General features: G+C 39.4%; 4 protein-coding genes and 1 long non-coding RNA gene across 8 annotated transcripts; 1 reads left to right on the forward strand and 4 right to left on the reverse strand.

Annotated features, from left to right (window-relative positions):
• Positions 1–777: 777 nt before the first annotated feature.
• On the forward strand, positions 778–2767 carry LOC116735548 (uncharacterized). Its single transcript, XR_004342393.1, has 2 exons — positions 778–885; positions 2665–2767. It is a non-coding gene; the product is annotated as an uncharacterized LOC116735548 (long non-coding RNA).
• On the reverse strand, positions 815–1590 carry LOC116735542 (hemoglobin embryonic subunit alpha-like). The gene is made up of 3 exons (XM_032587497.1): positions 1406–1590; positions 1119–1326; positions 815–1018 (listed from the first exon to the last, which is right to left on the reverse strand). Exons 1-3 carry the CDS (start codon positions 1501–1503, stop codon positions 890–892), a joined length of 435 nt encoding a protein of 144 aa, XP_032443388.1. The 5' UTR covers positions 1504–1590; the 3' UTR covers positions 815–889.
• LOC116735543 (hemoglobin embryonic subunit alpha-like) lies at positions 2305–5275 on the reverse strand. Its single transcript, XM_032587499.1, is given in 5 exon segments — positions 2305–2797; positions 2904–3111; positions 3196–3244; positions 3247–3342; positions 5074–5275. Coding segments are annotated over 4 exon segments (432 nt in total). The 5' UTR covers positions 3293–3342; positions 5074–5275; the 3' UTR covers positions 2305–2668.
• A 373-nt stretch (positions 5276–5648) lies between these two features.
• Positions 5649–25323, reverse strand: kank2 (KN motif and ankyrin repeat domains 2). 2 transcript variants are annotated; one of them, XM_032587491.1, is made up of 13 exons: positions 25217–25319; positions 19821–19904; positions 16045–16123; positions 13674–15014; positions 12037–12207; positions 11837–11945; positions 11115–11666; positions 10947–11034; positions 9433–9652; positions 8455–8597; positions 8112–8312; positions 7936–8034; positions 5649–6939 (listed from the first exon to the last, which is right to left on the reverse strand). In XM_032587491.1, exons 3-13 carry the CDS (start codon positions 16079–16081, stop codon positions 6883–6885), a joined length of 3018 nt encoding a protein of 1005 aa, XP_032443382.1. In that variant the 5' UTR covers positions 16082–16123; positions 19821–19904; positions 25217–25319; the 3' UTR covers positions 5649–6882. The 2 variants fall into 2 exon arrangements, with proteins under 2 accessions (XP_032443382.1, XP_032443383.1); XM_032587492.1 differs by lacking the exon at positions 19821–19904 and having other exon boundaries at positions 25217–25323.
• Positions 25324–26680: 1357 nt separating this feature from the next.
• Positions 26681–54315, reverse strand: dock6 (dedicator of cytokinesis 6). 3 transcript variants are annotated; one of them, XM_032587489.1, is made up of 49 exons: positions 54117–54303; positions 52359–52446; positions 50764–50945; positions 50479–50547; positions 50279–50405; positions 49702–49914; positions 49283–49368; positions 49093–49159; positions 48689–48838; positions 48331–48411; positions 47969–48125; positions 47727–47857; positions 45452–45545; positions 45170–45332; positions 42443–42560; positions 42054–42124; positions 41847–41985; positions 41633–41734; positions 41438–41524; positions 40627–40858; positions 39169–39333; positions 38893–39062; positions 38373–38474; positions 37576–37671; positions 37304–37444; positions 36241–36354; positions 35969–36139; positions 35692–35831; positions 35338–35507; positions 35092–35243; positions 34730–34912; positions 33969–34095; positions 33797–33881; positions 33608–33704; positions 33388–33522; positions 33053–33205; positions 32658–32816; positions 32461–32561; positions 32188–32380; positions 31271–31414; positions 30998–31129; positions 30878–30892; positions 30417–30542; positions 30245–30334; positions 29924–30160; positions 29697–29840; positions 29434–29540; positions 29164–29337; positions 26681–27976 (listed from the first exon to the last, which is right to left on the reverse strand). In XM_032587489.1, the coding sequence occupies exons 1-49, from the start codon at positions 54164–54166 to the stop codon at positions 27934–27936; spliced, it is 6273 nt and encodes a 2090-aa protein (XP_032443380.1). In that variant the 5' UTR covers positions 54167–54303; the 3' UTR covers positions 26681–27933. The 3 variants fall into 3 exon arrangements, with proteins under 3 accessions (XP_032443380.1, XP_032443379.1, XP_032443381.1); XM_032587488.1 differs by lacking the exon at positions 38373–38474 and adding an exon at positions 37908–37994 and having other exon boundaries at positions 33797–34095; positions 54117–54304; XM_032587490.1 differs by lacking the exons at positions 26681–27976; positions 29164–29337; positions 29434–29540; ... (21 more) ...; positions 37304–37444; positions 37576–37671 and having other exon boundaries at positions 38321–38655; positions 54117–54315.
• Between the last annotated feature and the right edge of the window lie 1204 nt (positions 54316–55519).

Genomic DNA, 55519 nt, shown 5'->3' on the forward strand with positions numbered 1-55519 from the left:
GCTACTGTTTGTCTTTTTCAATATATAAACAAAGTATGAAATTCTTTGAATGTGCATCTCAAATAACTGAAAAATCATGTGAAAAACTACTATAGAGTTAACGCACCAAAAGCCATAAAAGACGAGTCCAGGGCGGCAGTTGTTAAAATCTTCGTGTTAAACCCGGCGGCTCAGTTACATTTACTTTAATAATTTTGTGAAAAAAGTAGGTTACTTTTAGGAGCAGTTTTGGAGCACTGTTTACTTTACTTTTTCTTGAGTAATATAATTATGAAGCAACGTTATTCTTACTTGAGTAAAATTCCTGGCTGCTCTATCTACCGAGAGGAACTTCAATGAATGAAGAACAAGCTTGTTTTAACCCAGAACTCACCAGAGAATTGTTTAGATGGAAATATATTTCTGATTTCATTTTAAACGCTGGTTGTCTCAGTGTAATGAGACAAGCACAGTACAGAAAGTTCATATTTAAGAAATATTTTCCCAAAAATATTGAAGATCACCAATACGTTTTTGTTTCTTGGAAATCATCCCCTCTTCTCCTTTGTTTCTGTTTATTAATAAGGCCTCCCCAAACTGATAGATGTTGGAGGTTGTATTTGATATTTTATTTGATCTTAATTTTTGAAATCTTTTAGCCTACTTGTTAAGAAACACAAAAACATAATTAATCAGAGTTAATTTATGATTTAAGATCAAGAGTAATTTCCTTTTCACACAAGACCAAGATATTGCAACCTTTCTTTCTTTTTTCTACATGTACTTTTCTGTGAAAACAGAACAGAAATCTCCAGTAAAGAACCAGAAGTCAACATTTTGCGTTTTTTCAGCCATGCATTTATTGATCACACAAGGTGAATTCATATGTCTGGATCTCCTCTCCAGGTGTTCATCTATACTTCTCGGACAGAGCCAGAGCCACGGCAGACAGGAACTTATCCATGGCCACATGGACCTCAGGGGTGAAGTCGTTGGGGAAGCTGATGGCTAAAACCAGAAGGAGGTTGTGGGCAAGAATCTGTGAAAGACAAGTGATGAGACGACACTTAGACTTCATACAAGCAGAAAAAAAGGACCAATGCACAGCTTAAAGCACACTCTTAGCTCTGAATCCTCACCTTAAAGTTGGCGGGGTCCACTCTCAGCTTGAAGGCATGCAGCTCGCTCAGGGTGAGCAGACCTGCAGTCAGGTCGTCGATTTTAGCCACAGCGTCAGCAACTCCAGCCATCACCGTAGCTCCATGCTTCTTCACTGGACCAGAGCCGGGACTCATGTCCTTCCAGTGGGAGAAGTAGGTCTTGGTCTGTGGGTAAACCACCAGCATCCTGAGTGGAAGAGTAGAATGGGTGGGTAAAATTTTAAGCAAAAAGTTGTTGAAATTCAAAGGTTTCAGGTCTCATTTACCTGCCAAGAGCATCTGCTCCAATGGCTCCTGCCTTGGGAGAAATCTTTCCCCAGAAGGCCTTGACGGTGTTCTTGTCCTTGGCAGTAAGACTAGTCATTTTGGCTGTTTCAATAACCGACTAACTAACAAACTAAGTGCGAGGGCTATTTGTCTGAGAGGCAGCAGAGGAAACACCCAGCAGCACCTCCCCTGAAACGGCCCACGGGAGGCGGTCTGAGTAATCCTGATCAACGGTTTCTGTGAGATAAAATCTTTCAGTGTCTCTGAAATTTCTTTGAATTACAAAATATTATTCAAACTTACTCAGCTCTATATGATAAAATATTCAAAAATAACACAAAAAAAAATAAAGGTGTGGATGGTCAGGATAGTTAGAAAATGGGAAATTTACTGTTAGAATTAAAGGTTTTCATTTTTTAATTTTCTCTCATTTGCATCTTGTTTAAAGAAATATGTAATGATTTTACACTTGCAGCTTGGAAAACTGGCTTCAGTGCATTACAGAAAGAATCATTCACATTTGCAGTTTAATCTTAGTATGAGGTCAATAGCATAAAATTCCATTCAAATACACCGCAGCTTTGGTTATTACATCAAATCTGGGAAAGCTTTTAAACCATGTGAATACTTTTGCAAGACATTGTTCAACATGTTTGTAATGAATTCATTTAATATGAAGCTTTTCTTTTTTGTGTGATTGAAATACTAGAATTAAATCCATTTTCAATTACATTTTATGCTGATTGAGATTTACCGGTTCTGTTTGTGTAAATGGCCTCAATTACAAACAAAGTATTTTTAAAAGTTGCGGCTCTGATTATGATTAACTATTGTTGTTATCAAGATTTCACTGAGGAGGATAATTTATTGAACCAATTGACTAATCAAAACATACTGGGAAATTTTGTAATGTTTTCATTTATTATTTGAGTCCAGTGCTATACTACACAGACAAACACCTTCAGTGTACCATTAATGCAAACAGTTCATAGGCATAATTGTAAAAATAAGATGCAAAACATTTTAAATGCAAATCTACAGTCTTTATCCCAATTTCCAGATCTGAAGGCTGACTAAACCAAGTATTAACAATTCATTTGATCTGATATGACTATGAATGTGTGAATTTTCAAACCGACATGAAGGATTTTGCACACAGAGCAAAAAGAACCAGATAACCATTTTTTGAGGGTTTTTATTTTCATGCATTTATTTATCACATCAAGAATGAACTGATGTAGCTTCACTTCCTCTCCAGGTGTTCATCTGTACTTCTCGGACAGAGCCAGAGCCACGGCAGACAGGAACTTATCCATGGCCACATGGACCTCAGGGGTGAAGTCGTTGGGGAAGCTGATGGCCAAAACCAGAAGGATGTTGTGGGCGAGAACCTGCAAGGTAAACATAACAAGTTATAATTTATCTAAGTAAACTTAACCCCTGTCAGATGTGATAGGAGGAGACAATAAGGATGTATTCCAAGCTCTGAGTCTTGACCTTGAAGTTGGCAGGATCCACTCTCAGAGTGAAGGCATGCAGCTCGCTCAGGTTGAGCAGACCTGTAGTCAGACTGTCGATTTTGGCCACAGCTTCAGCAACTTCACCCATCACTGTAGCTCCATGCTTTGCCACAGGCGCAGATCCGGGGTTCAGGTCCTTCCAGTGGGCAAAGTAGGTCTTGGTTTGTGGTTACACCACTAGCATCCTAAAAGGTCAGAAAACAAAAAAAGTGGGTGGGCAAATTTAAAACAGTGAGAGGCTGGAATTTGAAGATTTTTGTCACATTTACCTGTGAAGAGCATCTGCTCCAATGGCTGCTGCCTTGGGAGAAATCTTTCCCAGAAGGCTTCGACAGTGTCCTTGTCCTTGGCAGTAAGGCTAGTCATTTTGGGAGTTTTGAGTACCGTGCTGAATCGAGATCCCAGGGCTTTTAAGCCTGTGAAAGAGGGTGGACACCTCTTTATTACAATAAAAAAAACTAATGGCAAGCTATACCATTTAAAATGATCTTCCCTTGGATAAAATAACATTTATTTGACATTAAATAACCTTTTATTGAAATTGTTTATAAAATGATTCGAATAAAATTGATTTAGGTTTTATCAAAAAATCAAATAACGACCCTAGATCAGATTTTAGGACTAAAAAATTCTAAAACTTTTTTTACGTTTTCAGTTTTTACAATAAAAATAGCATACAGTTCTTGTCATAATGCATATAGTCCAGTTAGTCACTTATTATTTTAGAGTTATAGACAGAGATCCCCCTCTTAAAGAACAATGCAAAAACACAGACAGAGAAGATTCAGGCAGATTTTGAAATCCAGGCTCTGCAGTCGGGGAAATATTATTAGATTTGTCTGGAAACATTCCAAGATGCTGAGTTTAGTTACTTTCTGGGCCCTGCAGCCAAAATATATGTTAGAGCCTAATCTAATCAACTACACTGCACATGCAGGGCTGGATCCACACTTATTGAAGAGATAAGATTCATTTCTAGTTAAGCTGATAGGGTTGTGTTTTAACCTCCCTGTTATACTTCTGGTCTGTCTGAGAAACACTGTGGAAACGATGTGTACCTCATTTATGAAAACGTTAAAGAGAACATAAAGCATCAAGCTGCTTGGAGATGGCCTGATAGCCTTTACGTTTAACGTGATCGTCTATAATTTTCTTTCTAATCTCCTGGTACAGCTCTCCTCTTTGCTTTCTGTGGTTCATTCAGTGTGACACACCATGTCGCCAAACAGCACGATGATTACTCGTCACTCAGAGAATAGGCTTTAAAATATTGTTAGTTTATAAATCACTGAACAGCTTAGCACCACAACACATTAATGATCTGATGTTGTATCGACCTTCCAGATTTCTCAGGTTTTCTGGTTCCGGTCTGCTCTGCAGCCACAGAACCAGACATGGAGAAGCAGCATTCATCTTCTATGCACCACAAATCTGGAACAAACTTTCAGAAAACTGCAAAACAGGTGAAACACTGAGTTTCTTTAAAAATCTAGACTAAAAACCCACTGTTTAGAGTTGCTTTTGAGCTATAATAAATGAAACATTAACATATTTCATGTGCATTGATGATTGTGCATGACAGCACTCATCAAAAGGCAATGTTTGTCACTGATTTTCTCAGCTGTTGACTGTATATCTATTATGACTTTGTATTTGTGTGTTTTTATGCTGCAAAGCACTTTGAACTGCCTTGTTGCTGAAATGTGCTATACAAATAAACTTGAAAGATTGATTTTAAATAGGCAGAATGATGCTAGTTAGAGGACACACCATAGTTTGGATGATACAGTTAGGAAAGATGATTCTCCCTCATAAAATTACATTCATTAGATGTTTTATTCTTTAATCTGGTAATGTACTTTTTTAAAATTAATCGTCATTTTCAAATTAAACGTTTCAATCACCACTATCTTTCATTTTGGATTAATGATGCACTGACTCAGGGTAAGAACAATAACAAACACATTTGATAGAATAATAGACTTTTTAAAGAAGACTGACCATTTTAAACACAGAGCAAAGGCATAGGTCGACTCATTTTACACAAGTAAAGTAGATGTTACACCAAAACAAGACAAATGGATACGTGACTCCATTTGCCTTTAATTAGGCAAAATAACTATTTAAAAAAAAATTATATACTTTACCTGGGTTCTTGTAGAAGAGTAAAGCTCTGAAGAAGCAAAAAACAAAAACAAAAATGAAATAAAAATAAGGATGGGCAGTAACTGTGCTTTTAACAAGACAGGATGAATACAAATATTCGCTCACTCATTTTGTTGATTTTTAGTCTTTTTGTTTCAAACTTCAACTGTAAAGATGTAAACTCACTTGCTATGGATCCAGTAGTGTGTTATCTTATCAGCTCCTCCCATTGACAAGCAGCTGTCTAGAGCCAACAGCTGCTGCTGCCACAGAGTTTTTCTCAAAGATTACAACTCGTGTAAATTTATCAAAGATGACTTCATTGTTGTTTGAGAAAAGGGGTCAAATGGACACAGTCATCTAACCCCTAAAGTATACGTTATTTTGGTGGGGACCTGTCTAAAATCCGGATACAGATTAAAATATTTTAAATCAGACTATGTTCTTTTGTGTTGAAATGTCAGGCTTCCAGGTAATTAGTTTTTCAATGAATTTCAAACATTTTAAGGCCTCAATTTCAGATGTACAAATTGAAGGATGCACACACACCCTGAATCTTGAATGAACAGAAGACAAGCACGTGTTCCACATTTATTAAGTAGTTTTTCAAAACGCACATATTACAGAGGACAGAGTCTATAATTTACAGAAACCAGCAGAGAAAAAACAGAATTGTGCTATTACATACAATTGGAGTGAGGTTAAAAACTCGATATGTATAAAAAAGATAGATACTTAAATTAAAAACTCCAAAGTTTATCAAAAATTCTCCACTAAAAAGAGGATATGAAAAAAGTGGAAAAAACTTTTAAAAAGTAAAAGACATTTTGACATCAACAGCCTATGCACTTTTGTTGAGTTAGACTTTAGGCATTACCATTCTGAGTTTGCGTTGACATATATTATTTCAGTATTTATATCTTACACAAGACACACTTAAAACTCAGCACTCACTTGCCGTTTCCCTGACGAGACCTACAAGCTTCTCTAGCGCCTTCAGTCACTGTTCAACCCAGTTAATCTTACAAAAACACGTTGCATAAACAGATACAATCTAATCTCTTCTTACCACTGCTGAAGATACCTTCCTGACTATAAATTAAAAAAAGACTGTGTATTACACACAGTCTTAAAGTTGAGGGAAGAGACAAATCTTTTGGTATAATTTGCCAATGCATAAAATTTTTATTCATCGTCTAGTTAGACATTTTCCACTGCGTGGGAAACAAGATTAGAATCAGAGGTCCTGAAAAAGAATAATAAAAAAAAAGATAGAAAAATACTCTGTAAATAAATCCTGTGTATAAATATTGACAGAATGTGGAGGTGGTGTCTTTTGTTTTATTATTTAGCAGCACCAATGAGCTAGTTGATGCAAGGACACTTATGAGAGGGCTGGCTTTTGTTATTCCAAATGGCAGTAATGATCACACATAATGGTGATACTGCAGAACAGATTTTTCCCCTAATAGAATCTCAAATGAGACAGATTATGAATAAAATGAGAAATGACTCAACATAATCAGGATAATGAAATTTGTTAACAGTTTTGACTTTTAAGTGCCACCAAAAAAAAAACAGTGTAAAGAACTGAAACGTTACAATGTCAGACTGATGAGACTAAATGACAAAGACAGAACAAAACTAACATATGACAATGTTTTAAGCTGTCATGTTATTATTATATGCACAATGCGATGTACCTAAAACTTTCAGAGTGAAACAAACGCATGAACAGACACACTGTTTTTTCTAAATTACGTGGATGGAGAAACATGAGTGGAAGCTGCTGCGAGCTGCAGGAGACGAGTTTATTTTGGTTCACCAGATGGAGGAGAGGAACCCAAGAGAGGAGACTTAGGAGACACCTAGAAAGAGCAAATAATAAACTAAAAATCAGTCAATACATAAACAGAAGTAGAGAACTTTTATATTTTCTGTGCACATGCAAGAAGCTAGGTGTCCTTAAAACATACATTTAGATGTGCAACATCTGAAGTAATAAATTGTATGCCGCTTCTAACATAAATAAATGTGAATATCCAGATTTAAGCTTTTCTTAATATACAAAGAGGAATAATGAAAGACCTGGACAGAACTAGTCCAATGGGGTTCATCTTTCTTATTTTATTGCATCTCTAGCTCAAGACCCAGGCATCCAGCAGTCAATGAGTTGACAGTGACCTTGAAGCACGTTGGTCCTGTGGCCAACAAATCATCATTCCTCTTCCACCCTGTCTGACAGTCTGTATTTGATGTCTCTGCTCTGATTTATTTATTTTATTTTTTTTTACACAGATGGGACTTTGTATTTTTTTCCTGATGTTTCCATTTCCCCTGAGACATTTTGATTTATTTAGATGTATCATTGGAAATTTAAAGTGTTGCAAACAAGCTTTTGCTTCTGTATAGATTTCTTCTGTTTTTAAATTTTTTGTTACTCTTGGATGCGAAAAAACCCCCAACTTCTTTTAATAGATTATTTCATTTTTAAGGAAAAAAATGTATTCCAACCAACCTGAACCTTAATTAAAAAAAACAACAACTAAGCAAAAACAGAAGTAAGGAATACCTTTTCAAAGCAATTTAAGTTGCGGTGCCATATTCTAAGTGAAACACATTTTTCCTACAAGCTATTCTTGTTCAGTCCTCCTTTGTCTTTACCTTCCTGAAAATGAACATTTAACATGCTAACATACCAGGCTGAAGAGTACAGCACAGATATTTGGGGGTTTTCTAATTTACCTGAGCGTGGCACATTCCTACCCACAAGAGAATTTCCAAGGCCAACAATTTAAAACTTTTTGTTGGGAAACATTTCATAGCTTGATAATAGTATTTTACCAGCTTAATTCAGTACTCACAGGTGAAGGAGGCTTGGCAAAGTTAAGGTGGGCATACAGAAGTACAGCAATGTCGTTTTGGCTGGCCTCCAGTGCGATGGACAGAGCAGTGCTGCCGTCCTGCATGACACAATGAGATGAAAACTAGATGATAGCAAACACTGGGGAACAGTGAGAGGTGGACCAGGTTTGCTTACGTTATCGGTGAGTGTCGCATCACAGCCTGGGACAGAGAGTAGCTGACGAACAATGTCCACATGACCATGCTCACAGGCACACATGAGGGCAGTGGAGCCATCATCATCACGGATGTTGACCTGAGCTCCGCAGGACAACAGCGCTCGGACCATATCCCCTCGCCCGTGACTCACGGCGAGCATCAGCGCTGTCTGACCAGCCTGCAAACACACATGTAGATCCGAACACTAAGACTGTGACAGTCAAACTATTGAACGTTATTCATAAAGAATATTTGACCCGGATTGGAGTTTTTGCAGGCATCAAGGTGCAGTAGAACGTAAGCAGCAGCAGAGGGCGCACCTGGCTGGCTCTAGCATTGACGTCCCCGGTGCGCAGCAGCTGCAGGACAGTTTGGAGGTCGCTGTCAGAGTGAAAGGCAGCCAGAGCCGTCAACATGATGGCTGTGTAGCCGGCCTTGTTCTGCTTGTCAGCATTGCACAGGCCTGTCAAGTAGAGAGGGCAATCAGCGTGGCAGAAGGCAGAGCAGCAGCAGAAAAAACCCCATCATACAACATGCTAAAGACAGGCTAATCATTGAGATGCAAGACACATCATCTCTCTTAGTCATCATTACAGCAGATTAATACCGTAATATGAATTTTCTACTCTTATTGTGCTGTTATTTGGGTTTAAACACATTTTTGCTTACATATTCAGTATTTGTCCAGTCCCATACTCTTTAGCTCATTTAATCAATTTAACATATAGCTGGGCAAATATTTTTGCGAGGGCACAAGGTGGGAAGGAAGAAAGGGTAAAATACAAGATAGAAAGTGAGGAAGGAATAACATAAGGCAAGGAGGAAGGAAAAATAAAAACAGTGAAGGAAGAACACAAGAAAGACGGAAAGAGTATGAAGAGATGAAACAAAGATGGACAGAATGAAAGAATGAAGAATACTAGGTACCATGAAAGGAAACAAAGTAAAGTCATAGAAGAATGGAATAAGGAAGGAAACAAGGAAGTAAAGGAGACGATAAAGCCTGGAAATGTGGATATTTGCCCATAATCTTTTTTTATACTTTTCCAGACCTGAAAAATACTTAAAGAAAAAAATTCCAAACTGTTCAAAACTTCCCAGCTAGCTCTTATGCTACAGAGCCGTCACGCCAATATGAAACAACGTCACAGTAATATCTGAAACACTTTCGCGCACACAAAGTCACATTACCCCATTTCAAACACTGATATATATATATAGATATATGTATATATATATATATATATAAATAAATAAAAGAGTCAGGGTCTGTGGTCGCATTATATCTCAACTCTCACCAGTGTCCAGCAGAAGTTTGACCACAGGGAAGTTGGAGTGTGAGACAGTGTAGTGCAGCGCCGTGTTCCCATTGCCATCTGCCATGTTGATCACAAATTCCAGCAGCTGAGGGGAGATGGAGGCAAAGGTGTCCATGTAGGCCTTGACGTCCGCTGTGTTGGCTGCCTTGTGACAGGACACACGCAGCCACTCCTGCAGGACGATGGTGTAGGCCGTCCTCTGTGAGCAGACACAATGAGGACACTTAAGGCAGAAAATCATTTAACAGACTGCTAAGTACAAAGACATGACTAGGTAATGAACTCAACAGTGAAAGCAAAAGGCTTTCTTTGAGATTTTAGTTGCAGAAAACAATAAATATAATATAGATGCTTAGCTGTTTAGCTAAATACAGAGCACTTTGCAAAATGATTCATTCTTGAGCTTTTTTATATTTTGTCACATTACAGTCACAAATTCTGATATGTTTTAAATCGACAAAATCCAATAATATCCATTTGTTGTAGAACCCCTTTTCACCGATACCCCTAAATGCAATGAAGTGTAACCATTTGCCATTAGAAGTAAAGTTGACCAACAGCTTAAAACAGGGTTCAATAAAAAATAAAAATAAGTAAAATAACTCCCAGAGCTTTGTTCAATCCATATTAACATCCAAGAGGTCCAGATTAACTTTGGAGAAGCTGCAGAGATCCACCGCTCAGGTGGGACAAGACGTTGAAGACAACTAATAATCATGAATCACACCAATCCAATTTGGCTCTTTTAGATGAGTAGAAAAAGGAAAACCTTTTATGGAAATGTTTATAAGTTCAATTTTCAGCAAGCATGTAGAAAAGCTGCTTTGGTCAGATTAAATCAAATCTGAACATGTTGGCCTAAATGTAAAGATTGATCTGGCAGAAATCTGTCACTGATTAAGGGATGCTAGTCTGAGTTGATGGGATGATGTGTCAAGATAAGTACAAGGCAATCCTGCAAAAACCTCTTAAAGGCTGCAGGAGAACACTCCTTGAAAAATCAAACAAAGCTCTCTCCCTCTTAAAGCCAAATGCAATGATTAAGGTCTAAACATTTTCATGTATACGAACTGGTAGACCTAAATCCAATTGAGAATCTTTGAGAAGACTTAAAAAAAAATCATATGACATATCAGTCCAGTATGACTGAGAATTGTCTGTTCTACAAATACAGATTCCCTGGGGATGAATACCACTAGAAACCAGTGGTAATTTTTTATTTTTTTTAATAGTGAAAGAAGCATAATTTTCCTTTTACTCTACAGTTCTACTTTGTGTTTCATCACATTAGACTCCTAAAATACATTAAAATGTGTGGTTGTAATGTAAGATGTTAAGAAAAAAAAAACTCAAGTGGCATGAATGCTTTTGTGAAACACTGCAGATCAAATCTCACAAAGCATGTGATCCTATCGTTTCAAGAAAGAGAAGCTATCATTAGTTTCTTGGATTTCTAAGACATAGTTAATGAGTGAATTAGTGTGGAGACATACTGCTGCTTGTTGGCTGAAAGCATTGGGGTCCCCCAGGGCTTTCTGCAGAGTATAGAGAGCTGACATCAGGCTTTCACTCAGCTCCAGCCTGCACAGACAACAGACAAAACAGACAAATCAGAGAGAATTCTCGCTGACAGATTCTCCTTGAAGTGTGTGTACATTTACCTGACTGGTTTAGAGGACTCCTGTTTAACGCTCTCAGGTGCTGCTTTGGACTCTGGCTGACAGGAGGTGGTAGACATTTGTGACAGAGCGTTTACCTCTGCAGATCTAGTGATGCATATTGAAGAACACTTAATGGTGATTGGTGCAGATTCAGAGTTGGGTGATGTGGAAGTGATCTCCTGGGTAACAGTGTGCTTATCTGCTATTTGGTCCACAGAGGAGGCAGAATCCTTGGCTTGAGGTGTTGAGGTGGAGTTTGTCGTCGATGTGTGGGAGGCACATTTTCGCTCAACAGAGTCAGTTGCTGGTGAATGATGAGCATTTTCCGGCAGTTTTGTGTCCTCTAAATGGGTTATAGCTGGCATTTTTATGGCAGTTTGTTGAGGTACACTGGTGCTTTCTTCTTGGGGTTGGGAAGTTTTATTAACAGTTATACGCTGGAGCTGATTGGTGGAGTCTGGAAGTTTTTCTCTTGCTTCATGATATTCACTGGAGTCGCTCCCATCGTCTGAACTCTCACTGCTGCTGTCATCTGAAGAGGTGGACTCGTACCTGGGAGACAATGCATCTTTTAGTCCTCTGAAATATTATTACGAAGTTCATGAAAAGTAATAAAGTTATGTCTGCTTTATTTCCATTTACAGCATCGCTTTGGCTCTAATGATAGCAGTGCTAAGTGGATAAAAATGGCTCAGTGCTGCTTTTATGTAATAGCCACTTACCCTCCATTGACTCCAATGAACTGCAGGTTTTTCTTTGTAGAGGGGGAGCCTGGTTCACCTTCTGCTTTCCGCTTCATAATTGATCTCAGCGAGGACTGGGGAGATGAGGCTAAAATAAGAAACCATCAATCAAAGTTAAAGTGAAAACATGATGCTTGGAGAACAAAGCAAGCACACTTTACTTAACTCAATCGACAGACCTGATTTAGAAAAGACCTCGGAAGACTCTTCTTTGGTTTGCACCAAGCCAATCTGATCACCAGATGCTACAGCGATGGCAGGATTACTGACAGGTACAGATGTGGATAGCCCACTTTTCAGGACGTCACGGACCTGCTTGGAGCTGACTGCAATTGGCAACTCAACGGGAACTTTTGAGACATGGGAGAAACTTCAGTAAGTTAAGGATTACAAGAAAAAAAACAGTACTGAACATCCATCCTAATAAGATTTGATTCTGCCCAATCTGTTTTAGTTTTACAATCCAGCTTTTTGTGTGGAAAATGCTTACAATTTTCAGAAAATTTTTCTATAAATAAATGCTAGCATCTGGTCGGGCTCCACCCACAATCACTGTGTCCTCGATTTCACAGCCTGAATCCTGCTTAGAGACTTCAGTTGGAGACAATGACTCTGTTGTCTTGTTGGTGCTTTTAGCTCCAGTCCCTACCTCCTCCTCAGGAATGTCGATGTACAGCTCCCCACGGTTTCGACCTCGGTTAAAACCCAGAGTGTGTCCAAGAAACTTTTGGCTTTTTAAAGATTAGAAACTGGGAACTTAAGCCCTAATTGGACCAAAGTAGTTTTCACGTTTCTTCAAGAGAAAGTCGTTAAATGGTTCTAAACAAACAGCTAAAAATTGGCTTCATTTTTTGAAGAATCATGTCATTTTGTCACTTTGCACGTCACCTCTCTTGTTTCCTCCTCCCAGTGATGTTTTCAATCAATCTTCGTAGTGCTGCAGTGAATCAGCTATACATATGACAAGGTTTGTCTTTTTATTCCTGCAAGAAGGTGGATCAATTATGACTAAGACAAACACTCTGTTTGCTGAAATTATTCACAATGCAAACCAGCATATCCAACTTCTTAGCATTACTCATGAAAGTTCAGTTTAAAGGAATCCTTACAATTCATAGTTGAGCAGATTGATAAATGCCAGATGGCAATAATAAAAGACTCAATATTTATAAACAAAGTTGTAAATTGTGTTTATACGTTCAGTTGAAATATGATGACCGTATGCAGAATTGTGCGGCAGCGGTAGAATTTACATGAAACTGCAGGAAAATGAAAAACAGCAAGGTCATGTTTTCATGAATTAGGCAACTTTAACTTTGAATGGTTTTAACATGGAGGTCTCTATATTAGGTCTGTTTGGTCATAATTAAATTTACCACAAGCCCTCATTGTAAGGGCACACTTACACATATAGTCAGGTAGACCAGCTTTTGGAGTTGTCTCCAGTCTGCTTGCCTTTCATATATGCTATCAAACCACACCAGAATTCACTTCAACCGAACCGAAACCTTTAGGTGAACCAGCGTTTGGTCCACATTAGTGTTTGGTTGCACATTCACATCTCTCTAAATGAGCAAGAATTTCTAGGCAAACCAACTATAGTTCAATTAAAGCGAACTAAACTGGGCCAGTGTGAATTTGTTCTAAAAGAACTCAAACCTACAATAGCAAAGGAAAAATGTTAAGTTAGCACCAGGGCTGGAGCTGATAGTTTTAAGTTTATTAATGTTATTAACAGAGCACTGTCTCTGAAGTGGAACTACTTTGGTGGAAAGCCCCTCACTTTTTCTCCCTATGTTATCAGTTTAACACAAACCTTCAGTTTGTCCTTTGTGGTGACCTTCTGTAACTCCACCAGCTGGCTGAAGTGAGGGAGAGCTGCAGGTTTCTGCTCGGAGCAGCGTGCCTACCTCCACTACTGTAGGTTTCTCCAGTGTGTACACCTGGATCCCCACAGTTCTCTGCTCCCTCTGCTGTGGCTGCTGTGTGAAGCTGACCAGAGTGTGCAGACTGCTGCCTTGTGGTTCCTGCCACCCAATGCTGGTTTCCATTACCGGATGCTCTGCCTGTGGAGCCTTTTGCAGCTGTGCAGCCTGCAGTTCTTGCAGAGTCCTCGTTAGCTTCCCCTCAAGCTGACCAACTTGATCTTTGAGCACCTCAGCCTCTGGGAGAAGACCCAGATCCTTCTCTCGAACCCAGACCCCCACATCACGACTGCCCCTAGACCCCTCTGGTCCAACTCCAATGGTGCGAACTTCTCTCTTAGCATCTGGTCGGGCTCCACCCACAATCACTGTGTCCTCAATTTCACAGCCTGAATCTTGCTTAGAGACTTCAGTTGGAGACAATGGCTCTGTTGTCTTGTTGGTGCTTTTAGCTCCCGTGCCTACCTCCTCCTCAGGAATGTCGATGTACAGCTCCCCACGGTTTCGACCTCGGCTAAAACCCAGAGTGTGTCCAAGAAACTTTTGGCTTTTGAGCTGAACGCTGAGCTGCCTTTTCTCCTCCTGCAACACAGAGATTTTAACTTGCAGCACAGGGATGGTCTTCACCTGCTCCTCCAGCTCCTTTATCTTCCTCAGGGCTGCGGCCATCTGCTCTCTGACATGTTGCAAATGCGCAGGGGTCGGAGTCACTGGTGTGGACAGGCCTGAGCTCATAGGAGTGAAAGTCCCACCTCCACCGTGTGCCCGGTTGAAGCTGTGCGCACTGCTAAGAGAGGTGTTAGACCCTGCCATACTGTTGTTCATGCTGCCGAGGTTTGAGAATCTCCTCCCTTCTTTCTCCTCCTCCAGCTTCCTGCGAGCATCTAAAAGGGTCTTCTCCACCCGAGCTGTGCTAAAGCTGGGTCTCTGTAATGTGTGATAGCCTGGGGCACAGTAGGAATAAGAGGAATGCCTGCTCTCCACGCTCGCGTTGGAGCACAGAGACTCTGTGGAGGTCCACCAGGAGCCGGTGTAGCCGTACCCCCGAGGCAGGGAGCCATAGCGCGGCCGGCGCTGTATAGGCACCTTTTTAATAGTGTTGCCCTTTTCTATGTCGTTAACATATTTGAGGAAGTCCAGGTCCAGACGGTAGCCATAGGGGGTCTCCACTGAGTAGGGCGCCTCCTGTTCTTTGGTGTGCAGCGTCGGAGGAGCAGGCGAGTTGAGTTTCCCTGCAGGGGAAGGAAATCAACGTCAAACAAACGGAAATCTTTGTCTAATCTTGGGCTCAGACTTTAAAAACTGGAATAATCTCTGGAGTCCTGTGTAATAAAGCATGCACTCTGTAAAATTCCACTAATTAGACACCAAAGGGATTGTTGTTAAATCTAATCTCACTTTAAGACGAAGTGCACATATGGTCCAAAATATCTGACAAAATAAAAAAAATAAAAGATGATTAAATGAGTCAATGTAGTAATTATTCAACCAGCAAATACAACGAGTTTTAGACAATTTAACTCAAACAATAAATTTAACATTATTAAATAATTTTAGGAAAACACAAAATAGTAAATAACACAGAAAATATTCGGTTAGCAAGTATGTATCTGTAAAAAAAGAAGTGCCTAAATAAATAAATTTTAAAAAAAGATTAAAAATAAAATGGTAAATTAAACAAACAGGCATGATGACACAAATAAACTACGACATTTTTAAAACTTTTTTTCAGAGCATTTGTTGGGATGATTATTAGTTTATGATCCTCCAAAAACCTAAAGCTCTGAAATGCTAAGATTAATACATATAAAATGAACTATATGGTAACGCAATAAATTCTCAAAGTAAATACAAATACTGTATGTAAGTTAAAAAAAATAAAAAATAAATCTAACCATATTTTTTAAAGTCTTATATTCAGATAGTTAGGTGTAGTTCTTTAACTAAATCAGACAAGTCAGTAAGGGGTTAAATTAGCTCTGGTGTCTGCCAAAACCCATTTATAGCATTGTTGTTGGTCTAATTCAGACAAAACGAAACTCTTATCAGCTACTATTACTCAGTGATCTATGTGGCACCAGGAAAGATGAAATGATAAAACTATCGTTTTGAAGAATTCTTTTAAAAATATGATTATTTTTTAAACAGAGATATAAACTCTTACATGGGTGTAGTTTTTCTGGATTTTTTTAAATAAAGATTTAATGTAGTAGCATTCATTCAGTCATTATTGTTACTATTATCAGTAAATATAAAACCAACCTGGAAAGCCGGGGTCCATGTGCAGCACCTGAGCCATGACGAACCAGCAGCTGCTTTTCAGTCACACACAAACTCTCACCTGTGAGAAGACACACAGCTTTCAATTAATAATGAGCAGACTGGATGTCTCCTGCACTAACAATAATACAGTTGAAGTAATTATTTAAATTATCTGTTTACAACGAATGAGCTGCACAACACACACAGTGTAGTTTTTTTTTCTTTCTTACATTGCACGGTTTTCTCAGCCTCTAATTTTACTCGTTTATTCTCTGAAATACAGCTGATTGTGTATTTGCTTCTGTTCTTAGCAGCCTGAGAAGAGCTACAGGGCGAAAGTTTCCTGGCAGCTGAATCCAGCACGGAGATTTGCCAGTTACAGCCTTATTAGGAATCATCTGCGCACACCAACTTTGTCTCTCAAATTAAGGTTTGCCTCCCAGTCTCTGCTCCTTCTCACTCTTACTTTTTTTTCCCTTTAATCTTCCACATCAGTTCTTTTCTGTCTCGCTTGCTTGGTGTCAGCTGATGATCAGGGGTTTTTGGGATTGCTCACTTTCTTGCTTTTCTCCACTATTCCTCAAATCTACTTGAATGTTTCTGTTATTTCAGAGGTGATGTATTTGATTTCTGAAAAAACAAAAGATTTCCTTTTTGCCTTTATCGTGCTGGCAGAGGCAGCACTGAGTCCCCCTCATGCCAGTCATTTAGAGTTTGTATCTTCTTGGAAAAGATTAACTTTCTAGGTCATCACTTTGTGGGAACGGGTACTCCTAAGTCAGCCACAGAAAAGTTCAACTTAATTTTATTACTGCAGCTCTAAGAAGCTAAGATCAAACATTTTAGCGAAAACAAAACAAACTCTGCTTTATTTCTTAAGGCATAGTCAATTTGATTCAGCACTGGGTTGTTTCTCTTCCCTCCCTTTGTCTGTCTTGTGACCATAACTGGTGCTTGCTCGTTTGTGAAAAGTAGGACACTTGGAAACACTGACTGAGCAGACTTGGTATTTTTGAAGTGCTGTGTTCACTTAAATTTCCTCTGTGTTATTCTCCTCATCTGTGCTCCTTCATCATATACATTCTGAAATGGCCACATACCATGGATTTGTGACAGTATGGTATGCATTCATGCACACAGCAGCAATGTGATATTTGAAAGCCCTCCTTATCAGACTGCTGTAAGAATCAGTAAACTGGAAGGTGCATCAAGAACCAACATTTAGTATCTAAAAAGTTAAATTATTAAATGCCCCAGATGGACATGGGCTGGTTATCAAGGTTTTTGAAGCTATGGTTTGAAAACTGCTCAAATTTAAAATACTGGCCCTACAATTCAAAGTGTTTTTTGATAAGTTGCTAGAAGAAGAGCTAGACATGAGTTTTCTCCGCCTGCATAGAGTGGTGATGCTTCATCACTAGCACTTTCCCCCCCCATACTTAAAGGAAAAACAACCAGGTTATTTGGAAATATAATTGGTCAAAATATGCATGACTTCAAAATAAAAGTGTCGCAAAAGTATCTCATCAGCAAATCGCTTGTTAAATTAAAATGAGCTTGATAATTTCCAGTTTGATGATAAATACTTTCAAAGGGTAATTTTGTTTAAAGAGACATCATAATACATTTTATTTATGGTTTTGGTTGCAAGTGGTTTTTATTTCTGTTTTAGTTCTTATTTTTGGTTGCTGTGTTTTATTTTGGATATTTAAAATATCTTCCAGTTCCACAGTGGAATGTTCTTTACAAAATTTAAGCTTATTGGTGTTGGAGGGGGTGAAAATGGCATTGTAATACCGTTACCAATTTATTACTAGAAAATGGTCTCAGATCAACAATATTATCATTTATCTCAATAATTGCTGGGGCAATTTATAATCCAGCATAATTTGCTATGTTTAGAGGCTTAATTGGAAACCAAAGGAGAACCAGTCAACACTCTCATTAGGATACTGCTGTTTTAAAACCACTGTTGTCCAGGAGCAACTCACATGTCTGATAAGCAGCCCACTGTAAACTGAATTTGAGCAGGTAGTCAAGCTCGTTAACCAACGAATATCAAATTGTTAGATCTGTCTTACTTTGTAAAGAGAAGAACAGAAAAACAGGAGTTGACAGTTTTGATGAAGTCAGAAACGTAAAAATAAATACATAAATCTTATTTCTGGTCAGTGAATGCACTATACATTATCTCAAACAGGTCAACAATGCACTATGTAAGTTCTGTCCATTTGCAATTTTACTGTTGTGGACATTTTCATAGAGGAAAGAAGAGGGAAAGTTGGGTATTTCAGTATTAGTGAGGTTTTAAAACATGCCAGAGAATGCTCAAAAGCTGTTAGTAGCTCTTAGAAACTGTTTTCTGTGTCAGCTGTTTATTCATGGCTCTACCTTTAAACAGGGAGTTGAAGTTCACCAGATAAGGAGAATACATTACAGCAGCATTGCCCTGCTTTTCTGTTTTTCAAAAACATTTAAACCCTTAAAAATCTCTTAGCAGCCGATTCTTAATCCTTGATAAAAATTGTTACTTAGCCTTACATGAACATTCCTCATACTGTGGGAGTCTATGGAGAAAAAAAGATGGATTGGTAATCTTAAATTATATAAAGATAGAAAAAGAAGAAAAATTTGACCTGCCTCCTTGAGAATTTATTTTAGGTCTGTTTATCTCCAGCGTAAGTGTGAAACTGATTATCTGCTGCACTTGTAGTGTGGTGTCAGTACGGCCAAATGTGTGAGAAAGCGACACAGTGACTGTGACAGAGTGTGAGAGTTTGTGGGCAGGAGGGCGGAGGACAGAAAGGGGAAAGTTGATGAGATATAATTAGAGCCGGCAGTTTAGCCACCAAACATCCCATCCAGACACAAAGGCTGACGTCCGCTAAATTTGTCCCGATTCCAAAACCCTTTTTCTCCCCCTCTATCCTTCAAGCTACTCTCTGCTTCAAAGTCTCCCTTCACTCCTTCTCTGGAAGCTCTTCCTCCCACATCATCCTCCCCGAATGCCCACACCACTAGGCCTCCACATCTGTTTTTACATCAGTGGTGAATGGGGGCGATTCAGCTGCGTCTCCATGTGTGTATACGTATTCCCATAAGCGTCGTAGCACTACTGACCTTCTTACCATTTTCAGCTCTCAAGCTGCTACCATTCTTCAGATGCCTCTCCCTGACCATCCTGACTCTTCCCCCCATTAAATCCATACCAAAGGAAGCTCTCACTGCCCGGTCTACTCCCTCCATTCTCTGCCATTAAGATTAAGCTTGGCCTCAGGGGGTAAGATGCAGGTCATCCAGCACAAATTACATGTCTGTGGCATGTCCTGTAAGATGTCACGAGACCAACCGCTGCGACTTCATCACCCTCCTGTGCAAACCGTTTTGTGCTTCAGATTTATTTTTTAAAACTAAACTCTTGCATCCCATCTGGGAATTTGAAGACTGGCTTTGATTTACAGCATGCATAAACATTCTTGTCTCTTTGGTGTGTCAGAGGACTGAGACCACCCTCAGGAGTCATTTAACATACCAGGCAACATTTTGAAGTCAGCTCTACTAAGTTTAACAGACTAATCAAGTCATTTTATTAATATTATTGCTATTGCAAAAGATTAAAAAGTGGCACTGTTGCCAAGGAATTACCTCTGGACTAAAGATTATGGATTTTTCCATTGCATTACGACTCTTGGGTTTTATTATGATGTCTATTTTGCTGAAGGTTTGGAAATGGGTTTTGACTTAGGAAAAAAAAAGGTTTTTCTTGTGCTCCATACCAGCTGCTTGCACTGTGAGGATGGGATGTCTCCTCCCTAAGATCCTCGCTCTTCCTCCCTTCTCTTTCCCTCAACAGTCAACACCTGTGGGAAATATGAGCAAAGGAAACCTGAACTTTATCTGTGTACGCTCTACTGTAGCAGTCTGAAGACTGGAAAACCAAAAATAAGGGCAATATCTTGACTAAGTCATCAGGAAACATAAGCTTTTGTCTGCACACCATTAAATGGTGTACAGACACACCGCACCGCAACACTTAAAACAGGTTGGGAAAAATAAAAGCATCCATAAACATTCCAGTGGTTTGACTGACAACTCAGATGCAAAGAATACACCCCTATAGGATGAGCTGCTCAGACCTTGTGGTCCGTGTTTAAGCGCTCCTCTTTCCCCACCCTGTTCCACACTTCTGCTCTGGGTACACTAATCAATTCAAGGCTACATGCGGGAGTTGCCTTCCCATGTGATTAGGCAATGTGTGCTGTTTTCTTGTGACTAACACTCCTAAATCCCATGGCACGGACACACACCCTCCAAGTTTGGTGGGAACAGCCATCACCTATGCAACCCAAACTGATTTCATGAGGGTTTTACTGCATTCCTCATTATGTAGACTTAACCACTGCATGAGCGTTCAGTGGATAAGCTACATGATAGTGCCTGCAGATTCTCAGCTACGATTCAGGCCGGACATTTTGTCTGCAGGGCCTCAGAATTACCAAAGGGTGACCTTTGCATAATATCATAACAGAGGCCCTGGTTGTTCAGTCCATTGTTTAATAGTGTTGTCATGCCAGTACCAGTGAGAGGTGCAGGAAAGGGGTGGGTGGGAAGGTAGTGGGAGAAACAGATCGTTTCAGACCCGGAACGACGGCCAAATCACAAAGAGCCATTCATTCGGCTGCTAGTTCCACAGCTGGTTCTAATAGAAAGCAAGGAGGGGCATCTCAGAGACAGAGAGGCTGAGAGAAACTGTATGTGCATGAGCATGCGGCAAGGAAATTTGCCTCAAAACAAACAAACAGTTGACGAACTGCTGCTACAAAAGCCACACGCTGAAAGTAAGTGGAAATAAAAGAAACAAACAACCGGCACCGAGGGGACAGACGTCCGGAACTGATTTGGTCATGTCCAAAAAGCATTTTAAAATTTTTCCCACTACGAAATCAACAACAGACTACTGTGTGCAGATGATTTTGTTAGAAAGCCAGCATTGGAACAATAACAAATGCAAACTGTTACAGAAGAGACTGACAAACCTCCCACGCCTCCCATGAAAACACACAGATCCGCCAACACGTCAGCGCTGTCTGAGGCCCGAAACTCCCACATATCGCCCAACAGCTGTAGCTATTAAGTTGATTTATTCAGGTAAGGAGCATTAATTATATAAAAAACAAATGATTTAGCTGTTTTTAATTCACTGAGAAAACATCAGCAACAGGCTGCTGAGAAAAGGGCACATTTTTAATTCATTAGGTCAGCCAAGTAAAAAAAAAAAAAGCCTCTTATCAGTTTATGTCCTGGTGTCATCATTGCAAATTGCTAATTTATGTTGCAAAATAGAGATAATGGGTTGAAATCTGATGAAGAAACGGGTTACAGGAAGGGGATTTTCATCTTTGTATTCCCCAAGGACACAAAAACAACCCAGTCACTTCCTCCCAGCCCAGGAGAAAGAGTAACAAGAAGGAGAGCAAAAAGGAAAAAAAACACACAAAGCAAGAGAGGGAGAAATGTGCTTAGAGCAGAGCAGAATGTGAGGGGAGAGAAAAGTGGGAATGTTAAGGAAGTAAGTAAAGGAAGAAAGCTTCTTAAGTCAGAGGAAAATGAGAGTTCTCATCCAGAATGAATCCCAGCTGAACTTCTGCTGCATTTAATTTAGAAAAAAAAACACATCAGAAAGATCACAAAAGGACTAAAATGGCTCCTCACAAAGCATAAACAAACTTTTCTCATTGTCTTTAAAGGTTACGCCTAGAAGAATACCATCATTTACATGTTCTACCCACCCAAAATAGACTGACGACAGGGCAACCCAACATGCAACAATGCAACAAAAAACAAACAACAAAAAAAAAAACCTGCATTTCCGCAGACTTAAAAAAACCCCCCAGAAAGACACCCATCTCAGATATTCACAAAAAGTTACACAAAAGCCAATAAAAATGGCTCTGCTCCAGAGATAAAACTAAAAGCTGAAGAGATTTGTCTCGAGGCTAAAAAATAAAAATAAAAAAAAAACTGAAACAAATTGCAACAAATCTGTCACTGCATAAAAACGTGGCTAAAATGAGTACGTCACTGCCTGACACAAAGCGCCTTTGCCAAACTGCGCTGAAGCCAGATGAGCTCATATTATGGTGGTAATACAGTGTGTTCCACTCCTTTTGGAGGGACATGCTCTCTACTGCAGCCTTGAAATTTGGGACAGTGAAATCCTAACCTAAAGGGATGTCCATTTAGAAAAAAAAAAAAAAAACCAAAAAACTTAAAGGCCTGTTTTTCACATTAAACAGTGATGTGGAGGAGCAGACAGTAACTGGGGCTGAAGTCGTCTAGTGGCGGCTATAGAGCAAAGCCAAAAGGAGGGGCTATCCAGCTCACATTACTCCTGGAACAGGAGCAGAATAAATACCCGCCGGTCTAGCTTATTGGTCATTGTGCTGACCTCCAACAGGAAACTGTGCAAGGGTGGGGCCGAGAGGCAAGGAGAAGCACCGGAAAAAAGATACACACTAAAAGAAAAAAAAAAAAATTTTTTTGGAGAAGATTCCTGAGCAAGTTGCAGAGGTGGGGAGGGAGCCAGTGAAGAAGATTGCGGAGGTCTTTTGGAGGTGGAGAACGACAAACTCCAGACGGAAATGAGACGAGGTGGAGAGAGGGTCAGAGCAAAGTTAGGGTTAAAAGATCATGTCGGTGTGTGTTGTAGCAAAATAAGATGTAATGCTACTGCGGTTTGGTTAAGTCGTTTCCTCTCATGAATCTCATCAATTACTTCCTGGTTTCAGAAGAAATGCTGATGAAAATGCTCTGCAAGAAGGACAGCAAAACACCCTCTATGCCAATTATACCAACATCTTTAAGCCATTTACTGGACAGAGGAGTCCAGCTGGCTTTTCTGAGTCATCAAGGTATTAGGTGAGATCAGTCAGATTATTTGGGAAGATAATAAATTACTTTTTCCAGGACCCAATACCAAGATTTAGACCATATGTTCACAATGAGCATCTCTCCACCGGAATCGTTAATCATCTATGTTGTGCTGGCGCATTATCTTTGCTGTCATTTCTGCAGCAGGCTTTACAGAGTTGCATGAGTTTCCCTTAGTTTATAAACAATCCAGTCCTTATCCATCAGTCTTAAAACTTAGGAAGAAAAGCTCCTGTTGGAAAACAGCACACTAGATGAATACAACATATAAATGTGCAATTTTGTATTTTGATCTTGGAGTAAGAAAGAAAGTCGTTAGAGTGGCTCAAATCAACATCGTCAACTGAGCTTCTACTTAATTTAGAGAAAAGCTTGAAGTTTTCCAGAAAAGTTGGCCTTTGTAGGTTAATTTAACACAGACAAAACTACAGACTGAAACAAAACATTAAAAAGCAGGGCATTCCATAAAACCTAGAGAAGTTAATCTGTAATAAAGCCAGAAGACAGTGACAAACCCGCCCAGGAGTTGTAATTTCATTAGTCTCAGCAAAGCATTTAAATGCCCGGCGTGTGGCCTGGTGTGCAAATGGGGTTTACAGCTCTGCATTCCACCGCAGCACCCCTGGGCCCGAACGCTGTAATGAGACAGCCACATTCCAAAACCTGGTGAGGGAAACTCCGGACCTGACCAAAACAGTCTCAGATTAACAAGTCAGGGATAGAAAACTTTTCTCCGGCTTTCAAGATCAGCAGAATTTCCTGCCTTCACTGCGAAGCAAAATGAAATCGGCTTAATGGGGTTCACTAGTAAGACCTACACAACTTCTCTTTCCATGTGACAAGCCAAAAGTGAAGTCAGAGCCCAAGTCTAAATGCCATGCAGCTGCCACAAGCTATTCCCTGTTATATGATTACATACAGTCAGTAAGTCATTATACAACAGTGGAACAGTGGAGTACTGTGATGAAGTGTAACAGGCCAATGAGTACTCCTCCACATCCTGCCAAGACCTTCATGTCCTCCACAACAACATCTGACGTGTTTTCTGACTAATCTGAACAAAATGCCACACAGCTTCTACTCTGAAGTGTCATGTCATGTAAGGGCCAGGAAGTAAACAGCTTTGGAAATAATACAATCATTTACTATTTGAGGATTTCCCTAGGAAATTGTTAATTATATCTGTCAAGCTGATAGTAGTCATTTGATTAAGTCGAGTCACCAGAGTGCTTCATGAGACAAATCTGAACTATATTCATATAAATGCAGTCAAGTTGGGGTGTTTTACGCTCCACCTGTCCTGCTTCATCCATAAAACCTCATCCCAGTGGCAGAGTCTACCGACCAGCAAATCTGAGAGCAAAAAGTAAGGAGAGGGGAAAAAAACACACACACACATCTGGAAGTAATGAGAAGTCGAGGGATGCCTGGACCCACCCTCTCCCCAGAGTACTCCAGACAATTGACTGGTTTTAATCTCCTAATGAATTTAAAATTTTGAAATCCTTCACTGGCTTTTGGCAAGAGAAAAGTTTTGCAATCCTGATGGTTTCTATCTTTTCTCTACTGTGAAACAAAAAACTGGCTGGACATGTAAAATATTGTCAAATATACAGGCGTCAAGTTTCTTTATTATTTCGTTTTCACAACGTTTGAAACAGCTTTAGTCAATTAAGCGGAGGTTAGGGCTGTGAGAAAAAGTCCTTGCTAAATGAGCCTTCATCCAAAATATCTAAACAGACCATGAATTTGGGCTGCTGTAGAAAAACGCAATAGAAAATTTAACCAAATTAAAATACATAATTATCTCTACAAAATGACAGACGCACTCCTAAGTGTATTTCATTTTTCGGTGAAATAGGGATAATTAAACATATTTTTGGCTAAATTTTGCGGCGCGTCAGATAATGCTCCAAACAAACAAAAAAACGGGGCAAACGACTCCGAGGCTCCGTCTCAAATTCCTCTAAATGCAAGACAGAAACGAAGATGCGAAATGATAAAAACCCACCTTGTCTCAATTCTGCAAATTAATACAAACGTAGCATTGCGTTTACGGGCGTTTTAGTACATTTATAGCCCGTTACTTCATAGAAAAGACCCCGGCGGAATGGGCAGAGCCGACGATTCACAAAGAAAGTCTCCAAAAGGCGCGTTGTCTGAAGTGCCTCAAAACGTTTCGGAAAAGAGACGCGAAGAAATGATTCCAACAGAGGAAATGAAACTTATTCACAGCGCTTACCTGGCCCCTCTCTGGAAATCCTTTCAATCTTCTCGGCCCAGGAGCGCTCACTGAGAGACAAAAACACTGCAGCCAAGATGCTCCGACCCTCCTCCCTCCCTGCTGCTCCTCTTAAAGGGCCAGCAGCCCCCAGGACAGGCGCCGGCTTTGGTCATTTACAGTAGGACGATCTGACAGGTTTGAAATATGAAATAAAACAATACAAACACATTCAACAGCTTCAAATGATGTAAAATCGACTATTTTGAGCTTTAAATTATGCTATAATGTTATCGCCTAATCAAAAACATACCTGCAATGTTGGTTCTTTCTTGCTAGTTTGAGAATTTAATTGGTGGCAGCCATGCAGCTGTTGTAAAACGCCTTGGGGGACCAAGCGCCACCTTTGAGGCTCCTCAGAGCAGCAGCTTCCAACATTCCCTCGCAGGGCAGCCCTTCCCCAAGACTCCCCCTCTCAGCTCCTTCAGACTAGCCAGCAACAATTAGCAAACACCAGATGGAACTGGCATAGCTGAGCTCATTAGACCGGCTATTTCTCAGTGCAATGCTGGAAAAAAACATTGTAAAATGGTTAATAGAAGACCGATGTCATGACTTCCTGAAGGTAGCGTTTCAAAAAGGTTTTAAAGAGACAGAGGTCTAATTTCAAGGACTTACATCAAATTTCCTTCAAGTCATGTTTGAGATATATGGCTTTTTTCATAAAGACTGAAGGTAACAGTTACTCCAATCCATATGCCTGGAAAATACATAATACTGCTCCTTTTAAATTGATTTAAAACAAAAATAAACATTGAGGGTAGAAATAACAGTTTACAGAATTACACGTCACACAACTATTAAAACTATTGCATGGCAACAATAAATAATAAATGAATGAATAAAATAAAAAGAAGAAGCTGGAAAACCATTTTGACTCTCATAGGTGCCATGTATGGCTAACCCAGAGACCATAGGGGAAACTTTTCAGAACAAGTCCAAAAAAGTGGAAACAATCAAAATGCAAAGCGGCTCTCTTCATACCACATTATATATATTTTTTAAAATTACACTTAGTACAATTACATTATTAAGGCTGTTTTAAAATGGCAGAAGTCTCCTTTACTGTCTTTTTGGCTTCTTATTTTTGTTACTGTTGGTGTAATGTCCAGTGTTTATCCCACTATTTTTTTCCTTTCTCTCTTCATATCCTTTGCCATAGCCTGTTCAGTTTGCCACCAGAACCTGATAATTAAACAACATGGGAAAAAATAAAAAATAAATAAAAAAAATACTTTCTCCCCTTTTGAAGTCTCTCTCTGACACTGTATAGGAACCTGACCCACCACACTGTTTCTGAGCTGCTAGGACAGGACACATTATAAAAAGTTGTATTCACTGGTAAATATTTAATTGATCAAAAATATTTATGAGCCCCAAATTGTTCAACCCACCTCCCCAACCCCAAAAGGAAATGCTAAACGGTTTGAAGAAAGAAATATTTAATAGAATACAGACTAAATAAATACAAAACTACCCGGTTAAAAAAAAAAGCAGTTGTAAATAAAAGCACAGCTTGTTTGGTTATAACAGTTTATGTGCCACAGGTTGTTTACAATAGTGCAATTTTAAAGATACAGTAGTTAATAAATGTCTACAAAATAATAATAATAAAAAAACATATTTAACAAGTAATGATGAATGCATAAGAGCACAGAGTGCTTTCTAACAGCAGATCCCAAAGTCTAAAGGGGGCTTGCCCACACAGGTAAAGCTTATTCAGTTATCACACTGCAGTTTGACAGTAGATGCAACAGTCTGAACATATTTGTGTAGATAAAGGAGATGATTTCGCTAGAGGCAGAGCTTCTGTGATAAAACATCGCATACGACTGCAGTACAGAGGAATTCACAGTTAAAAGAAAAAAAAAAATCACGTTTGGACTTTTTTTTTTTTTTTTACAAGTGAGACGTGAGCTTGCATGGAACGTGCCCAGCAAGTCTCTATATTAAATTCTTAGAAAGAGATGAGCTGATATAAGTGACAACTTGAGGACTAAGGAATGTAGATCATTTGGTCCACATACAACAAAAGAAAACTCACAGTGAGGTGACTTTTTTTTTTTTTGTTTAAAACTTTGGCAGTGACTACTAACAGAGCTGGTTTAGAATAACCCAACAAATTAAAAAAATGCCTGACAAAAAACAGACCACCGACAGTCTCTCTAAAGCAAAACCGGTAAACCTTAAGCAACTCAGAAACATAACGTTTGGTAAAACCACTAGAGCCAGATCAGCTCAGACAGATTACTTTGGGTTTGGGAGATTACTTTAGACAGCTTTCTTTAAACGTAGACCTCTCAAAGAACCTCACACCAAATGACAATGTTTACTAAGCAGATAAGCTTCAAGTATAAACAGATGAGATTTTTTCCTACAGTGGTGTGAGCCTGTAGTGATGGTGGAGGGGGAGTATGGTTCAGAAGGAAAAAAAGAGGTAACATCTATCAGTGTGTGGATGGTAGCAGTAGTGGTTATGCTGGGAGAAGAGGGTTAAGGAATGAGCATACGGATGGGGATAAAATAACGACCAAGATGAGGAATGATTGTGTGTGTGAGAGAGAGTGTGATGGTGACAGTTGGTGCGCAATAGGGTGGGGGGGGAAAGGACAGATGGGAGGGGATGGTGCTAGTTTCTACAGCTTGTTGCTTTGAGTTGCTGTCCAGTTTTCTGCGCCTCAACAGTCAATTTTGCGAAAACTCGATCTGCCATAGGAATTCCTGAAACACAGACAACGAAGAGAGTGACACTGAAATTAGGCTAAAAGGAGGCAAACGTTTATTTAACAGTCTTCAAGTAATTTTGGTCTCATTTAAACAATTTAAACAAAGATAATGGTGTATAAATGTTTTCAGCTGCCTACTTTTATCTTTATTTCACATCCAATGAAATTGACTCAGTTTGGGCTTCAATTTATCCTTTTCTCTTTTTAAAAAAAAAAATCTTTGTGCCACCTTCATAAAAATCTATGAATTCTTGAAACAATATTTACACCTTTTGAATGCGTCATGTTACAACCACCAGTTTCAATTTTGTTTAACTTGTATGAAAATACTCTTTGCAAAGATAGAACAGCATTTTTTCATCATTAACAGAAGAGAATAAATAAAACTAATTAAATTGATTCTTTTATCAATTAAATCATTGGCATATTCCCAAATGTAATTACTTCTTCCTCTATAAGTGAGGTAGCATTGGAGATAAATGTAGAGCTTGATTTACATTTGGAGTGTTTTGATTTAGTTGAGCTTTTTGAGTTAGAAAGTATTAGATTCTTCTAATCTTTTAACTTGAATGTTGGATACAATCCCAACCAAAGTATTAAAAAAATCTTATCCTTAGTAAACAGATGCATACCACAGGCCTTTAAAATTGCTGTAATGAAACTTTATTTAAAAAAACAACCTTCTCTCAGTCAGGATGATTTAAATTACAGATCTGTATCTAATCTTTCATATCTAAAATTCTTGAGAAAACTCTGCTAATCAAGTGCATAAAAATCTGTTTAGGGAGTTTCAGTCTGATTTCAGAGTTCATCGGGGGACTGAAATAGCCCCAGAGAAAGTTACAAATTATATTCTCTTGACCTCAGATAATGGACTGGTATCTATTCTGATTTTGTTAGATCTCAGTGCTGCTTTTGACACAGTTGACCACAACATTATCTCAGAAATATATATATTTCTTTACTTCACAACATTGCTTCCATTGCTTTGCATTTGTCTAACACATAAAATCCTAATAATATACAGGAACGTTTGTGAATGTAGCACAAAATAATGTGAAAAAGGCAAAGCCATTGTAATTGTGATGAAATGTGGTTTCATGTTGCTCCATTGCTACAGTTTAAGAAGCAGAATGAGCTCATTCTGTGAACCCCCGCGCATCTGTTAACATCTCAAATTACCGTTGTGTTTGCACAGTCTGCACGGGCAGGGGTCTGTACAGCTGGGGGATTTTGCGGGTGATGAGAGGACCCAGAGCTTCTTTTAGTTTGTGGTAGTTCCTCTCCAGCTCTCGGTGGTACTCTCTCTGGTCTGGCCCAATCAGGCTCTTATTCTTCTTCAGGGCGTCCTCACACCTGCATCACAAATAGCAGAGGAGAGGCCGACGGCCAGGATTTATTTTTCTTGGTTACACAGCGGTCTGGAGTCTGAGGTGTGGAGCGTGTCGTCACCTCTTGGTGAAGTCTTTAAAGCAAAGCCGCAGTTTGTTGTGATGGCGAAACAGCTTTGGGTCCTCTGGAATGTCGGAGAGAAAGACCTGCGCCACCTCAAGGGGACCCTGTGAGGGGGAGAAACCGTTACATATCGGCAGAGGAATGTCTAAAAACTGAACCTAGGCCTAGGCCAGATTTAAAGCGACTTAATACTTCAGAGGAGGTTGGCTTTGTGACATTTTACATAATACAGTTAAAAATCTTTTTTTAAAGTCAGGCACCTGGTTGACAGTGGTTCCCACACACCCCTGCAGCACCATTTGAAGCATCTTAGGGTCCGCCGGGTCTTGATTTGTGGCAAAAGCGAGCTCCTGCGTCTTCTTCTGCATGTCTTCAATCGCCACCTCCATTGGAACAAGGATAATCTGGAGAAATAACAACAAAAAACCTTAATTGAAGCAGTTGTTGCAAAATGCGGCATCTGCTCCGTTATCCTGCAGATATCTACCTCCTCCTTGTGGATGACGTTGACGCGTGTCTTTATGTAAGGGAAGGCATGAGACGTTGTCAGGATCGTTTTGCGTTTGTACTGCTCATGCAGGTCGCCGTGTGCCCGGCCGTCCAGAGTGAAGGGAGTGCAGTACATGAAGGTTCGCAGGTTGTAGTTCTTGTCAAAATAGGTGATTCTTTCTTTCAACTCGTATGTGTCAAAGTAAGGCTCGACGTAGGTGATCTGGAGGTAGGCCTGGAAAACCAAAACTATGAATTAGTTAATTTTTTTCAAAAACATCTACTTTTTTATTCATAACAAACGTGCATATTAGGTTACCTTGTTGGGATCCAGTTTACTTTTGTCGACTGGACTAGAGTCCTTGATAATTTCAACCACGTCATCCTCAAACCTTTCTGAGTAGAACTCCTACACAACAAAGAGTTTCATCTTGAAGTTTCTCATAAATCTCTAGTGACACTTTTATTAGGATAGTGATAAATCAACTTGCCTCAAGCCTGTGGGAGATTTCAGCTAATTTGGTGATTGAAGGTTCCTTGTAGACAAACTCCTGCTCATCCAAATCTCCAAAGTGGCAGCCATAGAAACCAACTCGGAAATAGGTCCCAAACATTCTCTATAGACTGCAGACAGGATACAAAAAAACATTAAGATAATTCAATTAATTTAGAAACAGAGAAGCAAAATAACAAAATAAAACTCAAGAGGCAGTGACGTGACATTTGAGATAGGGCCATGAAGCACAAAGGAATGCAATCTGAAAGCTGATAAAGGCGGAGTTCAACTAAGTTAAATAATGAAAGTTTTCTCACACTCACCAGTAATGTGGCGTCCACACAGGGGCACAAAAACAAATTATAAGAAAGAGAAAAAGATTGTTAGTGTAAAAACTTAAAATTACGTGTTTAATATTTAAATTACTGTATTCAATTACTAAAATTAATTTGTTACCTCCCATCCTGAACTCTAAAAACATTGAAAAGTGAAAAAGAAAACAACATAAGATACAGGGATCAGGTGCATTTTTATCGGCTAGAGGATTTATTTTTTTTTATCTGAAAGTCAACTAACTTGGTTGTAGACTTTGTTGAAGGCCTCCTGCAGCTTCCCGTGGACAGTCGCCAGCTTTTTGAAGTCTCTGTTGGCTTCGTGGATGGGCAACAGAATCTTGTACACTTCGTTTATAGCTTCATACATGGCAGCCTGTGGTTTGAAGATAATGCATCACAGCATCTATTAATACGTTTTAATCAACTATGTTTATTTCAATATACAGTGCTGTAACCTTGAGCTGTCTGACCCCATGCAGTCTGTCGTCATGGAGCCAGAGAATGTGAGTCGTACCATGTTAAAAGAGGCAGCTGCTTGCTCCAGGAGGCCCACCAGGCCGACCTCACTGAAATACTTCCCAGCACAAATGCCTTCCTCCTCAGGGGACAGAACGTCATCTGAAACTGCCGACTCCTCTAACACGTTGGATGAGATATTCTGTGAGAAAATATAGAAGAGTCACATCAGAAATCCAGCTGCCTTTGGAAGTCACTAGTAAATAGAGTTTGTGTTTGATTAAATCTTAGGATAAATGATGACTATTACTGTAAATTATCCTTTACAAATCATCCCTACAGAAACAAATGGGACGCTTTTCTTTTACAGTCTGTCAGAGATGACAGAGGATGAAAGGAACTGGAACTAAATACATGGCAGTCCTGGAAGAAAACCTGTTAGAAGGTGCTAAAGACTTGAGACACCTTCCAGCAGGAGAGAGAAACTTAAACATACAGTAAGAGATAGAAGGATAACCTTAGATATAAGCCTATAAATGTGTTAGAATGGCTCAATCAAAATCTAGACCAAAGTCCAGGTTAGAATCTGATACGATGCTTGAAAATATGTTTACAGATGCTCTCCAACCAACATGAGTTTGAGCTCTTCTGCAAACAAAAACAGACAAATCTAAAGGTATACAAATCTGGTAAGGAAACACACCAAAACACTTCAAAGAGCAAATATAGCAGAAATTGGTTCAACCAAGTATAAACTAGTCCAAACAGGCACCACATTTCAGATTTTTATCTGTAGGAAATTTTGAAATCCATGATCATTTGCCTTTAACTTTATAATTATATGTGTTTTGTGCTGGTCTAACAAATTAAATCCCAATAAGATACATTAGATTTTGCGGTTGTAATACAACAAACACCCAGAGATATAAAAACTTGAATCAGGGTCTGTACATTATAAAGAGCATAACTGATCACCTGAAATGTTACACAACCGATAGGCAGGTAGCGGCAGTCCTCCAGCATGTTGAGGTACTCTGCCACCAGCGCTGCGCTGTGAACGAGGCAGTGGGCCGCCTCAGCGTGGTTCCCTCTCTCAGAGTGTTTTCCTGCCATGTTCTGCAGCCATGTGAGGCGGAGGTCAGGCGAGTTCTGGTAGCCTTTGGCAATTCTAAAACAGAAAACAAAGAAAGGATTTTTCTTCTTCTGTTTTTCTTCACCATTTTAACTCATTCTTGGTTTTCCCAATACCTATACATCAGGTCAATGAGCATTTCAGGATCCTCCTGATGCTCTTTCATTTTCACAGTGTCGGTAAGAATCATGTGCAGGTTGAACACCAGATCCTGAACCTGTAGTTTTGAAAAAAGAAAAACACCCACCAACATTCATCATCACGCCCTTTCAATTTGAAGACTGCTTTAAAAAGAGGGTTACATGTAAACTACCTGCTCTGGGAAAGGCGTTTCACGCAGCTCTAGGTCCTCCTCAGCATATGTCAAAATCGTCTTTAGTGACCGACGAAGATGCTCTTCGTTGAAGTTCTGTGATGTTCCCACCAAAGAGGACAGAGACATGGTGACCTGCATCTTTACTCGCGCAAAGTTCTGATGCAAGACCAGAGAGAAAGAGGCAAGTTGTAAATAACATTATATTCAACATGCAATCAAATCAGATCAAATTTTATTTGTATAGCACATTTAAGCAGCAAGGCATTTCAAAGTGCTTTACATCATATCAAACACAGAAACGCAATGCATATGTATTTCTGTTTAACTGAGATGTTGGTACAGGAACAATGAAAGGCATTTGAGGGAATAAATTAAAACGGTGCTAAACTTACATTTCCGATCTCAAAGTTCTGCCTCATGAGGAGATAAAGAGAGGCGGAGGCCTGGCTCCTGACGGAGCCGACGCTGCTGCTGCAGTGACGGAGGAGACGCAAACAAAGGTCTGCGCAAAGCTCAGTGTCCTCTTCAAACAGCATCTCTGGAAACTGCTCAAAAATACGAATACAGTTAACTCAATTTACTATTTACACTGAGGTGTCAGCTGAAGCATTGAAAATGATCTAATGCGCTTAAAATAAATGATTAAATTTTTTAAAAAAAAGCAAGAATGCGTTTGTGTTCTGCTGAAGTAGTTTAATTCCTAAAAAGGACGGCACTGGTTTCTCACCTTGAAAACCAGTGCTCTCTGTGTAGTAAAGCAATGCTGCAGAAAGAGGGCGCTCTGGTTGCCTGCCATGCTGTGAAGAATCACTCTCAGGACTCCACCGAGAACACTCTCCTTCAGTTCAGAGGCAACCACAGTCTGAAGGAGGAAAAAGACACGACATGCTGAAACTTAAAAAAAATAAAAAGGCAGCTAAATATGAAAAGAAAACGTTTAGTGTTACCTTTACTATAATTTCCAGTGTGTCAAGTACTATGAGGGACACCTCAGTAGCTAAGTTTCCATCCACCACAGATTCCTGCTCCATCTCAGCCTTACTCCTGTAAGTTTATTCAGTGTTCATCAGAGTATCACATAGGAAAGCATCAGAGGAGCTTACTCATTACCAATTTCAACACTGTAATTAACATACTTGTCGACTCTGTCTGCATTTTGTCTCCAGTGGGTGACATTCTTTTTCCACCTGACATTTTCCTGGCTACCATAAGGACTCCTTTCTGTTACGGTAACAAAAAAAAGGTGAATATGTGAGATTTTAACAGCTGTAGACAAATCATGAACCATCATGTTCTCACGCTCCTCACCTCTGCAGCGGCGGACCATCTCTTGACGAGCCCCTATAGTTCCCAGAATGGCTTCCTCCAGTCGGGCTTTCATGTCCTGAGACTTTTTAAATGTCAGGCTGTTTATTCTTTCAAGCGTTTTCCTCCCCTGCAAGAAAAGTTTTGTCAGAAAATGTCAGCAGCACACTAAAAGGACATAAAACAAAATATATTTAGAGTACATAAAACTGGCAAAAATAACAATCCAAGAAAGATTTGAAAAAAAAAGTAAGATAAGCCTAATAAAAATGACATTTACAATTTGTTTTTTTGGATAAATTAGCATCACGATTATGTTAATGCACAATCAAAAACACACTACTTTATAGTCTTACACACCAATCTGAATGTGTCAACAAGAAAACAGAGTTTCTGAATTTTGATTCCAAACTTTCTGGCTACCATAAGGAAGTTGAAGTTGCCCATGTTGTTCCTCTAAGCTCTGCTTTAATATTGTTTTTCAAGCTGTGAGAGCAAATGTTTAGCTGGAAATCTTACCATGTACAGTTTTATAAATAAGAAAGAAGCTATATGTCATGTTTTTAATTCTGCATTAAATAAGACAGTCCAATGCATAAACACTACCATCTTATCCAAAAGTATTTAAATTGGATGTAGGCATTTATGACAGCGAGGGTTCAGATAACAGGTGCAGAAATATATTAGATTTCCATTTCTGTGTTAAATGAATAGTAAAGAAATGCTTATACACAGCAGTAGGTTATCTATCCTCGTTACTTTACCTTGTATTCAAAACAGGACACACACAGATGAAGTAGATCCAACAAGCGGTTGATCTGCAAGACAGATAAGTCCGACACCCAGCGCTCCAGGAGAGATGCGTCTGCGTTCTTCAGCACCCACAGGAAGCACACCAGCAGAGTCCGGCTGCACTCGGCAGACAGAGAGCTGCTCTGGCGCCCGGCCTGGTGGAGAACGGACAAAAACAGAAACTCAAGAGCAAAGCTTGGGATCCGCTTCAGAAAAGAAGAAAAAGGACAAAAATAGAGCGTGAAGGAGCTGACTTTCTACGCAGCAGCCGACCTGCGACCCGTCAGTCTGTACGGCCCAGGAGAGCAGGCTGACCCTTGCCATTATCACTTACCACAGAGGGGAGAGCAAATGGGTTGGCTTTGGCATGCGGTAAAGGGGAGCCAGCGATCGCCATGGCAACAGACTGGCTGATAATGTTGCCACTGTCTGGGTCAGTGTCTTCAAAGTAGGCAGAGGAAAGGCGAGCGCGAGAAAGCGAGGAATCTAAAAGACAAAAAGGACTCTTAGGTATGTCGTTTTTCAGAAATAAAAGATTTTATTTTATTTTTTTAAATGCCGCACAAAACATTCCACTGACCACAGAAATCGTGGAGCTGATGCAGCGACTCCATGACAATGGGCAGCAGGGGCAGGTAGAGCTGAGCAACATGCGCCCTAACCTGAGGGTCCTGGTAACGAGGGTCCGCATCATGGCTGCACAGCAGCGAGTGAACGGCACTGATGGCCTTTTTATGAAGGAAGAAAACCCTGCAGGCGACAAGAGTTCATGAACCACCTCTGTTTCAGTCCTCACTGAAAGTGGCGCCACTGGGACTGAATAAAAATACAAATCTCAACAAAAGTACAAGGTTGCAATGTGACAAATGTGAACATGTTCATGAGGATTAATACTTTTGAAAGGCACTGTATATAGAAAATATTAAGAACCTACCCTTCACCATCAGGATCAAGAATGAGAGCGAGTTCAGTGAGCAGCAGGCCAGACAGGAAGTGCTGCTGGCGGAAAGGGACCGACAGCTCAAACATGGTGGCCACACCCTGGTCTTGAACCATGCTTGAAAATGCTGAGCTCTGCCAAACAAAACAGATATTAATAAGATAATATAAACTCTGTCAATACAATTTTGTAAATAGAAAAGCCTTGAAAACTGAGATTCATAAATGTAAAAGTACAAAAAAGATCTTCACTTTGGAGCCTACTTGAGTACCTGTGAAGTGGTGGATGAGGTAGAAGGGGAGGGGGACGCTGGAGGGCTCAGAGTTGAGCAGGGCAAGTTGAGGATGACATAATGCTCATGGCTGCAGACAATACGCATAAAGTCCATCCTTAAGGCATTCAGAGAGCTGGGATTCTGCGTCGTGTGAAGCTTGTTAGCGATCTGTTAAACACACAGAATCATTGAGCGCAAGAAGTTGAAAAGCGAGAGCAGAACTGGGTCGTCTGAAGCTACGGGGAAATGATGAGGAGATCAATAGAAACCTGTTTGTAATAGGAGCGAATGAGGTTGAAGACAAAACCCCGGTCCACCAGAGACAGCAGATCATTAAGGAAGAAGGCCAGACTGTTGTTCAGCCTCTCCACAACCTCCACATCCTGAGAGGGTGGGAGGGATTTCACAGGGAGAGGGAGGATCAATAACAAGAAGAGAGTTTTCAGGTGCATTTCAATAAATGTGAGCTTCAACAAATTTCAGCTTAATTTATTTCAGTAATTCAATTGAAAAGCTGGAAGTAATCCTTTAGATTAAAAATGGAGTGAGACATTTGATGCTTACTTTGGATGAATGTGGCTTATAGCAACAAAAAATCCAAAAATCCCTTTCTCAGAAAATGTAAATATGTTTTATAGGACCGATAAAAAGGATTTTATTATAGAATTTTAAGCCTCCTGTACAGTTTATACACTGTGTGGTTGGGCCTGAAATACTGCAACAGTAAGGTGTGGCGACAGGTGTTGAACGTTTGGCGTGATCTTATTTTTGACTGTGCTGAGGAAGATGATGGAGCATGAAATGATGTAAAATGTTCTGTCAGAAAAATGTGGTGCCCATAGACTTTATATAAAACAAAACCCAAATCTCGCAAAACCATTCCGAACTGTGGTGACTTCTCATTGGACCTCAAGCAACTAGAATTATGTGCCTTTCCACTCTTCCTTCAGACTCAGGAACCTTCATTTCTGAATTAAATGATATATGTACTTTGATTTGAAAAGAGGAGTTCTACATATCAGTAGAGTCGCCTTGGTGTTATCTCTGGTTCGGAAGTGGCTTACCATAAGTCAAGTTGCAGTTTTAGCCCCAGTTCTGGATATGCCTGTGTGTGTTGGCTCATCCCTCTCTGATCTCCCTCCTTTAAAATTATTTGCTTCACAATCTTTTTAAACTTGCAGCAATTCCTCTTGCTTTTGCATATTCTTTTTCCTTACATCAATATTCCAGAATTCAGCTCTTCCCCCACCTAGAATTCACCCCACGCACTTTAACTTAGTGTTATTAAAAACCCAGACAGCAGATTGTTATATCTTTGTTGCACACATTTACCTTGTGATGTCTGCTTGCAATGTCTGCACTGATGGCACACACGAGTGCTGCAATGTCGTCAACGAAGCGGTCTGGGTAGCGCTGTCGCCTGGGAGAATCCAGTTTAGAAGTCAGGAATAAGTGATGAGCCATGCTCTTGGTCTGAAGAAAGGAAAGGAAATAAACTCTTAAACAAAAGCAGCTTTTTCCTGATTTAAAAGTTGTGATTTGACTGCGTTTGCTTTGGATGCACGAGAATTATATGGCCCAATAAAATTCACAGAAAGACTGACCATCAATTGGAAGAAGAACCAAGCCTGCTGCAGCGTTGCTTCCCTCACTGCGCTGGTGCTGACCACCCACTGCAGCGCCAGCTCCTCGTGGAGCAACTAGACGTGAACCAACACAGCAGGTTTTAGGTCACAGGAGGAAACAATGAGATGTCGCTTTCACTTTTTTGTCAGATATGAATATTTTGTAAATGCAACTACATCTAAAACACAAATAAGAAGAAAAAACAATGTGTGCTCTAAAAAGCTTACATTTTAAAATTACAAAAAATGTGGGTATGCATTAGGGAAGAATGTGAATGTTTTGTTTACATTAGATGCCACTTTTGTTTTACCTTCTTCGTAATCGGTCTGGTGGGAACAGTTAACAAGGCCACACTGTCCAGAAAGGCAGACATGCGATTGCAGCTGTGGTCGCTTGCCTGACATGAGGTGGTGGTGAGGTGAACACAGACATGAGGACAGCGACGTGAAAATGGGTGAATGAGAACGGGCTGGTGGAGGGAGTTCTTTTTAAGAACTCTGATGAGGCTGAAAGGAAATCTAACGAGCTCCAGGATGAGCTTCTGTCAATTAGGTGCTTGTTAGGACAGAGGGGAGAAAATGTTTTGGAAATGATCGAGGAAATGTAGTTTAAAAAGAAAAAAAAAAAGAGGTAGGATGAGATTTGCAGAGAATGATTCCATGCAGAGACAAAAGCAACCTCTGAGAAACTGGATAAGAAAAAAAAAACGAGGAGCTGATCGGGGGCTGTGAGCGATGAAGGTGTAGAAGAGGAGGAGGAAGGAAGGATTTGGCACCTGCTTGAGCTCGCAGCTGGAGTTGGGGTTCCGGCGTAGCACAGATCTGGAGCCCCCAGGGGCATAAGCAGAGTTTACCCAGGAGTGGGAGCGGTCAATGCCCTGCCATAAGCACCCGAAGAAACACACACACAAACACACACAGAGTGGCAAGAGGCAAGGACACAGTGAGCAAAGGGAGGCTAATTATCACACAGGATTTTATTTCAGGTTGAAAATCAGGAAGAAACAAAAATTAAGCTCAAAGGGGCAATAAAGGGGAAAAGCAGGGAGGGAAGAAAAACTGAAGGAGCCAACAGAAACAAAAGAGAAAAGTAAGAAGCACAATTGTAAAAATTAAGCAGTGATTAATTACTGGAACAGTTCTTAGTCGACTTGAGTTTAATGAATCTGCTGTGAAGAGTTAAGACACTATAATTAAATCAACATAAAATTATGAAAAATGTGAAGAACAGCACAGTGGTTCTAATAAAAACATAAAATAAAGACTCTCAGCACAATATGGAGAATATTAACTCACCTTGCTTCCTATGATCCTTTGGACTTCCTCATCCGGGGAAATCGGCGTGGTGGCCAGGTCGGGGTTGGAGTTGCTGATGCTCTTTGAACGGGACAGATGCAGGCTGCTCGGGCGGCCTGTCGCCCTGGATAAGGTAGCATACTGCACCGGCATCTCATAGGGATGGGCGCCTGCGTTTTAGGAGGAAAATTAAACGCACAAAGAAGTGAAACATACTAATGGCTGAAAGGGCTTTTGCAAAGTCGCATAAACAGTCAGTTCTGATTGGTCGCTCACCTGCTGGAGGCATGACGGGTTCAGCGGTGGGCAGGCGGAAAACGTAATGGACATAAGATGCCAGCAGGTTGTTGCGACCGTGCTGGTCTTGGTTTCCCTCCAGGTTTTTGTGGATCTGGTTAACCAACAGCGCCATAGCTTCAAAAGCAGCCCGGCCGAGGTTCACTACAGGTCAAAAAAAAAAAGACAAATTAAAACACAGGTATAAATGACAAGAATCAAGACTTTTCTATTGAAATGATTTTTATTCTTTTTAAAGAAAGATATGTTCTTTTTTGTGTTTTGCGCCACATAACTCTGAAACACAAATCATACAGCCATAAAATGTTCTTAAACTCAATAGAACCAGTTTGTTTGTTAAAACATAATATACAAGTCAGTAAGTAATAATAATATATTCATTTTAAACCAAAAATGTTACTGTCTCTCCCCTAAATTTCCTGAGAAAATTTAATCTATAATAAAAGCTGGGAAATGTTAAACTCTATTTTTAATTTTAAAAAAAGGCTGATTTTATAAAAGAGCTTTTAAATCATCAACACCTCAAATGACCTTATCACCTAGAAGAGCTGCTTTTTTCCAGGTCTCTTTAAAATATCCAAGCTGGTCCTTTTAGGTCTCGCCAAAATAATCCCATATGCAAGAGAGGTCAAAATAAAGATGTTTTATCTGAATCCTTGTCAAAATATGTCAAAGTCCTTTGTAGAAATAATCTTGATGATAATTTAGAAAATCAGAAAGATTTTAAATAATCTCTAACTTTAAATTTGGATTAATGTGCTAAACTCTAAAACTGTACAGATTTCTTTTTTGTTTTATAACTGAATAATTACATGTTTGAAATTTTGAAAGTGAAAACAGCCTGTGGACATGTTTGGGTCTCTCTACAATGTAAAGAAAGTGTTAAAATATGCAACTGATAATATAACAGTGAACTATGACTGAGAGAATTGTTTCTGTCCGTATGCATATGTTAGGTCGGCCAAAACTGGACTTGGGGAGCCAGGCTTTTTGTAGATCAGTGATCAGTCAGAAAACTACATTTGATAGGTTGTAAGAGTCACTGCTTTATTAAACTTTATTCAGGTTTGCTTCATAATAATGCTTCATAAATGAGAATCTGGTAAACAGAGGAATGATTTGGTGTTTATTTGTTACCTGACAGACAAATTATGCTGTCTTTAACTGTGAGTTTGTCTTGCTGTCATGGTGAGTATAGTGACTCGACAGGTAAAAAAGTGAAAAACTGTTTAAAGTTTAAAGAGTCTTTGGTCAATCTTTTAAAATCTTCAAACAAAAAAAACCCCTCAATGCTACTGACTAACACCAATTTAAAACACTACAGAGCACAAAACAATGGATCTAGGAGGCAAGCAGATTTAAATGACACATGGGAATTTATTAAAAAATAATCCACAAGTTTTCTCCTGGATTAGAACTAATTAAAAAAACACTCACCAATTTGGCCTGCAATGACTGGCGGGTACACGATTAGCTGAATGAGTTTGTTGAAAAGCTGATGCAAAAATCTGACACAAGTATCCAGCTGAGACCCTCTCAGCGCTGAGATGCTGGCCTTCAGCTCGCCTTCCATGTTTGCTTCGGTAATAATCACATCCTTCAGTCGGAACGGGAAGGAGTACTCCTCGAGAACATACACCAGAGTGAAGAACTTATCCAGGTGTGCGTCCTGAAAGGCAGAGCCAATAAAACACAGATTTATGTTTGTTAGAACAAACACAAAAATCCAGCAGACATGTAAGGCAATATTTTGTCTTTTTAAATCCATATAAGAATTAAATTACAGGCGTTCGCAGCCCTAAACACAAATGTAAAAGTTCCTGAGGAATTTTTAAATTTTTTGGATTACCCAATTAATAATTGGATAGCAAAAGATGCTTAGAGGAGGTTTATTTTTCTTTTTTTTATCAAATTTGAACCAGGGAACGCTAAAATTAGGTTACTAGCAGGTCTGGGTAGAACATATTTACAGAAAAAGTTTATTATTTCTTTATCTTAAGTGGAAAATGTACTTATTTTTTCTAGCTTTGGCCTAATTACTGCTCAGAGTGTGTTGTTCTTTCACCAAATGGCATTTTTTTGAGTCTGTATACTCTAGTTACGATCAATCGATTACTAAGTTGACAATTATTTCAATATTCGATTCATGGTGATTAATTGTTTCAGCCCTACATTAAAGATTTTATGAGTCTGAGAGAAAAGCAAACTGGTAAGCTTAACCCTCAGTTAAATAAGCATTTTTATGTACCTGAGTGTGAACAGAGGAGGTTGCTGTCACCTCGACATTGAAAACTCCTTTGTGATTATCCACCCACTTCATGCCTGGAAGCTGAACCTGCCACGCATTGAAATTCGACTCATTAAACAGCGCACCATGACGTCACAAAGGAATTGCTGTTGGCAGACGAACTGATATCCACACAGTCTCGTGTACATCACTCACATCGGGGGTGAGCACCGAGTAGCTGGGTGGAGGCTTTTCCACAGACACAGGAAGACTGAAGGAGCCGGTGCGCAGTCGGCCGTGCTGCATCAAAGGTATCCACTGCGGGCGGAAAGACATGTGATCTCTCCCAAATGGCGAGAGTACAAAAAGAGCTGCCAAACAAGTTAACATGTGGGTGAAAGTGTTAAACCTGAGCCAAGAGCACACTCACAGTGTAGCCCACGGGGGTCTCCAGAGGAGTGTTCTGCTTGGGTTGGCAGCTGATGTGGTAGAAGGTGAACAGCAGATGATGGTTGTCTGTCAGATTGGCAGGAATCTTCATCTTCGTCTCCTCATAGAACTCAGGGGATCTTATGAGCAAGAGTTAATGTTCAAGAGAGCTAAACAGCGAGAGGGTAAAAGAGCGAAAGAGCCTTACTTGTTATGATAGATGATGGGAGTGTACGCCTCTTTCATGAACTCGGCACAACTTGACTTTCCGAAGATGACCTGGTCAAAAAGGCCCCGTGTGAAGGTCATTTTCAACCACTAAGATGGAGCACTCGTTCTAAATAACCAGCTCTATTGTTGCATGCAGGTTTATAGAAGAAGCTATTTAATCTGCTGCACTCACGTCAAAGATCCACTTAAGAGAACAAGCAAGCAAACCTAGAATAAACTCTATTATAATTCAATGTTCTTGTTGCCAATAAATTAGACATCCAACTAAAAACTAGTTTTAAGTGGATATCTCTGCCTTGAGCAATTTTTTTCTAATACATTTTTTTTAGGATACAACAATTATGTTCGTCTTTGAACGGGACTCACCGGTAAAGCTTGGCTGGGATCTTCTCCTGCCATAAACTGAACTTTCACAGCAATGTTCCTGACTGAGCCCTGGCGGCTGCTGAAGTTCAGACTTTGCGGGTACACATAGAGCAGGTTCCTGAGAAGTGAGGAACAAGCAGAGGGAGACGACACTAGAACAATTTAATGCAGAAAAAAATCTGTGAAGGTAAAAGTGAAATAAAGTTCCTCGCTTTTGTTATATTGTCATTAGGAAAAGCATATAGATTGTCTTCTAAAGGTATTCATACATAATGAACTTTTTTTTTTTTTTTACATTTTGTCATGTTACAATCATAAACTTTGGGTTGTCATATTGGGATTTTGTGACAAACCAACACAAAGCAGTGAGCCACTGTGAAGTGAAAGTAAAAGATTGACAATATTTCTATATGTCTTAGAACTTAAAAGAGTGGTATACATTTTGTTTGTATTTATGCCACTGGGAGAATGAACCTTTTGCTACAATTCCATCTTTAAGTCTTGGGATAAGTCCAGATCAGCTCAGTCCCTTTGGTTGGGAACATCTGTGAATATAACGTTCTCAGGCCCATTCAGTCTAGCTCTAAAATTCAGATAAAATACATTAAAGATTGTGATTTCAATGCGACATCAAACATGAATATATCTACAAGGCATTTTACAACCTACAAATTCTTTACAAGATTCAGAAAGTATGATCCTCTTAGAGAATGAGAGTCCTGTGCGTACGTGAGAGACGATTGACCCATCACCGTATTCTCACTCATGTCACCAACTTCTTTCCAAGTTAAACACACACAGGTTACTACTGTTCATATTTTGAAATATCTGATGTAAATTGCGTTAGGAGAAAGATTAAAACAGTATAAAAGTAATACTGCTGCACTTATTTTAATGCTGCAAATGTTTGCATTTATAGCTTCAAGTACATCTCTTCCATACATCATATGCATGGTGCAATAGTGCATGACCTAAATGACAAAATTAGACTCTCCATGGTTAAGCTTTAAGAGAAGGTCACCGAGACCAAGGTCGTGAAACTAAACTTAGGATCGAACCACAAACGAGCTAATGTTTCACCACAGTGCTGCGTGTCCAGTCCCTATAAAAGGTGCAGCAGCAGGCCTGAAGATTCAGCTGTAGATGATGAAATTCTGGATGAAAGGGAGATACATATCCTCCTCCTACAGTTTTCGTCTTTTAACTTGAATGTAAATATTTTGGAGGAAGTGGGTTTAAGAAAAACGAAAGTCCCTATGAAAATGATCTGGAGCCTGTGTCTCGTGTGTTTAGTTGGGGGTTTCGGAGCGGTTCTTGCCGGCCCCATCAGGAAGACGGGCAGCATGGAGGGCAAAGCTGCGCCTCAGGAGGAAGTCAACGTGCTCACGTTTGGAGTCATACAGCTGAGCGAGTCGCTCAACTACGTCTTTGAAACCACTGAGGCAAAGATGGAGAGAATCAGCAAGACTCTGAAGAGTCGTGAAGAGACCCTCCAACAGCTGGGGCAGCAGACTGAACAGGCTGCAGAAGTGGAGCAACAGATAAAAGTAGTCGTCCAGCTGCTGCAGGTAGGAGCAGGGATAAACGTAAACACTGGATTCCATTTGTGAAGCTGAATAGTCGCATGATTACAGTTCGGATTATGTAAATATAACATACAGAAGCTAGGGAAGACTAAAAGAGTTACAGTTAAAGCAAGGTAAAACACCTATTTTATTCAGTGACTTATAGAAAAATTTAATTTAGACTCTTAGTAAGGTGGATCTAGTTTATACAGAAACTGCTGTTAAAGAGAATAATAAGGCTAAATCCTTATTTTCACAGGAACAAATGGCAAAACAACAGGCTCAGACCCATATCACAAAAAACTGGCTGAACAGCATAGAGAAGGATGAGGAGGAACTAAAGGCAAAAGTTCAACAGCTGGAGATGTACATCAACAACACTGCACCAAACAGCCTCAAGGAGCTGCAGGTAAATCTGAAAACTTAACTCATTCACTGTCAAACTGTAAATTAAATTTTATTTCCTTATTTTCATCACATTTAAACATCTATATTGCTTTTTTTTCTTAAGAATAAAGCGGAGGCACATCTCCAAATCTTGAAATGTTTACAGACCTGGAACAAAATCCAGAAAAAGGATATTGAGACTCAGGATGAGCAGCTTTCCAAACTGCAAAAGATGGTAACTTGCTAGTTCAACACATTTCATATGCAGAACTTACTCTATTTGTTTATTTCAATTAAAAATGTTGTTTGTTTCTGTGTTTCTTTCAGAGTGAAGCTATGCCATAGCTCATTCAAGACTCATCAGTTCATTGAATAAGAAAAAAATCCATCAACTCCTCATCGTTACTGCACTCCATCATTCCTATATGTGAATATTAGTTCATGTTAACAACTTTTTTTAATAGAAATTAAGTTAAAAATGAAGTTAAATTATACACATTTCTTTGTTATTTGTAAATAAATACTAAAACCCTAAAAAATCCTGGTTCTTTTTTTGTGAATTTTTCTAAGTTTTGAACATATAGGGTGAAACTTTTTTAATCTTTTTGCTTAAAACAAAAAAAGAAAAGAAAAACATCCAAAGAAGAAAAAAGTCAAATCAATCAATAATCACTCAGGAAGAAGCATGCATGCAATGAGTGGCTGAACTTGTGCTTGTTCAATACAAGAGGTCAAGCCACCGCTTGCAGGCATGTCTTTAATAGTAAACGCCCACCTGTACGTGGTGTGCGGCGTGTACACATTACGAGCAGGGAACTCCAGCACCTCTTTGGTGGGCCGGACGCGCAGGTCCGGATAAGGTATCACGTGAAGGAGTTCTGGTGAGAGGCAGTAATGTGGTGAGTCCGGTGCTGGAGAGATGTCAATTTTCAACTGAGCTGAGGGACACACGAAGCACAACAAGACATCAAATGAATAATAAGAAGAAGAATAAAAAAAAAAAAACTCTCTTAAATCTTTTCATGCAAACTGGCACATTAGAGTACATCAGAGTTACCAGTGACAGGTCTCAGCCTTCGCAGAACAGAGGACGGCCGGCGCATGTCTGCCAAAAACTTGTAGAGGTCCTCATCACTCAGTCTATCCCCCTCCTTGGTAAGAACACACAGAGAAAAATAGGATAAAAAAGGGATACAATCAGGTTTTAAATTCAGAATATAAAATTATTTCCTCAAAAGTCCAAAAAAGTATTTAAAGCTGCCTCTTTATTTTATAGAAGCAACATTTGTTTTTTTACTGCCGCAACATGTTATCTGGCCCTCAGTATTGCTAGTGCAGCACACTGACACAGGAGGGAAGAAAGAGGGGGATGACAACAAGTTAATAAATATGAGTAGTGAATTCTAGCTCTGTTGTGTCAGAAAACCAAGACTGATAGATGAGACTGGAGATGGAAGAGCTTCTTCATTTCACTCTAGCAGCAGAATGATGCTGTACCTTTAACAAAAAAAAATGATAGTAAAAAGAAAAGGTTTCTTCATCCAGTTTTTTCATAAATACAATTTCAATTTGAATATGGAGAACTTAATGTTACAGCAGATTTTTTTTTAACACAAATAATACTTTTAACAAAAAAAGTTCAAAGCCAAGTATTAATCCATGATGCATTATAGTTCAAGATGAACTATGATAAATAGTTCAGTTTCTGTTTGTTGTGCAAACAAAAACTGAACTATTTATCATAGTTCATCTGGTGACCCATCACAGCACAGATTAACCCCAATATGTTGTGGGTCAAATTGACCCATTTTAAAGTTTAACATTTTTTAAAACATACTTGGAAGTATTTTTTTTTTGCATGAAACTTTTTCTATTTATCTTAATAGGTGCACTCTACATATAAATTGAAAACTTAATCATTTTGCACATTTGCAACCCCCCGTGCGTCTACTTTTAACGTAGATACTGTTTGGGTCAATTTGACCCGGCAGTCAAATTAAAGGGTAAAAAAGATTTTTAAAATGTCCAATTCTATATGTTTCCTTGCAGCTATGAACCATATTTCACCACACACACACTCCACACATGCCCACTTTCTCACTATTCTCTTTATTTCACTAGGAAACTGCGAGAAAGCAGGTGTTCATACAACTTTTGACGGGAATCTTTTCTGTTCCCGTGGGCAAACTCCACCCACACTGAGTGGACACTCAGCAGAAGTGGAGGGAAACATGAATATTCTCTGCATGAGTCAGTGTCTTGATTTTAATCAGCGGGTCAATTTGACCCTGAACAGTATACGTGTCTCAAGTTCAATTATAAAGATCACCCATACAAAAAAAAATCAAAATGTAATATAAATTTTTTTTACACAAGATCAATTTCAAGGAAATTATTGTTTTTTTTTGTTTGTAGGTTTTTTCAGTGTACATAAAAAATGTAAATTCCATTTTTATATTTTTGGAATTCCATTCCAAATGAGTAAGTTGTCGTCATTGATCCTTTATTTGTGAGAAATAAAAAAATATCATTGAACAAATATTGATTGAAATGGTTAGTATTGGAGTTAATAATCAGATACAAACACTCCCTGGGTCAAACTGACCCATGAACATTATTGTTGTACCTCAAAAACGAACATAACAGGAAGGTTAAACAAATGTTAATCCAATATTTTATAAAATCAATGAACTCATAATATTGGCAAGTTATGGTTATGGTTTTAGGATCTTTCAAAATAATCTAGAGAATCTTTGTTGTTTTATGATTCCATGCTTTTAATGAGCCAAACTAGACAAAAAGGGAGAAATAAAGAGATAGACCAGAAGAATAGAGAAAACAAGATTTTTGTAAAATTATTAAGACTGAAGTTCAAGCTAATCTTTCATTTCTACCAACGTGTTCCTTCTTACAAAAAAATTGGAATAACAATGCTTTGGTCTGGCCCTGTTAGAGTCCTGACTTGATTCTGATAGTAAATCTGTGGAGCAAGATAAAGATTAGGGTTATGGCAAGGAGGCCTTCCCTTCTTAAAAACTTGGACCTCGTCTCCAAAGATAAATTGCCTAAAGTAGCGGGAATGCTAAAAAAAGTGAGTTAGCAGTTATAAGAAGTGTTCAATAGCTGTAATGATCATTTTTTCAATTAAAATGAAACTTTCTTTTACTTTGCTTTCCGATGTTTTGAGAAATTTCCACCTGGGCTGAATGGGAATAATTATTAATTTAAATCTGCCAGGGGTGTGAATACTTTTGGGCTCATCTGTAGTGTATTTAAATGTCAGCCTGTAGGTTTTTACCAGCCTCAGATAATACTGTTGCATTGAGTCTGACCTGTTTAAAGAAGTTGGTGACGGTGAGCGTTGCTGGGCGGAAAGTGGCGAAGTTACACATCTCCTCCCCAACACTCATTCTCTCAAACCCCTTCTTCTTTCTCTCATTCCAGGTCCCGTGGCTCTTTCGTTCTGCCAAAAGTGATTTACAAAACACGTAAATATCTAAAAATATTTGTAGAATGCTAAAGGTGCACATGCAGGAATTAGAGGTGGAACTGGGGATGGAGGGGCACTCAGTACCAGAGTCAGAGTCTGGGTCAGACCGATCAAGACCACCAACGCTGCTGACGATGTTGAGGAGGTGAATGGCTGTCCAGGCAAAAGGCATGCGGAAACGTCCAAGACGAGAGCACGCCTGCTCTGCCTGGAGGCGGAGCTTCTCCAGCTTCTCCTTGTGCTGCGGTGGAGCAACAAGAGATCAAATTGAGCTCAAAGGACACTGAACTGTCAAGACCTTTCTGCAACAGCCAAAGATTTAGCAAACTAAATATGACAGTGGAAACTGCAAAATCAACCAGACGGAATTGAGTAATATTTGTGGCTCAACTTTCATAACGTCCAATGCAGAACATTGCAACAGCGACACACTTTGACTCCGTTACCTTAGAGGAGTCCGATTCTTTCATGACCATGTAGGGTTCACAGCATTCACCAATGTCTCCCTGCTGAAGAACTTTTTCAAGCTGAAACAAATTTTATATGCAGGGTTGTTAACAAAAGAACTATTATTTTTCCACATTTCACAAAAATTAGGGCACCTCACAAAGATAGCTAAAATGGGAATAAATAAATGTCAATTCACCAGAAATTGTTGTTCAAGATGACATTTTACATAAACATTAACAGGCTAAATGACTGGAAGTATTTTTGGATTGTCAAAAATGATTATTAAATGTGCAAAAAATACATGGGGTGCTCTAATTAAGACATTTTAATTTGATTGAAATGAATTTTCTGTACCTTAATGACCAAGAAGATATCTGGAGAAGGATATGTGATGGAGAAAATGGCGGAACGAGCCAGCGTGGATATAACTATGTGAGGTGTGTGAGGTTTCAGCAGTCCTTTCATCTGATCCGAGTTAAGGTCGAAGTAAAAATTCTCTGAGATCTGTCAGGGGAAAAGAAATGGGGAACAGGGAAGGAAGGGGCATGGAGAAATGATAATGGAAATCTACGTCAGAGGAATTTAATTGAGTTTTGCCCAAGTGATCTTAACAAAATAAAACACACTTAAACCTTTTAGACGGAAGGGAAACTCAATTAGTCAAACATGAGCTCAGAATTACTAAGTGGCCTTACTCAGCTTTATTGACTGTGGAAACACTCACAAAAAACAAAAAAAACAAAGGAAAAAACATTTACCTTTTTCTTTTCCTTAACGTCATAAAGAGCAAGTGATCCAAATATTGGCTCAATTTCAATCTCAAATCTGAAAAAAAAAATTATAATATGCACTTACTGTCACATAAAAATCACACTAAGGAAGTTTTGATCCAATTTGGCCACTAATAGAAAGAATGAGGTCGTAAACATGAGGCGTTATGTTTCCTACTTTAGTGACAAACACTTGACCATAATCCTCTGGCCGCAGTGCTCTTTGGGCACCTCAGGTAGAGGACACCTCTCCACTGCTTCATCCTGCCACACAAAGAACAAAAAAAATCCACAGACCAAGATAACATTTAAACAGACGTTGTGGTAATGTCATGGCAGACAAACAGCGATCTGTACGCAGACATAAAGAGACACAGATCGAGAGAGAAAAAGGACAAAAAAGCAATCAAATATTGAGGAAAGAAAAGGCCAACTAGCTTATATTTATCATCTCCAATTGATAAAAGCATCAATTTTGTTTGAGTTGAGCGCATCCCAAAAAGATAAACCTTGTACTTGATAAAAAGCTATACATTATGTGTAGGTGATTAATACATGGGTTTTCAGTTAAATGTTAGCAGCTATTTTCACACAAACCTCATCAGGGGGAGGATAGAGGCCCAGCAGGTCACTGTGGCGCTCCTGAGAGCGTGCCTCCGTGTTGTTCCGGTCCATATCCTCTGCAGCTGTCCGCTCCAGCACGGACGGGAGCAACGCATCCGGGGAGGAGTTCTTCAGGTCAAAGATGCTGGAGGCCCAGCTGCCTCGGGGGGTCTCATCGAGGCTAACCGACCTCCGCTTCGAGTCATCCTGAGGAACACACAGGCAGGAGGGGACATTAGTTCCCCCTTCCCTCATCAGAACAGCTGTGCAGTAACGCTAAAGACTCCACTTGCTAGGTCACCCAAATATTTGAATTTCTAAGAAGCATGAGTAATTGATAAGGAAACAGCTAGAGCCACTTATCCATTATGGATGCTGAGTTGTAAACAGCTTACATTGCCCTTAGCCATTTATAATGGCAGACTATCATGTTAATCTCCTCGTCCGGGGATGAGTTGATGGAAGTTTAAGAGGAAGTAAAGCAACCCTTAACCTCACTTATGACCCTAAAACTGACTGAAATTGCATCTGAGTGTTTAAAACAGTAAATGCTTTCAACACAACCAACTACCTGGTCGTCCTGGCGATCGTGCACAGCAGCCTCGTCCAGTTCAAAGGTCTGTTTGACCAGCCCTCGCTGCCTCTCTCTCTGTCGCTCAGAGTTTTGAGGGGTGTAAGTGGTGCTGTAGTGTTGAAATCTGGAGGAGAAAATCAAAACGTTGAAATGGTGATAGCGCGCCCGTGACGGCAGTCGATGAAACTGACACTTACTTTCTATGTATGACAAGCCAGTCATCTGTGTAGACAGCCAGGGCATCTCTCACTCTGGGATCTAGTGAGCTGCATAGAAAAACACTTGAATAATTGAGCAACGCATGCCTTTATTATTTATGTTCACATAGTGTTAAAGAGAAAGGCTTTGTTCTTCTTTCTAGTAATGCCTGTCTCCCATTACAGTGAACCCAATGCTGCTGCTTGTGCAGTAATGTATAGTTCAGAAGAGGATTTGTAGATAATATAATGAGCTGTGAAGTCGAAGCAGCCCCTCTGACTTACTCCTCCTCCTCCTCAGGCAGAGGCGGCTCCAGTGTAGTGCACTCTTTGTCCAGCGGGAGGAGCTCCAGGTCATCCTGGGGAAACTCCATCAGCTGTCTGAGGGGGCCGGCCTCAACCCCCGGAGCGTGACTGCTCACATATTCTTCAAAGTCCACTGGTTCAACCACCTCCGTCAGGGGCAACTGTCAGAGAACATCAGGCCATGGTTACTTAACCATCGCTAAGACATCACCATCAAGACAAAACAGTAATCTTCATTTGGATGTCTTATCTTGTTAGGGGGGAGGTTTAGAACATTTCTGACTAAACTTAAAATGTACATAAGTTAGTAATACACTAATATTGTTCCCCAATTAAATGTAAAAAAACCCAAGGAAAATCATTCCTATATATTTTAGAGCCATCACAAGAAATCTCAATTGGTTAATTATTATAATCCATTCTTGAATAATCTTTATGAATGCATGTTTAACAGTTATTTTTTTCTGCTGATGTTCTATGTGTGAGGAGGAGCCTCTGGCTGTGTTTTGCAGGCACTGTGTGTGTAGAGCCTACGTCAGCAGAGATTGACTCCAGCCATTGGCCGACTTCGTTTAAGCCAGAGTTTTGAAAAAACAAATACGTCGCAATGAAAAAAGGATTTCCCCCTTATAGCATTCTTCCTTTTATACTTTTTTTTGTCAAAAATCTCTCAGATCAAGCAAATTTTAAAATAAGACAATCTCAGTAAAAACAATAATGTCCTTTTCAAATGTTGATTTTAATAATTAGGAGTAAAAAAATATATCTAATCAAGATTGTTTTTTCCTTTAACAAATAAAATATTCATTGTGGAGTTACTTTGAATATCTTTACACAACATTAGAATGTCTTTGATGATCTAAAAGACTTAAGAGTGACTTCAAATCAAAGCAGATCAAATCTTTAAAGGGATAAATACTTTGTAACAAATGTTTTTAATAATCTAAGGAGTATGGGAGTACTTCAGTGACCAAAAATGATTAAAAAAAGGAAAGTTTGGACTCTTTACAAGGACTATTTGAATGCAGTAGCAGCACAAGATCGATGTTTGAGCATATGAATGAGCAGACAAAGAAACAAAACAAAGTCATCAAAAGTTTTCTTCAGCCCCTGGGTGCAATATAAGTTGGACACATTGTTTGTCTGATAAATTTTCCCCTGAATAAATGTTCGGGGATACCTTTAGACCAGAAATTGAAAACATTTTAATTGATCAACGCCTTGTTTTTGTGTGGAAATGTGTAGGTTCTGTCTGTGTTAACAGAATTTAATTGTCTGGGCAATTACATAATTTAAATGAATCTTATTTGCTTTCTAACCAATGCTATAATAGGGCAATTATCTTTGAGCAGCTCTCATAAAGATTTCAAAAATTAAAGAAGCAATGCTTTCCTTGTGCATACGCAGAAATCTAAAGAAGCATCCTTGAGATTCAAAACAAACTTCCCACAGACCCAATCTTTACTTTATTTACATGTAAAAAGTAATTCAAAAACAAAAATATCTAACAGTTTTACAGGTTGTTTAAAAATGCCAGCTTGTTAAACTGGCATGTTAATTACAGGCTTACTTACAGGTTGATGAGCTCCTCCTCTTTTCTTAGACAGCTGAGGTGAGCCATAGTCTCTGGTCACTTGTTTTCTGACCTCCGCTGCAATCGTCCTGCAAGGGGTCAGTTAATGTTAGGGAGGTACGAGATTTTAAAAAGTTAGGGTTTCAAAACTGGCAAGTTCAAATATCAGCTGATTGTTCTCTTTACAGAGCAGAAAAGAAAAAATGAAGAACATTCTGCACATTAAGCACTTCGAATATTCCACATTGTTACTCTATACTTCTGCTAAAGTCAATGTTTCAAAGTCAAATTATCTACTGCATTTATCTATTATGATACTATAAAAATCACATACTGTTGTCTCCTGGCCCTGTCTTAAAAGAGGCAAAATAATTTAACTTTTATTAGCGAACGTGTGCAAGGAATAAATGTTTTGTATTTGTCCTGAATTACAATGTCAACATATGCATGCTTGACAGGACATTTTACATCACTTGCCTTATTTAAGCTCTTTTTAGAGAAGTAACACCTTCATCTGTTCCTCTATAGTTAAGCATAAAGGTTTCAGAGACATCATCTATAAACTATTTGCAATTGAAGGACAGCAGCTGTTGCACCTAATGACTCAAACCTCACAGAGCAGCAACGGGTTGGATCCCGGGAACGGGCGCAGGGCCAGATCTCTGTTTCTGGCTGCTAAGAACTTACAGCAAATGGCCAGCTTAAAGACAGAGCAGGAGAAAACCCCAATCCTCTCAGAGACAACAAACAGCTGCTGCTTTTGGTGTGCAAACTGTCTGCTTCTCACATACAAAAGCTAAAAAAAAAGCAAAAAACCTTCCCTTAATACCAGGATCTCAACTTTTCCTTTTTTTTTTTTTTTTTTTTAAGTGTAAGACTTTTTATTTCACACTTATTTAGCAGCTCTGTGTCATTTTTAAGACATGGACAATTGACAAATCAATTTAAAAACAGGAAAAAGGAAAGCTAAAGGCTGCAGAGGCAGAGCCAGAACGGGCTTCCCACCCTTTCCTGCATCCGGGACAAAACAATAGTGTTAGACCTACTACAGGAGACACAATCCGAAAAATGCAATGGTACACTTTTATAATTCACGGTCTGATCCAGCTTAAAGTAACTACTTTACACTTGCCGTTACTGAACTTAATTATAAGAATCCATGTTCTTGTTTGTTTTCTGATATGTGGAGGAACTATCTGGTTTATGTACTAAGACAATGCAAATACTTGTGAATCCAGGTCAAATACAAGCATAAGGTTAAAGCACATAATCAGACTCTAATATAAGTTATTTGCACACAAAAATGAGTTGTCATTTACATGGCTGTGAAGCTTTATTTCCTCCGGGAATCCTGATCAGTTAATAAGTGTAGTGAGAAACGGTAGATTTGTACTTATCACGGCACTTCTCTCTGTTTTACAACATTATAATACTCCCAGTTTGACACACAGCAGCAGCAGAGAAGCTCTTTCAGCCCAGTAACTCTGCTTCACCGAAGTGGCTCTTGACAACGCTGCTACCGTGCTACGATAACGCCTGTCAAACAGGTTGTTAAAGCCTGTAAAGTATTTGGGAGCGCCAACCACTCCAGTTAATTGTTTTTTTTTTAAAATTGAATTAGGGAAGTTACATATTTAAGCTAAGCTGATAATATTATGTGATACATTGCGAGTCCTAGCATAGTTGCTATGTGTGCGCTCGGTCCAGCAGGTCACACTATTCACTGTCGCTGTTAAAAAATAACTTGTTTCAGCCTCACCGGTTGATTTTATGAGCAAACGCCCTCCTTTCGCACGCTGACGATGTCATTTCTTGCCCTCCATGTAAAGAAAGTCTTCGAAAGTAAAAGTGTTCTCCTCCCGTGGCGGCTTGGGTTTGCCCCGTCCTGTGTTGGGATGCGGACCTCTTCCTTCTCCACACCAGGACCAGACAAGGAGCCCTCCTTGTTCCTCCTAGTGGCCGGGAGCCGAGGCGGCCGTCAGCACCAAGCTGACGTACAACACCAATACCACATCCGGTTACCCTTCAAAATAAAATACCACTCTTGTTTATGAACGCTGACATCTTGAATTGACACCGGAGCACTGCAGTATAAACGTTATCTGAGATATTATCTTATGACTTAAGTTATTTAAATCATGTAATTCAAAAAGTACACCTCATGTATAAATCAGATGCAAATGGACTGTTATTTTTCCAACATTTATTTCTGATCATTTTGGTGATGAAATTGGAACCCAAAACTCGGCATATAAGAAAAGTGAAAATATTACATAAGTCAAATAATAAAAAAAAACATGTTAATACAAAAAATATGGCCTGGACAATCAGCTAGCTTAGACTTGTTGGTGACTGCTGTGCAGAATCATATTAATAGAAAGTTTAGTAGAAGGAAAAAGGGTTTGGTTTGCACAAGAAACAGGAATGACGGCATATTTGGAAGGATTTTGAGGCAAAATTGGAGTCAGCACTTCAAGAAACACCAGAAAGAAACATACGCCTGTCTCATTCCTTGTGCTGAGTCACTCCTGAACCTGACAATGCCGATGTCTCTGGTTAACAAGGCTGATTAACGGCCGTGTTAACACTACCCATAATTATTATTATGGGTATAATAATTACCCATAATTATTATGATTCCCTCATAAACTATGAAGAAAAAAATGACTGGAGTGTTACTCGGATTAAAGTTCTCTTTGCAGAGAAAAATTCTTTTTGTGTCTCTTTTGGAAATCAATATCCGGGTGGACAATTTCATATATCATAAAAATTAATAAATATTTTCTCGTATAACACAAATGTTCTATTCCAGAAATAAGCAAACTTTTCAATGGTATTATAATTTATTAAACTGCATTTGTAGGCACTGTGCAAGGTTTTATTTACTTTTATTTTAATATTTCATGACGTCGTCATGACGAGCTTACTTTCTTCTCCTCACATCCGGTTTTCTTTTTTTTCTTTTTTTTTTGTTCTTTTTACGGAAACTTGACTATCAAGCGGCTTCTGTAGTAGGCTACCTTACCCATCCCACCGGCCCAAATCTCACCCGACCGGTTTAAATGTCGACCTGACAATGGCGCTTACGCCTCGCAGTTTTAGATTTCTTTGGTTTCAGTTCTGTTTAAAATATAGGAAGTAAACTAAATAAAGTTTCCAAGC

This window comes from Xiphophorus hellerii, chromosome 16 (genome assembly GCF_003331165.1).
Source record: "Xiphophorus hellerii strain 12219 chromosome 16, Xiphophorus_hellerii-4.1, whole genome shotgun sequence".
Classification (NCBI taxonomy): domain Eukaryota; kingdom Metazoa; phylum Chordata; class Actinopteri; order Cyprinodontiformes; family Poeciliidae; genus Xiphophorus; species Xiphophorus hellerii.

Bases quoted from the DNA above. Each gene is read 5' to 3' on its own strand.
- kank2 (XM_032587492.1), bottom strand. From the start codon at position 16,081: ATGGCTCAGGTGCTGCACATGGACCCCGGCTTTCCAG. The intron at 11,946-12,036 runs GTCTGTCGATTG...TTCTTATTTTAG, and splicing joins CGAGGTCTTTTCTAAATCAG to CCTCATCTCCCCAGTCCTCG. The intron at 8,313-8,454 runs GTGCGCCCTCTG...GTGTGTTTGCAG, and splicing joins TCAATGCTAGAGCCAGCCAG to GCTGGTCAGACAGCGCTGAT.
- dock6 (XM_032587488.1), bottom strand. From the start codon at position 54,166: ATGACATCGTCAGCGTGCGAAAGGAGGGCGTTTGCTCATAAAATCAAC. The intron at 35,244-35,337 runs GTCAGTGGAATG...TTTGTCTTTTAG, and splicing joins TCAGCTCCACGATTTCTGTG to ATTCCTCGCTTTCTCGCGCT. The intron at 34,913-35,091 runs GTAAGTGATAAT...GTTCTCCACCAG, and splicing joins CATTTGCTCTCCCCTCTGTG to GCCGGGCGCCAGAGCAGCTC.
- LOC116735542 (XM_032587497.1), bottom strand. From the start codon at position 1,503: ATGACTAGTCTTACTGCCAAGGACAAGAACACCGTCAAGGCCTTCTGG. The intron at 1,327-1,405 runs GTAAATGAGACC...TCTTCCACTCAG, and splicing joins GGAGCAGATGCTCTTGGCAG to GATGCTGGTGGTTTACCCAC. The intron at 1,019-1,118 runs GTGAGGATTCAG...TGTCTTTCACAG, and splicing joins TGGACCCCGCCAACTTTAAG to ATTCTTGCCCACAACCTCCT.